We start from the raw sequence: 72,089 nt of genomic DNA on the forward strand, positions 1-72,089 counted from the left end.
TGCCTTTGCTCATCCTCTTCCTTTCGATTCTGATTGTATAGCGCCTTATACAGCTCACTTTCTTTCCTTTGGTCTTCTTCTGTGTCTTGGCCAGCTTCCTTTTCCTGATTCCATTGCGCTATTCTCATTTGCAGATCGATTTTTTCCTTCCTTTCCTCTAAAGCGTGTTTCCTTGCCCATTGCTTGATAGTTATCCGGAGGAGCTTGAGCTTTGATTCCCAAATGAAATGGGGGGAGCCTGTTATTTCATTTGCCCAGGTATCTCTTATCAAATTTCTGAAGTCCTCGCTGCTGTCCCAAGCTCTGTTGTATTTGAAGGGCAGCGGACCCATATCTTCCCCTTTGTCTAAATGCAACGCCACAGGTTTGTGGTCTGATATAAAGCCCTGGATAATTGTGCTCTGAATCCTTGTGAAGTTGGCCACGATTCTCTCCTGTACCAGAATACGATCCAGTCTCTCTTTGATGTTGTTTTTGCCTGTTCTTTTATTTGACCAAGTGAAGCGCCCATTCTGAGGTGGAATATCAACTAGACTGTGTGTTTGAATGATTTCTTCCAGTGTATCTCTTGAAGGATCAGCCAAGAAGTTCCCTCCTACTTTCTCATCCGCATTCCTTATTAAATTCAGATCTCCTCCTAGGAAAATGTTTCTTCCATGGGCAGTCATAAGATCTGTTGAAAGAGAATCCCAGCAAGAGGCTTTATCTCTGAAGTGGGGGGGAGCATAAACATTATAGATTGTGTATTCTTCCATCTTGGTTGTGTTTTGCATATCTAGCCTAATCCACCATCTATTCTGTCTGTTATCTTTGAGTTTCCATTTGTTTTTATTCCAAATTGTCCCTATGCCTCCTGAGGCTCCGTTTGCACTCATGGCAATTCCTTCATAATTTCTGCTTCTTTTCAAGCTGTTTTGGAATTCCTGTTCGGTGATTTTGGTCTCCTGGAGTAGGAGGAAGTCTGGATGTTCAGTTTTAATGAGATCTCGGACTGCATTGGTTTTTAGGGAGGAGCCCATCCCCCTACAGTTCCAAGAGACCAAAATCATCATTTGCTTGATTTGTTGTGGGTCCCGCTTTTCTCCTTCATCTTCTCTCCACTTCCTTTGGTCTTGTCTAGATATGTATCCATTGGCTGTTGGGTCTCTGTGGCCATTTCTTTTGCGGCATTCTCATCTCTAATCTCTTTGTTTGATTTCCTTCCCACTTTTCTTGGGGGGTCCGTGGCGGTGTTGTTTTCCTTTGTTTTGTTTCTTGTTAGAATTCTTTCCACTGTTGGAGGGGGGGAGGCCTGAAGGGGAGAGGAGGGGGTTGCCCCGGGGCCCTTTGGGGAAGGAGGAGGGGATGGGGGTTCCTCTGCTGCCAATGATTCAAAAGGATTGGAGGAAGAAGGGAAGGAAGGGCCAGATCCTGAGGGTTGAGAAGGGAGGATTGGGGTTTCAGAGGAGGGCTTTGATGAAACTGGAGGGGGGTTTGTTTTTTTCTTCTTAACTATTTCCCAAGCTTCTTCCGGAGCTTCAACATTGCTATTGTCTATTGATTTGGATTTGCTACACCTATTAGCAAAATGCCCATATTCATGACATACCTTGCACTTGAAAGGCAGCTGCTCGTAGTCCACCTGCTGGATGTGCGTCCACTGATCCACTTTGAGTTTGATTGCCTCCGGTAATCCTTTTCCCAGGTCCACTTCAACGCATATCCGAGCACATGCATGCATATTCTCCTTTTGCTCCGATTTGTCGATATATTTCCCTACAGCGTTCCCGATGGCTTTCACTGATTCATCTCCCCAACAGTGGAGAGGCAGGTGAGGAAGGCGGACCCAGACAGGGACGGCGTTGGGAACATCCATTTCAGGATCAAAGTCGGGGGTCCATCGGTTGAGGTAAAGGCCTCTTGTGTCCATGAAGTAAGGACCATTTCTGAAAATGAGGTTGCGATCTTCCACTGATTCAAAGAGGAAGGTGAAGAACCCCCTTCCACAAAACCTTATTGCAATCTTGCCTTGGACCATTGCATTCCAGTTCCTTTCAACCCAACGTTGGACCGTGCGGGGAGAAGGCCATAGACCCGTGAACTGGCCAACCAAGCCACGTTCAGCAAGGGCCACAACAGCTCTCCTTGGAAGGGTGGGAGGTAGCGAAACTTCCGGGATCTCATCAAGTTTTTTGATAAACTTTGAGGCTGATGGGCGGATTCTTTCCGTGTTGTTATCTGGAATGAGGGATGCAAAGGCTTTTTCCAGTTCAGCCTGATCCTGGGAGGGTGGATCCATTGCTTACTGGATCAGCAGCGCGGGGGCGCTCCACGAGAGGTCAGAAGGGGGGAGTGGGCAGAAGGCCCAGAGAAGGCGAGGGCAGGAGGCCCTGGGCAGAAGGAGGGTCAGCAGTAGGAGGCTGCAGCCTAGCAGCAGCGCTGCCAGGCTCAGGCGCGCTCAGGGGGTCAGGTCAGGAGCGCGGGCAGGAGCAGAGCGCGCAGTCCTCAAAATCCATTTACCAATACAACGACATTTATTCTAATAAAAATAATTAGTTTTTTCAATATATATATATATATATATATATATATATATTAAATAAATTAAATAAATTACCATTCTTTTTTATCACCTCATCCACACCCTTCCATATTCCATTAATTTCACATTCCTAATTTTCTTAATTAATAATCATAATTATATAATTTTTTTATAGTTTTTAAATCTATATAACATATCATTATATAACTTCACATCACTTTACAATATCTCCTCATACTTATTTATTTATTTAATATTTATTTTATACTTTACAATATCTACTCACACTTATTTATTTATAAAATAATATCTATTTATAAAATATAAAATAAGAGTTGGACATCTAAATATTTACACCATTACAATCACTACATCTCCTCTGTATTAAATTGTAAAACTCCTTTGAACATAATAACCTTATAGTAAACATCGAAAATTATAATTAAATCGCCCCTTTTACTTCTACTTATTCTCTTTTTTCTGGGAAAAGCTGTATAATAAAAATATAAAACTATATCTTGAACCAAAACCTTCTGTAAAACGCCAAACACCCCAAATTTTTAATCCGAGTTGAGAGGAATGTGCGCTAATTCCCTTAAACCGAGAGTTGCAGAACAATGACTTAAACTCGTCCTAAGCCATAGAACAAAAAATCTTGTGTGGAATTCAATCCAGTTCTGTGGTATCGAGTGAGTTTATGATCGAGCAAGTGGTTAAAGTCAATCAGCCAGTCGACTGAAGCATTGCAGGAAGGAAGGATGATGAGTATGACACCATATTCATGTCCACCTTCTGCAGCATACTGTCAATGGATTAATAATGTAACCCTGCCTTCAACATCATTAGCATTTTCCAACTTCAAATTTCCGCCCTACGCTCGAACTCGGAGTCGTAGTAGAAATTATATTATTTTGGCCTCTGCTGATGACGGAAAACAGCGAAGAAAGGCGGCCCGGAGAATCGAAACGGACCCAATGGAGATGCTGGAGCTTAAATTTGGTCAGCTTCTCGGCGAGAACCCACAGAAAACCTTTGCTAAGGTTTGAATCCCTCCAATTTTTTAACGTTGTTATTACATACAAAATATTACTGTATTAATTCCTTAAGTTGCTGTAAGATCATAGTTTGGTTGCCCAACTAGCTGTATTTCCCGATGTTTGCATTGAAATGATTTTTCATACATCTGGGAAAGTTCTACTGATCCAATGACTGTTTTTTTTAATGTTATTTGTAATACAAATTTACTCGTTTACACAACAGGACAGAATGTATGACTTACGGTTTATATTTACTGAACGTACTTCTAAAACCAGTAATATTGGTTGATCTAGACAACATCCAGGTGAAAGTTGTGAGCTTGGCATCCAAATTACTCTCGGGACAATGTATTGAAAAATCTCCGAGGGATAACAATCGGCTGAAATTAGAAGTTTGTTGAATGTCGTCTTTTACGAGTGAGAATGAGAGCGTATTACAGTAACACCAAGACCAAGGTAGGTGCCTTTCGCATGCAGAAAGGGCACACGGCAGTGAGGGAAAGAGGAAATTACCTGTGTTGTCACTGCATGCATTCACAACTTAGGGTGGGAGACATGTACCAAGATTTCCATGGGTTAAGTGGGTTATGGGGATAAGGTTAATAAATTAAAATGGAGGTTCAATTGGTTGGGGTCAATTCTTTTGGATGCTCTTGGGTTAGGTGATCTCTTCAGATGAATTTGCCCTTATAGTTTCAGTGGATGTAGCTGCTACTGCTCTCATAAAATAAAATGGAAATATTTGTCATGTTTCACATTTAACATGGATTTATTTAAATTTAGATTTTTTAAGTAGTGAGAAATCTATATTTGAAATAAATAAATAAATGATTGATTGAAATGGTTATGTTTTACATGCTATTAACATTGCTAGTCATTCACTTAGACCCTTTACAATCACACAGCCCTAGAATCTAATGACACTTTACTTTGAGGTCAGCACAAGGATTTTGGGTTGTGCAGGGTATGCTAGATTGCGAATTCTTGACATTCACTCTTTGTTAACTCCAATGCATGGTCAACTTAGTTGAGTCGAATATAGGCTTTGTCCAACTGAGTCAATTAGGTCAACGCAATCATCTAAGTGGTTAGAATAATTGGGTCAAACGATGCAATTGACTATGTTGGCTATTAAATCTGTACTATCACTGGACCTCAGATTTTAAAAGAGTTCTTGTTCACATAAGATGAAATATCACATATTTTTCTTTTAATACAAGTTCCTTTCTTTACCATTTTACTTGCTCATTAGGTTATTTAGATGTATGATTGTGACAAATGATCCTTTGATCTTCACTTGAGTTGGTGTGAGAAGAAGAGTTTGCAAGTTTGCATTTCTCTAATGCTTTTTGTCCAGTAGGGTACCTTGGGAGATGCACCTTGATGACAATACCTTTTTTTCTTCATTGCCATCCACAACTTTGACAACCCATTTTGCTCACAAAAGTTGAGTTTGCATGAAGTAGCAAATAATACCTGTTCCCCTAGTTTTTGTGTCTTCAACTTAGGGTCCAGTTAATGCAATGGAAGCTGTTCTTTCCATGAAGGCAGGCCCAAGAAATCTCGAAGAAGTGCCTTGAGCTTTTTAAAGGATGTAGTGAGGGGGGACTCAAAGGGAAGAGTAAAAGACATTTGTGGCAGTGAAGACCATGGAATAAATTTGGAATGGAATTGCCAACATCATGGGCTTAGTGATCCACTTATCCACTTTGTTGGCTATCCTTTGTAGAACCACTTTGCACAACTTTGGCGAGGCTTAAATTGAAATGAGGATCCATAGGAATTTAAAAGTCTTTCATAGCTACAACCATGACCATCCCATGGTAACGATTTAATTTAGGGGGTTATCCTAGCTCAACCTATATAATGTTGAGTCTTAGGTAGCTGTAGCTTGGAACTTGAAGCAATATTGAAGTTTTGGAGATGTTCTATCATGTTATCTACTACTTCCTTCTCTTCCAAAATTGTAAGGAAGTAGCCACTTGCAAAATGGTTGTTAACCTGACCAAGACTCAGATAAGGCAAGAGGAATGCTAGTACTTTGATAAGTTCTTGTGAGACCTCGTGGTTAAGAAAATAACCTAGGGCCTTTAAGTCATAACACACAACTTTGATGCCAATGAAAAACTTTGCATGATTGACTTTGCCTTATCTTGGTCGATAGAAAGGTGGTATGCCACATCCATAAACAAAGTATCCACTACAAGGGAGAATTGGTTGAACCTATAGGCTTTGCATATAGCTAGGATGAATGGCCATTCAACTCGATCATAGGCCTTTTCAAAGTCAATTTTAATGAATAAGGCTTTCAAGGCTAGGCCCCTGGCCTATTTTAATCTTTCGTAGGCAACAATATTATTGTCTAGGGAAAAGTGACCTTTGGTGATCCTTGACTTCTTAGGCTAATGAATTTGTAAGGTATGACTTGTAGAGCAAGAGGCTTGGTCTAAATCTTGTAGGAAAGATTTAAAAGAGTGATACATTGCCATCTAGTAATAAAGAGTGATACATTGCCATCTAGTAATAACTTTTGGGTCCCTCGCTTTGAGGATAAACGTAATTAAATCTTTGTTGTTAAGTTCTTCTAGAGATTTCTTCTTGACAACTTACACATTTAATAGCTCAAACCCAATAAATTCCCATGTCGCTTTATAAAACTTACATAGGTAACCATTAAGCCCAAGGGACTTGTTGTTGGTCATTAACATCAAAGCTTCTATTATCTTTGCCTAGGTCAACTTGTGATGACACAGTGTTTTTTGTTTAGGAGATAATTGCATAGGTGCAATGTCAAGATACGTTTGCATGACCACCCTGCATTCATTTGTTAGTGCTTGCTATTGGAAAACAATTTAGTAGTGGCTAATGAATTCTTGCTCAATATCCTCTTGCTTTGTAACTAGGGCAACAAATGCTTTAAGGGTTACAAGTTGCTTAGTAGACTCCTTTCAAGTAGTGCTTTCAAAAGGCCTTGGTAGGTTGGTATCTAGTTCTTAAGTTGAAGAAATTGAGATTTGATTTGAGCACCATTGGCTAGACAAATCTCATCAAGTTTCAACAGATTTCTAGGCTAGCCACTCTGGTGTTGAAATTGGCAGCCAGGGAGAAATTCCCCTGGCCTCCTCACAATTACAAATTATTATCACTTTAATACAAATGAGATATTAATTACATAAAGTCAGCTACAAATTCGTGGAGGGAAAACATCAATTTGAAATTAAATTTATGTCGGCTCACTTCTATGGACACACCCTTTCATACGTTCAATCAACTGTAGATATCCTATTGTATTGTTCTCCAAAATGCAGTTCAGAGTTCACAACAACTATGAGATTTTCAGATGGTCTTCTCTTATGCATGTCTAGCAACTACAGGTCTCGCATTCCACTACAGGACTCTTTCATGTTTACTGGCCTCACATTTTGTTACAGGACTTGCTAGCTCTTGGTTACAGTGTTGAGATTTATAGCTTGGGAGGTACTCCAAGACCTAGGGTTTGGGGTTTGGAGGAAGGAACACCACAAATGTGTTTTTTGGGCTTAGAACCCAAGGTGTGGGCTTTGCACCCAAGCTTGTGGGTGTGAAACCACAAGGGGATTTTGACACTTGGCACTTGGAGGATGTAGGGGACCCTTAGAGGAGTAAGGGGACACTCAAGACACCAAGAGATGCCATGTCATTTGGGAGTTATTAATCTATTTATGTGTTGGTGGACTTTTACAACGTGAAGAGAGGTCGACTGGGTTAGTTTTAGCCCTAAGAGACAGTTCGTTGGCACCCCATGAGATGCATATAAATACAAGAGGACATGAAGGCTTGAAGACACATCCAAGAAGCAACAAACATAAGGAGGATACCTTTGAATTGGCCGCAGGGATTTGGAGCTTAGCAAAAGGAGGAAAAGAAGACTTCATCTAGGGTAATTTTTTTTGTTTGTTGGGCAGATTCAAATAAGGTGCAAGGCCGAGTATTTGAGGGAGTTCTGGGCTGTTTTATGTGACATTTTTGTGGTGGCATTTCTTTGAAATCAGGCCGAGTCCTGTGATTGTCTAGGCAAGAGGGCCAAGCCCTATACTTCAGTCTTGGAGAGGGATGTAAGTTCTGAAATAGGTGCTGGAAGAGGCCTACCAATCAGCGAAGGGAAGGAGCTTGGAGAAGAAGGAATGCTGCAGCTGTAGAAGGGATTTCTGTAGCAGATTTGGAGGGTTGATGTGGACTGTAGGTGTGCCCTAACTAGGCCGAGTTCCAACAGTAGAGACACAATCCCATGAAGGTATGTGGTTTGGTATTCTCAAGTTGTTTTGTTGCTAGAGGATAGGTTGAGATTGGACATGCTTGCATTGGGCATCTTGAGGTTGTTGGAGGGCAACAAGTAGGTGCTCAAAGTAGCCCTAGATCAGCTTGCCAAGAAGGACATTGACAACTGTAAGGAGGGTGAAGATTTGTGTAACCTCAAGACTAATTTTTGAAGGACAAAGAAAGGAGGTCAAGGTAGTAGATTACATCAACCCACGTTCATTGTTGGAGAAGGACATCTTGCAGTGATAGGATGCAACCCTTTGGCCTGAAGTTTGTCTTCATTGGAGCAACACATGAAGGCATTAGAGGGAAGAAGTCCCAAAGGAGCTGAGGAGCAGTAGTGGGCAGTTGAGAGTTGTAAAGAAATGGAGTTGTGAACAATTCAACAGGAGTCTCTATGTGTTGATAGACTAACGATCAACTAGAGAGCAGTTGGTGAGCTGTGTTCAGTGGCCTAAAGGAGCAGGACATTGATAGAGGCAAGAGCTGCAGATTGGGAGCACAAGGATGAATAGTTGTGTTCAGGGTACGATCGAGGAGCTGTGATGGTGCACAAAATCAGCTAGATGATCAGTGTATCTTGTTCTTGTATTCTTGTATTAGTGGATGTATGAGGGCCATTATCCTTGGTACGAGAGCCCTAGACAGTTGTATTATCAATTTGTTAATATAACAAAGTTGGGTTATTGAAAAATTGTAAAAAGTTGTCTATATTTGTGCACTAGTAGATTTACTGTTGTATATTGTTCCACTGTGCAAAGTAGTTTGTTGTGATACTTGGATTGGTAGCATCAGTGATTGTAAGATTCTAACCTAGACTCCAGTATCGTGGAAAAACAACATATTGTCTCTTGCCCTTATAGCTACAAACTCTCGCACAAGACCCTCATATGTTACAACCTCACGCATTGGCATTCAATGTTCTCAATTATACTCTCACACCTTTTATGGTCTCGTGTCCCTGCATTGGATACTCAATCTCACACCTCTGTGAATTATGTATGTAAATGATGAAAAGTATCAAATTGCAATTATCAACAACAAAGAACAATATAGCCCTAAGGAAAATTAATAGGGTATCAAAGTTGAGTTGAAGAAAAGTGATCACCCCTGTGAAGACACCGTTGATGGCAACAAGTAAAGATGGCAGAGACCTAAAAGAATGCTAGGGTTTGAAGGAAACCCTAGGCAACCTAGTTATTAGGGTTTGGTGAATATCATGAGGTTAGGGTTTGAAAGAGACCCCTGAAGTGTGTTTGGAAGAAGAACTTGGATATGATAAAGGCTTGAGTTCTACAAGTCTTGAAACCCTAGCATGATTGGTAAGAAGTTCTTTCAGCAGTTGTGATAGATTCAATGTAACCCTAGATAGGATAGCCTTAGTTGGGCTTGGCTGCTGTTAAAGTCGATTGAAAATATTGAAGGCAACATTGATATGTGGATAATGGATAGTAATGACTCTTGAAGGCTAGTTCAAGAGGGAGCTGATCACCTCTCGTTAAAGATAAGTACCTTTTAAACTTTTCTTTATGACATTGCTCTTGTTTAAATTTATTGTTTTGATTATTGCTTATCCTTCCTGCTTGAATATTTGAGTATTTGAATATTTATAACTTCCTAATGAAGATGTGATAAGTAGATCCATTTTGAGGATCATCTGGATACTAAAAAATGTAGCAAAAGAGTGCTAGTGCAAGAAGAGAGAAGTAGGAGCAGGAACATGAAGCTAGAACAGGAAAAGGAACCTGATGCAAGAAAAGAAAGGGAAAAGGGATTTTGATCATATGCGAGATGACAAAGTATATGTGCTACAAGTTGCTAAGGTATCCGAATATTATGAGGTATGTATACAATTTAGCTTCAACATTGGGATGACAAGACAAGAATATCACATGGATCATAAAAAAAATGATCTTAGCTGTTGATGAGGATTTAATCATGGCCGTTGGTGAGCCAATGAGAGATTATAAGAGGAAGTCGATGGGTTTGGAGCAAGACACACCAGTAGTGCGAGTTCCTTGGCAGATCGAGCTACCCAGTTGCAGAGGTCGAGCAAGGGAGAGAAGTTTGAGCCAGAAGGGACGCAGTAGTAGTAGTAGAGTAGCAGCAACGAGTCTCTTGGTAGATCGAGCTACCGAGTTGCAAAATCGAGTAGGGAGAGAAGTTCGAGCCAGAAAGGATGCAGGTGTAGCTGCAACAATAACACACCAGTATCAAGGCAAATCAAATTTCTCAGAGAGCAAAGTTTAGCTAGAGAAGAATTCGAGCCACTGATTGAGTGACAGTGATTGAGTGAGCAAAAAAGTCATATCCAATAGAGTTTCTCAGCATCAGAGCAACAGTAGTTGGGAGGCCGAATTATTTCTGCAGAAAGGCTGAGCAACCATAAACCCCAATTCGAAGTGCCAAAAAGTGATTGTTTCAGTTGCAGGAGGTCGGGAGATCACCCAGAGGGCAAAGCGAGTCATTTCCAGGGCCATAGGGAGGCAGGATGGCTCATCTAGAGCCAACTAGTAGGCAGTGCGAGTTATCTGTGCCAAGCAATGCACATTTCTGGCCAGTGCGAGTAGCTGGGAGGAAGTGCGAGCAGGATCAGAGGGGCCGAGTTTCGTTGCAGAAGGGGGGAATATCCTCCAAATAATTTTGGCAGTATATTTTGTTGGAGGATAGCTAAATTGGCATCCATATTTGTACTTTGAATTTTGCTGCTGCATATTAATAATAAAAACCTCATCTATGGCATCGATTTTCCTACATTGGGTTTTTTTGTGGACAATTGTCCAAAAATAATGGTGTCATATTTTTGTGTGTGTGCTCTATATTTCTCAGTTTCCAACATTTTATTTTCTGCAACGTTTTTATTGTGAAGAAATTGCAGTGTGCTTAATTCGTTATTTTTCTATAACAAAATAAATTGCATAATTTAATCAGTTAGAAGAATCAATTCCAATTGCTGCATTTCAAGGAAAATTTCATAGCAATCGTTCCTTGGGATTTACATGAGGTTAACATTTGTGAGTTCCTACATATAGAAGAGGGGAAGTGGGATACTAGCCATCGTTTTGACAATGATCCGATATACGATATTGATGATGATCTTATCCTTCCTCCATCTTCCTCATCATATCACTCCTGACGTGTCCCTATTTACAATAATGAGAATGATATACCTGAGATAGCCCTTGAACAAAGGTTCATAAGCTTGATCATGGATTACTCTATACTTAAGCCGAGAGAAAGGATCCAATATCACAAATCAGAGTCCTCTTCTCCCTCCTCATCCATGACTCTTGTTAAAGATTCATGGTCATCCTATTTTCCTACCTCCCACTCATGTGACTCAATGTGTAAATCTTGCAAAGGAGAATGTGATATTTGGTTGCCTTGTCTCATAAGGGCTCATAGGGACACGGGATGCTATATTGATTTAATGCTATGATGGCTGCATTGGTTACATTACTGTACTTAGGTCATGTATTGTATACTAGTAATGCATGGTAGTGTATATGCATTGTATATTGTGTGAGCATTCTAATATCACTCATCTCATGTTTCATGTTTCGTGTAGATTAGATTGCATTTAGATTAGATTTTATTTTCTGTATGGATTTATACTTTCGTATAAAACATGGGTGATACCCTACGCCTAGTGCACATGCTCCCAAACAAGTTTGATGCAATGTGCAGGTTACAGGTTGTTGAAATTTCTAAGTATTACTCGCTAGAAATTTTATTTGTATTCTCTGGTTTATTTCTCCTACTTGTTAATTATGAACACATTATTTAAACATATAAACATCGAAATAAACACAATATAGTCTCAACCATCTATAGATCAACAGTTGAAAGAAATAGCAAACACGCAAGTGACACTGTTATTTTTGGACAACTCGTCCTCGGAAAAACCCAACTTGGGAAAACCGGTGCAACAATTCAGAGGGTTATATTATTATGCATTCTATCTGAGTACAACTAGGTGCCTAACTGGCTCACCTGATAGAGAAAAATACACGACAACAATACCTCTATATCCAGAAACAGGTATTCAGAAAACCTGTCCCACGAAACCCTCTCCGGCACAACTGAAGCTTAGCGCTAGCCCTTCTGGCCTTAGCGTCAACGTTCTGCTAACCTGCGTCAACCCCAGGACCCTCTACGTCAGCCTTCTGAGGCACTGCGCAGCCTCTGGTACCCTCTGCGTCACTCCAACAGTGTCTGCGTGGATGACGTAGTCCCTCTGGCCTCTGCGCTAGCTCTGCTGGGCTCTATGTAGTCTGGATTGGCTATTGCACTCACTCTCTCTACTTCTGCACTGGTCTCTTAGTACTGTCTCTGCCTCTCTGCCTCGTACTCACTGCCCCTCACTGCTAGTCACTGATTCAACTTTGCTTAGCAACCCCGCTCTAGCAAAATGAATGACTGATCACTCTGTTGTATCTTCCAACTGACCCTCAAGCCTCCTCTTATACTTTTCTCATTGGTCCTTCAACGGTCGAGATTAAATCTCTAATCAACGACTAAGATTAGATTTGGCTTGATCCATGACTTTTGGAACCTTCTAACCTGGTTTTATATTAATACCCATTAATATTTTATTTCTCCTAAGTTTAGACTTAGGAACTCCATTAAAAATATGAATTATTTTAATATCTCCCAAACCAGTTAGAATCTGCCCAAACCATTTCTGGGTCTTGGAGATCTCATGTGCTTTAGCCTCTCCACCAATTTTCATGGCTAGAGCACATCCGATGCTACCCCAAATCAACACTCCCTCTTAACGAGGACTGTGCTCTAGTAATATTCCTCACTGAGCATCACCCTGATTATCTGGCATCAGTCCCTGTGCTGATGTTAGGCCTCCTCGCCCAACATCCTCTGCACTGATGCATCCTGTATTGTTGCCCATGGCCCTGCCACTGCCATTGCTGCATTTGTACGACAGCGCCCTCTGCATCCATGCTGCTGCTGGTCCATCCTCCCAACACTGCATCTGCACTGCATCCCCCCCTCATCATGCTACATCGTGCTACTGCATACTGCTACTGCACTGCAACTCAGTTACTGAGAAGTAAGTAACTGATCTACCCAACTTCTGACATCCCTGTCAGGCTAGAAACACTCCCGATGCTGAAGCGCTCTCTGCTGCTAACAAGTGCTCCCTCTACTGATCTCTGCGCTGCTGCAACAACTACCTGCATCTCGAACCGTTGCACACCTCTCTGTGCCATTCCGCACTGGTGCAACACTCCCGTGCCTCTTGCACTGTCGCAACTTGCTAGCCTCGCGCTGTTCGGGGACTCCTGCATTGTAGTACTCTTTGCCGCTTCATCCGCATCCGTCTCTACCGACATCCGCCAGTCTTGCTACTCCTCTTTGGGGCTCCCGTAGCAAGGTATAATTCGAGGTTGGGTACCTTAGGGATCTTGCCCCTCATCGCCTGTAGTCCTCCTGACTACAGCTCGATGTCTCCCCACTTCTTCTCAAGCGGCACATTAGCACTCATGGCACAATTGTCATCCTCTTCGACTTCTTTCTTCGCGCTCGTTGGCACTGCTTTTGAGTTAGAAGCCTCTCCTTTACTCTTCTTCCTCGGACACTAGTTCGCATAGTGACCCAGTTCCCCACAATGGAAGCACTTGACCTTGGAGAGGTCCTGCTTTCCCGCAGATGCTAGAGCCACATCCTCTTCCTTTGGACAAATGTCTCCCACTCCTCGGAGACTGCGTTTAGAGCGGTCCTCACCATCAACTCCTGATCCGGCGTGGCCCCTATGGAAGTTAGTTGGTCCCGGATCTCCTTCAATCTACCGAGGAAGTGATCTATCTGCTCCCCCTTCTACATTTGGTATGACTGCAACTGATTCTCAAGTAACATCTTCCTCTGCACGGAAGTATGTTGGTACAACGTCTTCAAGGTATCTCACATTTCCTTTGTCGTCTCCTTCTCGGCAATATGTTGGACCACATGATCCTTGACCCCATCAAGGATGATGCATTACGCCTTGGCCATTGCGTCCTCGTACTTCTCATTATCAGCCGGGTCAACTGGGATACCCATTGTTCTCAAGGCGAAGGCCTTGATGCGCTGTCTATCTAGAATGGATAAGATCCTGGCCTTCCATACCACAAAGTTGGACGCCCCGTCCAACCTATCCTGATACCTCAGCCCATTCATGGCCATCTCTCTGCTCTTTCGTTCGACTCCTCCAAGTCTCTACTTCCCTTTTGAAGTTCTCTCTTCGACTCCCTCTGAGTCGCTATTTCCCATCTGGAAGTTCTCTGCTAGACTCCCTATGAGTCTCGATTTCCCTCTTGGAAATCCACTTGTCAATCGTCGAGTTGCACCTCTTTGATCTCCTGTGCACCTGCAACACTAATCTGGATTCCTTGGCTAGAAATCCACCTCGGTAACGACTCCCTCTACCTTGGTTTTGCCTTGTTAGGTACTGTTCTGTCTCGGCAACAACAACACCTCGCCAGCTTCACTCCTTGCAAACTGCCCACAGCTTCCTAAGCCCCAACAACCGAAGGACTGAGCCTATAGGCTCTGTGCAATCCAGACATTCGCTGAAATGCTCCCAAGCCAACTGCGTCAACCCTCCTGGTCTCTGCGTGGCTCTTCATGAGCCTTTTCCTGCCCTCCTCAACCTTTGCGCTGACCTCTCTCTGGCCCAAACCGATGACGTAGTACCTCTGCGTCAACCCTTCTCCGTCGCTTTCTGCTAGGAACAACTTCTGTCACTTGGGACAACTGTTTCTGTTGCAAATGCTCTGCTTCAGCTAGTGCATTCAACTCTCCTATGAACGGCAACCACCCTCTGATGCCATGTTGAAATTTCTAAGTATTACCCGTTAGAAATTTTATCTGTATTGTTTGGTTTATTTCTCCTACTTGTTAATTACGAACAAGTTATTTAAACATATAAACATTGAAATAAACACAGTACAGTCTCAACCATCTACAGATCAACAGCTGAAAGAAATAGCAAACACACAAGTGACATTGTTATTTTTGGACAACTCGTCCCGGAAAAACCCAACTTGGGAAAACCGGTGCAGCAATTCAGAGGGTTATATTATTATGCAGTCTATCTGAGTACAACTGGGTGCCTAACCGGCTCACCCGACAGAGAAAATACATGACAACAATACCTATATATTCGGAAACAGGTATTCAGAAAACCTGTCCCACGAAACCCTCTCCGGCACAACTAAAGCTTAGTGCTAGCTCTTCTGGCCTTTGCGTTAGCCTTCTGTTGACTTGCATCAACCCCAGGACCCTCTACGTCAGCCTTTTGAGGCACTGCGCAGCCTCTGGGACCCTCTGCATCACTCCAGCAGCCTCTGTGTGGATGGCGCAGTCCCTTTGGCCTCTGCGCTATCTCTGTTGGGCTCTGCGTAGCCTGGACTGGTTGCTGCTCTTGCTCCCCCTGCTTCTGTGCTGGTCTCTTAGTACTGTCTCTGCCTCTCTGGCTTGTACTCACTGCCCTTTGCTGCTGATCACTGATTCAACTTTGCTTAGCAACCCCGCTTTAGCAAGATGAATGGCTGATCACTCTGGTGTATCTTCCAACTGACTCTCAAGCCTCCTCTTATACTTTTCTCGTTGGTCCTTCAACGACCGAGATTAAATCTCTAATCAACGATTAAGATTAGATTTGGCTTGATCCATGACTTTTGGAACCTTCTAACCTAGTTTTATATTAATACCCATTAATATTTTATTTTTCCTAAGTTTAGACTTAGGAACTCCATTAAAAATATGAATTATTTTAATATCTCCCAAACCAGTTAGAATCTGCCCAAACCATTTCTGGGTCTTGGAGATCTCATGTGCTTTAGCCTCTCCACCAATTTTCATGGCTAGAGCACATTCGATGCTACCCCAAATCAACACAGGTCTGCAGTCCCAAAATTGTTGGAGTTCTCATGAACTCCCCTTTCGAGTACATGGATTGTGTGATCTACGGTGAGCTCATGTTCTAGTTGGTGCCAGATGTTATCCACCAAAATGGGTAACCCTATAGAAGAAAACATTTTCTCCTATTCTTCTCATCTCGCTGACCAACCAACAACCTTGATAGCAACCACCAATCGATGACAATGTGCCATTGTATCTCCGCCACTTGCATTAGTCATATGTACCTCACCCTTTCAGCAAGAGCATATGGAAGAAGGTGGGCTTCCGATCAAACGGTGCTTTATTCATTTTGCAATCAAGTGCTTATGCTTGTTTGTATTTGGGCTTTTGACATGGATTATGGGGTAACCTAGAAGAAAGAGGCGTTTTGACCTTGATGTTGTTCGCTCACCTTAAATGGTGGGTTAATCTTCAATCCTAGTCTAGTGGGACCTCCCTTAATGACCTAATGGGCATAGGAGGGGCATTACTTGGGAAGCCCTGAATGAGATAGTGTAGTCCCATCTATCCCTATTTGTTAATTTAAGATATGTTCTATGCTTAGAGCAATTTATTTCAATTTTCATTGTTAGCTCAATATCTTTTCCAGATTAGCAATCACACCAACATTAAAGTAAATTGCAGATAGAACATAAACATAGATCACAAAAGACAAGCCAAGACAAGAGGACACAAGATGTGGCGCTAGCCAGGGACAAACCCCAATATGGGGAAACCCTTGATCAATTCTTCTTATATGTTGTTCAATAGTTCAGCAGAGAGAGGGAGAGAGATAGTACATATAGAATAGAAGTCAACATTTTGACTTATCTAAATAAGAGCATAGATCATCTCTAAGTAGATGATACATGAGGTCGCTGAACTCAGTTGAAGACATACTTCTTCAACTAATTCTCCGTCACCTTGTTGCACATATCATTGTGCTGCTCCTCCTCATCATGCTGCACCTCACTATGCTGCACCATGCTGCACTCATCATCACTATGTTGCACTTCATCACATGCTCCCATCATTGGGCTGCACTCGATCATTATGCAACACTATACTGCTGTCTCTAACACCATGCTGCATCTAGATATGTCGCTGCATCCATAGGCTATATCTTAACATGTTGCATCAACTGCTGTAGCCAACCGTAATGCTTCATCAATATTATCCATCATGTGACCTTGCTGTCCCATGCATCTTTGCAACACCATGTATCTTTGCAGCACTATGTAGCCCAGCTGCCCCATGTATCTTTGCTATACTAGTTACCTTGTTGTCCCATGTACATTGCTGCACTAGTTACCTTGCTGTCCCATGTACATTGCTGCACTAGATACCTTGCTGTCCCATCTTCCTTTGCTGCCAACACACCATACAAACGTTGCTATTTGTCACTTCATTACTGCTGTAATTTCTGGGACTGGTTAGGGCACACAACAGTCCCCTCAAATCTGGCCCAGAATTTCCCTTACGAAATGCGGCCTACCCTAGTGTGAATAGACCTCATTTAGATGACTGCATCTAGGGTATTCTAAGACTGCAACTAGGGCTTCCTTAGAACTGCGTCTAGGGCCTCCTTAGGACAACGTCTAGGGCTTCCTTAGGACAACGTTATGGCTTCTTTAGGACTGCGGCTAGGGCAGATTGTTAAGCCTCCTTTCCTCCTGCGTCTTAGGGCTACTTTCTCCTAGATTTCTCTCACACTAAAACCCAAAACAAGTGGAGAGAAATCAAGAGAGAAGTGTGTGTGAAATGACTCTCAAGTCATCTTCTTTTATACTAAAACGTTGAGCACATGTGGGTGTTATTTAGTTGTTGGCCAACCTTGACGAATTGTCTTATAACACAAATAAATTCATAACTCCATGAATACTTGGATGATCTTTAGATCAATCATACACCTCTTGATGAGAGGGATCCAAGAAAAATATCAACTGCTATTAATAAGATGACCCACATGGAGTTTGGCCGTAGTTGCCAATTTTAACACTCCCTCTCAACTAGGGAGAACTCCATCTGCTGATCCATCTGCCAGACTGTACTATCTCTACCATCAATGCCCTGCACCGCTCTGTTGAACCATGAAGAAGAAGAATTGAATCAGAATGTCTCATACCATTCTCTACTGACTCGAAGTCAGTTCCATATGAAGAGAGTGTGTCATACCACTCTTACTGATCCCAGATCAGTTCCAAGAGAGTGAGTCATATCACTCTTACTGACCTGAAGTCAGTTCCAATTGATCCCAGATCAATATCAAAAGAGAGTGTCTCAAACCACTCATACTGATCCCAGATCAATATCACAAGAGAGTGTCTCAAACCACTCATACGGATCCCAAATCAGTTTCATTGATCCCAGATCAATGGAGGTCATCCTAGCGTAGGGAGTATTGTAGATACAACGATGCGTCCAGCGTACTACTATGGTCCCTAACCCCATTTCCCTATTCATTGGCCAGATGAGAGGTACTTCCCATGAGTCCTAGATTGCATGGGTAGGATGCCTCGACAGGAGAACCACTCATCCTGTCCATAAGTTGCCATGGGGTATCTCAGGGGAAGGTTGAACCATTCACCCTGTACACAACGCACCATTAGGGGAGGGTGAGTCGCCCTATGGTCACTTGTTGCTCCAAGAAGTACCTTAAGCCCCCCGGAGCTCCTAGAGCTCAATGCATGCATCATGCAGGACCCTCATAAGAGGGTCTCTCAACGACTCCAAGTCGTTCGGGAAAGTCACAAATTTGACCTTTCCCTGGGGCTTCGACATAATGTATGCGACCTGTACATCAGTCTCAATGCGATGGAGCCTTCTCGCTCATTGATGTAATATATCCCGGATAAGGTAGTATCTGATGTCTATATGCTGGAGCAATATAAGAATACGAGATTCCTCAACAATCGAATCCCCCCCTGGTTGACACAAAAGATCATAGTGGTATCCATCATGTGTATAAACAGCGCACTGAAGAGCTTCCACAACCAGGCAGCTTCACACGAGATCATACTCATAGCTATGCATTCGTCTCAACAGTGCTTATAGCAACCGACTTTTGCTTCCTGCTCATCCAGGATATCAAAGCAAAATCCAAAGAGAACTAGCACTCAGAAGTGCTCTTGCGATCCTCCACACTACCTGCCCAGTCATTATTCGAATATTCATGCAACTTCACATTTCCGACAGTGTATCTCAATCCATGAGAGATTGTGCCCCGAAGATATCTTAGAAGATTCTTGGCACCAACCCAGTGAGGCTCAACCAAATATGAGCTTATCATGCTAACTGCAAAACATATGTCTGGACGGAAGTTCACTAAGAACATCAACGCGAATGAGTTTATGAAACTCAGAGGCATTTCCCAAATCTGGTCCGACAGTACTACCACATAATTTTTGAAAGTTAAGATCCTCGAGGTAGTTACGGGCTTGCAGTTTACCATTCCAAATCTGGAATCCAATTCCCTCTTACTTTTGCAAATGAGAGGGTCTGCACCTGTCAGAAAGAGGTCGTCCTCAAAAGGTGCTGGTATGAGAGGTCTATCATTCACAACCTTCAAGCAATGGTTTGGATCGACTTCACTCCTAGTGAATCTTAGCTTCAATCCTCTCAGACTACGCCCGAGGTGTTTTGCTTCAAGCCATAGAGAGCTTTCTTCCACCTGCATACATGAGATTCTTGATCATGAATCTCAAACCCCGAGGGTCGTTCCAAACTCGTGGACCTGCTACATGAGTGGAATGGTCCCCTTGCAAGATTTTCCTTCGGTACATCTTTGACATGTATCTTTATGCTCTTCTTGAATTCAGTCATCCCTGTCACCATCTGACTCACATCGGGTAGGGCCCCATAATAAGTAGACCTCCAGTGCTATAGATGAGATGTGTCAACTGACATGGTCCCCAATGGACCATCCTGCAATTTGATACAAATTTCCAACCCTGAACTCAAAAGCATCTTTGAAAATTCCATTTTCAAACACGTACCTTTCCATCGATGAATGCCACCCTGAAACCTTTGACTTCCATTGCCGAAATGGACATCAGGTTCTTCGTGCGATCAGGTACATAAAAGAGATTCTGTAAATGAATCGAGTTACCCTCATTCACTTGAGGGGTAACATTCCCTACACCCTTTCTGGGATAGGTGGCATTGACTCCAAGTATAATCTCACGATTGTTTCCATCTCTACCAAGTTAGAGAGAGCACCCTTCTATCTGATGAAGTGCCTTGAAGCACTACAATCAATAAGCTAGATTCCCAAAGAGTTTGAAGGAGAGGGCCAATACAAGATAACGCTTCTTTATCTTATCAGAAACAACATTTGATTCTTCATACCTGGGGTTCCTTGCTTTCTTTGAAGAGTCAGTCGTTTCCTTGATGACCTGCATTCCTTCGATCATTGAAGATGTCCCTGGAATGATTGTTATCAATCTCAAGTGATGTGTCCCTACCATTCGGACACTCCTCAACATAATGGCCGAACTTATCACAAACAAGGCATCTGCCTTTCCTTCCACCCTTAGACCTGGACTTCCCATTGAAGTGATCTTTAGGTAGGCCATCAGAAGCTTCCGCTGCACCATTCTGATAATATTCTCTGCTTCAATTTCACCCTTGGTGAATTTGAAGAGGGATGAGGAATCCATTGATCCTTTTGTCCTTTCCCAACTGTCATCGGTGATTGCTCTTTCACTCTTGCTTGGGCTTTGTCTTCACCTCAGCTTCGATACCATGTTAATTTAAGGTATGTTCTATGCTTAGAGCAATTTATTTCAATTTTCATAGTTAGCTCAATATCTTTTCCAGATTAGCAATCACATTAGCATTAAAGTAAATTGCAGATAGAACATAAACATAGATCGTAGAAGACAAGCCAAGACAAGAGGATACAAGATGTGGTGCTAGCCAGGAACAAACCCCAATGTGGGGAAATCCTTGATCAATTCTTCTTATATGTTCTTCAATAGTTCAGCACAGAGAGAGAGAGAGAGATAGTACATATACAACAGAAGTCAACATTTTGACTTATCTAAATAAGAACATAGATCATCTCTAAGTAGATGATACATGAGGTAGCTGAACTCAGTTGAAGACATACTGCTTCATCTGATTCTCCATCGCCTTGCTGCACCTATCATTGTGCTGTTCCTCCTCATCACGCTGCACCTATCATTGTGCTGTTCCTCCTCATCACGCTGCACCTTACTGTGCTGCACCATGCTGCACCTCACTGTGCTACACCCATCATCACTATGCTGCACTTCATCACATGCTCCCATCATTGGGCTGCACTTGATCATTATGCAGCACTACTGCTGTCTCTAACACCATGCTGCATCCAACTGCTGCATCTAGATATCTAGCTGCATCCATAGGCTGTATCTTAACCTGTTGCATCAACTGCTGTAGCCAACCGTAATGCTTCATCAATATTATCCACCATGTGACCTTGCTGTCCCATGCATCTTTGCAGCACCATGTATCTTTGCAGCACTATGTAGCCCAGCTGTCCCATGTATCTTTGCTGTACTAGTTACCTTGCTGTCCCATGTACATTGCTGCACTAGATACCTTGCTGTCCCATGTACATTGCTGCACTAGTTACCTTGCTGTCCCATGTACATTGCTGCACTAGATACCTTGCTGTCCCATCTTCCTTTGCAGCACCATGTGACCTTGCTGTCCCATCTTCCTTTGCTGCACCATGTGACCTTGCTGTCCCATCTTCCTTTGCTGCCAACACACCATACAAACACTGCTGTTTGTCACTTCATTACTGCTGTAATTTCTGGGACTGGTTAGGGCACACAATAGTCCCTAACCGTCCTCAAATCTGGCCCAAAATTTCCCTTATGAAATGCGGCCTACCCTAGTGTGAACAGACCTCATTTAGATGACTGCGTCTAGGGTATTCTAGGACTGCAGCTAGGGCTTCCTTAGGACTGCGGCTAGGGCTTCCTTAGGACTGCATCTAGGGCTTCCTTAGGACAACGTCTAGGGCTTCCTTAGGACTACGTCTAGGGCTTCCTTAAGATTGCGTCTAAGGCTTCTTTAGGACAACGTTAGGGCTTCTTTAGGACTGTGGCTAGGGCAGATTGTTAAGCCTCCTTTCCTCCTGCGTCTTAGGGCTACTTCCTCCTAGATTTCTCTCACACTAAAACCCAAAACAAGTGGAGAGAAATCAAAAGAGAAGTTTGTGTGAAATGACTCTCAATTCATCTTCTTTTATACTAAAACGTTGAGCACATGTGGGTGTTATTTAGTTGCTGGCCGACCTTGATGAATTGTCTTATAACACAAATAAATTCATAACTCCATGAATACTTGGATGATCTTTAGATCAATCCTACACCTCTTGATGAGAGAGATCCAAGAAAAATATCATCTGCCATTAATAAGATGACCCACATGGACTTTGGCCGTAGTTGCCAATTTTAACACTATTCCATACTTATCACTTTACATCTTACATTACAAGCGCTTATTCCACATCCATTCTTCAGGTTCAACTGACCATTGGTTCTCACGGATTTGGTACCCATACATCCTCATCCTTGGGTAGGGCCCAAAACTTTGCTCTAGGAGGTTGATGCAACTAAAAGAACAACAAAGAGCATATAATGACCATAAGCAAAATAAAAGAAAGGAAGACCAAAATGCAAAAGATGGCCGAGACATACAAATTAGCACATGGGAAAAAGCCTAGAATGAGCTCTACTTCACTCATTATGGCCATCACCCAGTTCTTTAGCACATGTTGCTCTTTCACATCATGAAAAGGAACCCTTGCATGTCCCAATCTCAATGGGCAATGAGTTGCCTCATCATTAAGGGATAAAATAACTGCTATACATCATACACAGCAAGCTCTACCCCTTTGAGCTATGAGCAGGAATACAAGGAAAAATCAAGAATAAGTAAGAGGCACACAAGAGGGTTGGAAAAACAAAGGTTGAGTTGGTAACTCATGCATCCACGATTGTTCCCTCCTCACATCCATACACTTAAGATGAGGGTCCCCATCATGTTGGTCCCTTTGACCATGGCACTTAGCCATGAAGTCTTCTCCCATCCGTTCCATCATTACTATTCACTGACACCTATCACTTGAAGGGTGGACTAGGGAAATGTCACTTCCCCTTGGGGGATGGAAACACCTAATAGGGTTGTCCTTTAGCCATTCCTACCTAGGGAGGTAACACCATTGTGAGTTCAAGGCCTTAATTTTGGAAGGGAAGTGTTGTTTGAACTGTTAAGGAGCCCATTACTTTCAAGCTTGGTTCACTTAGATGAAAAAATGATTATTGTACCTGATGATTGGTTGCTTTCACTAGAATTTATGTTGTAATTGTCAGGTGGTTCAGCAGTCCAAGGCTTGGGCACCATACCCACAAGTACCGTAGCCATTTGAGGATCATATTGACACCCATAGGTGAAGCATTGAGAGCGATGGGACTCTAAGCAACAATGGAGCGTCACAAACACCCTTGGGTACCTCCTGCACCTAGAATTCTTTGGTCCTTTGCCCTGCATTTGATGATTTTTGGCATGATGAACCTGGAGCCAACAAGCCCCCAGGTTGATCTTAGCACCTCCAGAGGAATGGCAATTGATCCAGGGCCTAGATGGGGATGGTATCAACACTTGAGACATGGAGGGCTAGCACCACCTTCGAAGCCCTCAACATTGGAGCAGAGACTGACATTATGGTCAGTTGGAGACCCATGAGAACCTTCTTGTGGTGCCCAATCTGGATTCTGGGACCACAATGAGCCATTGATAAAGACTTGAGGGCCAACCCTCAGGGGATGATTTTTAGAGGCTTCTACACCACTCAGGGCACTAAAAAGCCACAACGGATGCCACATTGAGCCCTACACATGGATGACATCAACATTTCGGCTCACACGTGTGGGCATTTCTCTTGGTTTTATGTTTTGGCTAGTGGGTTCGTTGGTAACCTAATGCGTTATTGTGTTTTAAGTTGAGATTTAGGGGCCTTTAGGCTAATTAGACATTGTTCCTCCTCATATAAATAGAGGAGAGGATCATTTTGTTTATCATCATCATCACTTGAAGATTTCGACCTCTCGTAGGAGAATTTCAACCCTCTTTACTTGTGGTAGAGATGTGACCCATGGAACAAGTTTTGTATTGGAGCTATCTCTTTGTCTTTGGAGAAATTACCTTGGATCAATGATGGATTATTCATGCATGTTATATTGTATGTGAGCCTTGTATTTGATAAGTTTTTGCTTTATGTCTAATGTATGGAATATATTTGTAATTTAGGGTTTTTCTATTGTGCCCTAATTCGTTGAAAATAAATTATATAGGATCTAGATATCGTTATTGCATGCATTACTCATTATAGAACATGTGAGTGGTATTCCCCTTGTGAACTCATGTTGTAGCTCTCACAAGTGCCTTTGATCCCTCACAAAGATAATAACTAGGGTTTTGATGCCAGGGCATCAAAATATCCTTACTCCTTTGCAAATATTAGCTAACTTTAAGCATCCATATACTCCATCCACCCAAGAATATGGCAATGGCTATCCACCATTGGTGATCATATCAATTTTCATCCATAAATCTCTCTGTTCTCTCTCTTACTTAATTTATTTAGCCCCTTTAAGGCCAAGCTGCCAAGTTAGGGCTTGGCGTGAATTTCTGGGGAAGAGGAATTTTCGGGATTGGATTGTCTAAACGCTGAGGGCATAGGTGGTTGCTTCAAAATCACTCTCCTTTGTAGGCATTCACTTCAATTTCGTCCATTTTCTTTTCCATTTTCATCCTTTTACTTAAATTTTTAACATTACCATGAAATGACTAAGTATGTTTGAGAGTAGTTTCAACCTCATTGGATTTCATATGGAGAAACTAGAATTTTAGATCTCACTTAGGATCCAACAAACTTAATGGTTTTCAGGATTTCAGAATTTGGGGGATTGCAATGTTTCCTTTTGATTCTGTCATGTGTGAGGGTATGAGATTGCATTTGATCAAGAGCATGAAGCCCTTTAAGTACCTTGATGTTGGTGGCATTGATTGTTGAACTCCTCTACCACGACCTTAACAAAAATTTACCCTTCACTCAAAAGGAAAATAATTGGTTAGGCATGTTAAGTTTTTTTTACCATATTATAAGGTTGAGGAGATGAACCCTTCACTCAAACCAAAATAATTGGTTAGACATGTTAAACTTTTTTAATTTCTACCATATTATAAGGTCGAGCAATCCAAGTTTGAAGACTTTGAGCTAAATGATGTTTATGTAGCTCTTGTTGATGATCCCATTTCTAGTAGCGCTGAATCAATGATGAGTTTGATGAGTGATTATGTTGGTCAGTGCTTTGTAGTTTTGATGCCTAGTTTTGTTGCTACTACTATTACTACTTCTAAGGTTGTAGAGGAATCTAAGGAGTCCTCATACTATGAGCCAGATGATGTTTATGTAGCTCTTGTTGATGATCCCATGTCTAGTAGTGGTGATGAGTTTAATCATGATGAGTGATCATGTTGATCACTGATATGTAGACTTGTAGTAGGCTAGTGGCCCCATAGCTTGTAGCATTGTTTTGGACTCTAAAGGCCATTTAGAGCCTCATTGATTATGTATTTTGTTGCTGATATGTATTGCAATCGGTGCCATTTTGATATATTCACCTTTACATGGTATATAGATGAACAAACTTTGCATATTTTGTCTCTATTGGTTTGGAATCATGGTTTTAAATTTTAAGAATGGTTTTTTTTCATAAAAAGAATCATTTCATGTATTTTTTTTAAACACCGGTTCATTGAGATCTAACCAGTTCTGTTTTTCTGGTTTCGGTTCAAAAAGTTGGTTTGATAGGTGGACCTCTCTGGTCACTAGTTCCGATTTTGAATGCTATGGTTTGCCCTAAGTAAACCCTAGTTAGGTTTTAACTTCAAGTTTGGGGCTTCTTAAGGGTTTCATCTGCTTGGACCTTGTTGGAATACATTATTGGAAACCCTTTCTTTGCACGTAGACCTTTGGTCATCCCAACTATCAAACCCTAGGTCTTGTGTCGCCCTATGTAGGCTTCTTCAAAGAAAACGAATTGTCTCCTCTTGGAGCCTTGTGCCTAAATTGTGTCTTAGACTAAGCTTAGAATACCTATAGACGACACTGAGACTCCTCCCATTGGTGAAAATCCATAAAGGGCAGGGGGTTTTGGCTGTGGTGGTAGTGGGCCATCACCTTGTTGTTGTCACTTTGTCTAGTGTTTGCCTTGTAGGTAAGGCCTAATAGATTTTGCGGCAACAGTTCCAACCTCATTGCATTTCATATCGAGAAAGCAAAATTTTAGATCCCACTCAAAATCCAACATACTTAATGGTTTTTAGAATTTCATGATTGGGAGGGATTTCAATGTTTCCATTGGAGTTTTTCATGTATGAGGGTATGGAACTAACATTTAATCAAGAGCACCAAGCCCTCTATGTGTCTCGATGTTAGTGCTATTGATTGTTGAACTCCTCTGTCATGATGTAGTAAAAATGGACCCATCATTCAAACAAAATCTCGATTTGACATGTTAAGCATTTTCTATCTTATTTTGTCCTTAGAGGGTCATATTGATGACAAGGATCCCAATATAGGCAACGATTTTGATGATATGTAAGTATTTGTTATAACATGATTTTTTTTCAGACTCTAGAGCCTCTTTGTCGATGTATTTTTGATTTAAATATGGATTGTACTTGGTGCTATTTTGGTTATATGCACCCTTGCTATTATATGAGAAACTTTGCATATTTGTCTATAATGGTTTGGATTCACATGGATGCACATGAATATACATGTTTTTTTTTTCAAATTTGTATATTTATGTATTTTTTTGGTCAACTGGTTTTTTTTCCTGATTCCGGTCCGGTTGATATTTTTGGGCTGTAGCAGTTCGATGAATGGTTCGGTTCCAATAACATTGTTCTAGACTGTAGCAAAATCTTGCTTACAAAATACCCTAAAATGGTATGCCTTCTGATGCTTTCATAGACAATAACATATTCCTAAACAACAATATCAACAAAAGTTTCATTTTCATGAATTTCATTATCTAGTGGTAGACTTTGATCACAAACCTGTGCATGTATTTCACCAATGCCATTGCTATTTTTGTTCCCTCTTTGCATGCTAGGTCCTTGCAAATTTACAACATTACCTAGTGTGGGCAGTTGGGTGGTCATATGACCCCCCTCATGCCTTATGATGGCGAAGCTAGGCTACATAGGCAGACACACAACGGTAGAGCTGTCAATAAGGGCATCAATGGGAAAAAATGGCCAGTTTATTGCAGCTAGTACACCTCATGTCCATAGTAACTCACACTCAAGCTCTCCTATAACAGATTCCTTGCATCTTCTGCATTTGACTCATTTCCTTTTATGCATGTTGATGTTGACTCGAATCAAATCTTGAAGTGTCAATTGTCTCATTCTTTGAAGACAACTCTTAGAAAAAACTTTCCCCCATCCCTTGAACTAAAGTGGTAGACAAAAGAATGATCAACTTGCGCAACTCAAGCAAACTATGGAAACATAATCATAAGTAAAATCCTTGATAAACACCATACCACAAAGCCAATATAACAAGTCTTAGCAAGGCCAAATTCTAACACATAAGAATGCTATCTGCGATGAAACAAACTCAGCCCCTACCAAGCAAAATTGCAAGATAGAAGCCTAACAAGGTGACTTTACCAGACTAAAACAGAAGAGTGAGTGCTGCAATCTTCTAAGCATGGCTAAGTTTAGTAGTACTTTCATATTACTAAAGAAGAAAGACAATGTACCTTCTGCACTCTCACATCTTAAAGGAACAGCTAAAGAATTGTAAAATAGTATAGAGATGGCTGTTAGAATTTCACCTCATGATAACAGATATGCACTCGTAGAAATTTAAAGCCTATAGCTGAGTCTGAAAACTTATGAAACATAAATTTTTTATGTGTTCATCAATCACTATATGGAACATTCAAGTGTGTGGACACCACATTAGATCAGGGCAACATTAAACAACCAATAGATCCACAAAAATTCAGATCTGAAAACTTAGAGCATCATGTTAAATCAACCTCAACAACCACACTAGATCTGCAGAAACAACCACACTAAATCAGCAACAACCACTTTTCTTTCCACAAGATTAAAATAAGATCAACGTGCTAATATTTGTAACAACCCAGCAATAAATGGAAGTTAGAATAGATCTGAAAATTACATCATCATACTAAATCAGCAGCAAACTGAAGGGTAGGTCAGATCTGGCAAATCAGATCAACATACTTCTAGTTCTGACAAGCTCATAAAGCTAAGCTAAAAGACCTAGCAATCACATCTCTCATGTTTCTCTAGTTGTCATCAAGTAAGCAAATAATGTAATGATGTGCTCCTACTTCCTTTTATCGAGTAAGTGAAGTGAGTCACAGATAAGGTAAAACCCTAACTTCATATTAGGTCCACAATAGGATAATGGGTTCATAAGTGGAGTACTCTAACATGTACCATTTAGCTACACTGTCCATACATGCCCACAACTGCCAACTCACTCTCCCCACTTTTTTTCATGCATCCACAAGTGCCAACTTAACCACTACACGTTGTTTATGCAATGCTACATGTCTTTTATGCAACAAGTGCAGCCTACGAGTCCAAGTGACAAAATAAATGAACAATGGGCCATGAGGCAAAACATTAGCACGAGATTCTCCCCTATTGATGTGCTCACTCACAACAAGAGTAAAACACTCTTCGAGGAACATGGACCTAACACTCCCTCTTTGTGAGTAAAGTGTTCTCCATTACACCATGATACTGTATTAGCATTTTGAACTTCCCCTTCACCAAGAGCTTCATTTAAGTGTTGGCCACCTCAGCATCTATGAGAATTTTGGTGTACTTCCCTTGGTAAAGGAAGATTGCAGCAGTGTCATGTCAAACTTCTAGTCCCAGCAGGAGTCCATTTTCTTTGAAGTTAAGGTTATGGTTCAATTTCGCTTCACAATACAAAATGAGTTGTTGAAAACTTCTTGCAATGATAAACACACCTACAAACAGGACCATGACAAGTGAATCATATCTATCAAATAAAACCTTAAAATCTATGCAAATCCTGGAAAGCCCAACATGAGTAAAAACTCATCAATCCCAAAATAGCAAACTTGCATTAAATGCATCAGCCCATAAAGGGTCTTCATCAACCTGGAAACATGCATATCTTGCCCATGCACCTCAAAAGCTCCAACAACTAGAGCAAAAGTCTTATTAAGGTCAACTACCTCTTTTTGAAAGAACCCTCTGGTAATAAACCCTCGTTCTCTTCAGTGCTCAGTTGCATGCTTGGAATCAATCACTAATTCATCAAAAGGATTTGGAACTGTCTCCCATACACCATTCTTGAGAATGGAGTTGCATTTCTCTATCATGGCATGCTTCCATACTTGTTTTGCATCTGACTTCTCAAAGTTGGAAGTCTCTGTCTCAGGAATGGAAGACATCAGTGCAAGATAAGTAGGAAACTTTTGAGGTGGTTGACTCTCTAGTAATGCACATATAGGTGCTTCCACTTGTTTTTGTGCTTCTTGCAATGTTTGGGTAAGGCATCTCGTCTTCTTGGCTGAACTCAAGGCCCAAGGGTTATGAGGCCTCTATTTCTTGATTGGAAACTATTCTGAATCTCGTTTCTCCTTCAAGTTCAGATCAGACTCTGGAACAACAAAATTTTTTCCTTCTTAAATCTCCTATGACTTTGAGGATTATCTATCCTCATCAAACTTCATGGCTCTGTGTTGTCCTTCAAGATCTTGAGAGGACACTGGTTCAAGATATAAGCTGTTATATTAGACATGACAAAATCCATGTCATTGCCGTTAACACGATGGATCTATTCTTCCTCTCCGTGACCCCATTTTGTGGCAGGTTGTGAGGCATTGTCATCTTCCTCTTAATCTCTCCATCCCTGCAAAATGCATTAAAATATTTGGAGGTGTACTCTCATCCATTATAAGTCTGAAACACCTTGATTCTTATCATTGTCTGATTTTCAACCAAGGCTTTGATTTCTGTGAACTTACTAAACACATCATCTTTAGTCTCCATAAAATAAATCCAGGTATTGTGAGAGGAATCATTAGTGAAGGAAAAATATGGCAAACGATGTGAAAATTCCTAAGCCGGAATCCCTACTGCAGCAAACTGATGTTACTTCTCCTACTTGTTTAAATCATGCAAGTTATGTACTGTTTCTACAATAAAAATCGAAGAAAATAGTAAAATACATTTGTAGCCTTCACTTAATTTACATATATGCGGAAACAAAATATTGAGCAAGAAAGAAAAATACAACAAATAGGACACAATTATTTTTGGACCAATATTCCCCGGAAAAACCCAATGCAGGAAAACCGGTGCAGCAACTCTGAGGGTTTATTATTATGCAAGAGAAAATTCTGAGTACAACTCTAGGATGCTCAACTAACAATCCGATACAGAGAGAATATTGAACAAAAGACTAGTGAAATGATCTCACCCTGTTGCTGGAGAATCAATGACTGATCCCGCGGCTCTGGAGGCTCTACGTGGCCTCTGTGTAGAACTACGTCACCCTGGGCAGTTTTTGCATCACCCTTTCTGGGTATTATGCTGCCTCTTCTCTAGATCCTCTGCTGGCTGAGAATTCGACTTTCTGCCTCCCAGACTCACGACCTGGCTTCCGACAATTGAACTTCGACTTCCCTCAGCAGGAACTTGACTTCCCCTCAAGGACTGCATTGCCTCTGCGTCAGCACTGTGTAGGCCAGTGTCAACCTTCCTCTGGACGTCTTTCTGTTCTCCCTCTACCTTGTACTCTCTGGAAATTCCTTCTCCCAGATTCTCACTGCCCCTCTACTGCAAGATCTCCTCAATCGATTTTCTTCCTGAGAACTTTTCACTTCAGAAAATCGATTTTCTCAATTTCTCTGTGTGTTTTCCAAATGACCCTCAAGCCTCTTCTTCTATCTTCCTGTTGGACAACCAACAACCTAGATTAAAACATAATCAAAGGCTCAGATCATTTTGATTTGATCCATGGCATTTTGTAGAAGTTTCACCCCTGGTTAGATTAATACCCATTAATATTTTAATTTTCCTAAGTTTAGACTTAGGAACCCCATTAAAAATATTAATTATTTTAATAAAATCACCTATGGGTGGAATTTCGCAAAACGCTTTCTGGGTTCTTTGGAATACCTGTGCCCAAGGCTCCTTGGAAAATTTGAGGCTTAGAGCACATCCGATGCTACCCCAAATCAACACTCTCTCTTAGCGAGGAATGTGCTCTAGCAATACACTGCCTCTCTACATACTGCTATGACTCTAAAGCATCGTCTCTGTGTCGCTGATGTCTGACGTATTGTCCACCAACCACTGCGTTGTTGTTGCTACTGTACTGCTGCCTTTGACACTGCCATTGCCAATGCTACATTTGTACTGCAGCTCCCTCTCAAATGCTGCATCTGCTATGCTGCTAGCACTGTCACTGCTAACACTGCATCCGTACTGCAACTCAGTTGCTGAGAGAAGCAATTGAAAACACCCAAAACTGGACAAGTATCCAGTCACCAGTGGATACTCCTCAGTGTTGACACCCTGACTGCTGCTAGTCCCACTCTGCCTCTAAAGCCACTGCACTGCTGAAGCTCTGTACTATGTCTCCTCGCACCGCTGCCTCTCTGCTCTGGCTGCTCAGTCTCTGGCTCTCCTAGCCACTGCATCTGTCGCATCAACACTCCATGGCACCAATTGAAACTCCACCATCCTGCTATTATTGATCATGGGCTCTAGTAGCAAGGTGATGATCCAAGAGGTGGGCTCCTCAAGGATCCTGCCCATCTGCAGTCTTCCCGACTACAACTCTATATCATCCCACCTCCCTCCTGGAGGTATCTCGGCTGTCATGGCGAACTCTTCCTCGTCAATCTCCACGGCTGCGACCTTCAGATCATGCTTCTCATCCTTGTCTTTTTTCTTTAAAGGACTCTGCGATGCATAGTGGCCCATCTCGCCACATCTGAAGCACTTTACCTTGGAGACGTCCTTCTTTCGTCTCTGTTTCCCCTGTTGTCCCTTTCATGCAAGGGCTGCATTATCCTCTTCCTCCACTTTGGGCTTCGACCCACTGCTGCTGCTGCTCCCATCATGTTTGACCTTGAGCAGGTCTCTCCTCAACTCTTCTTGTTTCAGAGTTGCCCACATCTCGTCCCAATTTGGCAATGCTGCTCTGCCCAGGATACTCTGGACAAAGATCTGCCAATCATTTGAGACGGAATTTAGAGCCAGTCTCACTAACTCCGAGTCCTGAGGTGTATGTCCCGCAACTGACAGCTCATCACGGGTCTCCTTCAGTTTCGTGAGGAATGAATCCACACGTTCTCCCTTCTGCATCTGAGAAGATCTCAACTTCTACTCTAAGTACATCTTCCGTTGCTCGGAAGATCCCTGATACAATGTGGCCAAGGCATCCCACATCTCCTTAGCGGTCCCTTTGCTTGCAATGTGGCACACCACGTGATCCTTGACTCCATCCAGGATCATCCTCTTTGCCTTAGCCATCTCAGCTCTGTACTTCTTCAGTGGATCTGCATCCGCTGGGACAACTACCACATTATCAACATAAGTCTTGAGGGCATGCTCATCTAGAAGAAAGGTCATTCTAGCCTTCCAGATGGCATAGTTGGAAGCCCCGTCCAACCTGTTCTGATTTGATATGAAATTGATAAAGGTATCACAGACTTATGTGTGGAGTTGTCTATATTACTTAGTGCAATGGATCGATAAGATTGCGAATAACATAGACACTTAAAACAATTATAAAAACACAATCAGACACATAAACACAAGCAAAATTGATAAAAGAGTTCACCAAACTTCCTGGCTATGTCTCCTGGTCTTAGATTCCAATACTGACCTCTTTATTATGTCTTCAAATGGTTGTTACAGGTGTGAGCTCAAAAGCAAAGTCTCAACACAGAAATGGAACTCACCACTATGTTCCGCTCGAGATTTCGAGTCAACATGAGCATACACACGACTGCACTGGTCACCCTAACCTCCAGACCCCCAGGAATGGTTCCCAATACACTCTGAACACTCCCCCTTCAACTTTTCTGTGTTATGGGGTTTATATAACGCGTTTTAGTTACAAATTGCAATAAACGTGGAACAATACGTTTATAATAGAAACAGGCTATAAACAAAAGGACCGGCGGACGCGGGTGGACCCTGACCGTCTGGCCTTTCCCCGGCATTGATCTCGAGAACAAACCATCTGACGGTGTTCGCATCCCGCTCCTCAACTGGTTCGGACAACCTACACCGTTGATCTGTCCTCTGTCATTCGACGATTGCCGCATGGTTTCGCACTCCAACTAGCACGTTCGCTATCTCTCGAAGGCATGCGATAAAGTGGTTTTTCAGGACACTACGTGTCGAGCTGAGTGGAATCGCGTGCTCCCGGTCTAAAACCGCTTCCTGCCTTGAGGGCACGCGATAAACCATTTACCGCCCTCCTGTCGAAACTCAAAGAGTTTAGCTCCTTTTTCATAGTTTTATCGCGTCCGTTTTCCCAGATAACTTGCTTGCATGTTTCGATGCGATATGCGTCGATCTCCTTTGATCGGACGATCTCCATTCTTGACCGCTGTTCCTCATCAGTTGAGGTCTGAACCAATCTCCGATTGCCACATCATCTTCTACGCTGACATCATCAGGTACCTGCTACTCTTTCCCGAGTTTCCACATGTCTTGCTGACGTAGGTTTTGACTCTTTGACCTAAATCTTTGATTAGCTCTAATTTCCTTGTCCAAACTCGGATTTGCATGCGGTTTGCACCATTGGCTTCGTATTCACGAGCCCTTCAACAGTTTTCCATTTGACCTATATTTGAAGACTTTTGATCCAGAGGCTATGCTAAATCCATTTTGGATCATGTTCCCTCAAGCCACTGGTTTCCATCTCCTCCGAAAACTGTCGAACAACTCCCTCTTTCTCCCTATTGCGTAGCTCCTAGGTTGAGTTACGCACTGGTTGGTGGAGCTGGTAAGGTGCTGCTGCTCGACAATTGATAAACGCTGATTTCCTTGGCAAGAAATCACTAAGGAAGTATTCCCTCACTATGCTCCTCTTCTTTCTTCTGACATCTTTTCATCTCGGCAAAGCTGCGCAATGAAAAATCTGTGTCCACCAACTGCTCCTCACACTGAGGCTCGACGCTGCTCCCTTTGCCACGACAAAATTCGAACTGGAAGCTCTTTCTCTCCATCAACTCACTCAGAGAGAGATTACCTTGAATTTTCGACCCTCTGGCGAGAACTGCGCAAACACACTGGGGTTTTGACTTGCTGCCTCCTACAGCTTTTCGATTTCCCCTTTTGCTCAACGTTGGGGTTTCTGGTTTTGCTCTTCTTGTCTCCCCTGCACCAGCTCTGATACCATGTGAAAATTCCCAAGCAGGAATCTCTACTGCAGCAAACTGATGTTACTTCTACTACTTGTTTAAATCATGCAAGTTATTTACTGTGTTCTACAGTAAATATCGAAGCAAATAAATCTGCAACCTTCACTTAATTTACATATATGCAGAAACAAAATACTGAGCAAGAAAGAAAAATATAACACATAAGACCCAATTATTTTTGGACCAATAGTCCCCGGAAAAACCTAATGCGGAAAAACCGGTGCAGCAGCTTTGAGGGTTTATTATCATGCAGGAGAAAATTCTGAGTACAATTCTAAGATGCTCAACTAGCAATCTGATACGGAGAGAACACTGAACAAAATACTGGGGAAATGATCCCACCTTGTCACTGGAGAATCAGTGATTGATCTTGCTGCTTTGGAGGCTCTGCGTCACCCTCTGCATGGCCTCTGTGCAAAACTGCGTCACCGTGGGCAGTTAGTGCGTAACCCCTTCTGGGTATTACGTTGCCTCTTCTCTGGATCCTCTACTAGCTGAGAAATCGGCTTTCTGCCTCCCAGACTCACATCTTGGCTTCCGCCAACTGAACTTCGACTTCCCTCAGCAAGAACACGACTTCCCCTCAAGGACTGCGTTGCCTCTGCATTATCACTGCGTAGGCCAGTGTCAGCGTACCTCTGGATGTCTTTCTGTTCTCCCTCTGCCTCGTACTCTTCGGAAATTCATTCTCCCGGATTCTCACTACCCCTCTGCTGCGAGATTTGCTCAATTGATTTTCTTCCTGAGAACTTCTCACTTCAGAAAATCGATTTTCTCAATCTCTCTGTGTGGCTTCCAAATGACCTTCAAGCCCCTTCTTATATCTTCCTGTTGGACAACCAACGACCTAGATTAAAACATAATCAAAGGCTCAGATCGTTTTGACTTGATCCATGGCTTTTTCTAGAAGTTTCACCTCTGATTAAATTAATACCCATTAATATTTTAATTTTCCTAAGTTTAGACTTAGGAACCCCATTAAAAATATTAATTATTTTAATAAAATCACTTCTAGGTAGAATTTGCTAAAACACTTTCTGGGTTATTTGGAATACCTGTACCCAAGCCTCCCTGCAAAATTTGAGGCTTAGAGCACATCCGATGTTACCCCAAATCAACAAACAACTGGTCAATAATGAGAAAACAGATGCCCACACACATATATATTTTATGTATTCAAGCTTATGTGATTCATAATGAATTAAGCAAAGTCTTTCGGTAGAAATCACATAAGAGAAAATTTTGGCTGACATGTCGGCCAAATATTTCTCTTATGTGATTTCTACCGAAAGACTTTGCTTAATTACATCATCTTTAGTCTCTATAAAATAAATCCAGGTATTGCGAGAGGAATCATTAGAGAAGGAAACGTAAGACAAACAACTGGTCAATAATGAGAAACATATGTCCGCGCACATCTAAATGGATCAACTTGAGAGTCTCTCTTGAATTTTGCTCATTGCTTGTAAAAAAACCTTTGAATGCTTGTCGAGTGCACATCCATTGCACCCTTGGTTTTCTCTACTTTGAAATTTAGCAGTCCCTCCACCATATTTTTCAAGACTGGAATAGCTTCATTGTGCAAGTGACCAAAGCACCTATGCCATATTGTGCAGAACTTGCCATGATCAAGCACCAACGCATCATACACATCCTTCGCTGTTTTCCCTGCAATGTGAGAAATTAGGTGGTCCTCCACGGAATGTGAAATAATCCTCTTCACCTTAGTAACCTGCTTTCAGTATTGAGACAACTACTGAGGATCGGTAGGAACTGTAGCCTTGATTTGGACTATGATTCAGAAATCCATCACCTCCATAAACATTTGTAACTTGTACTTCCAAAGGGGTGAAGTTGGAAGCTCCCTCCAGTTAGTGACACTTTCTAAGAGGGAACAAGTTCACAATTCTTACAACTCCTTGAATCAAAACAGATAAACTAAAATCAGCATCATATCACAGGTTCAAATCACCCTTCATGGTCATAAACACACACTCCAATCATTGGAGCTTCCTGGGCATCACACCGCTAACCCGTTACAGATCCCCTTGCCTCTCACAGGCATGGATTTGCTCCAATGGTTGGAGCTTTTTGGGCATCACACCTGCTGAGTTTGTCCACTCTCTTTGTTCTTGCATAGCTAGCTGAATTTGATTTTTTGAAATTCACACTTTAATGCAATTCAGAAATTTCACCTCTTTGACTAGAGGTTTCCCAGATCTTCATCCTGTGAATTTCAGCCTAGGGCTGTTATGAAATAGAGTATAAAAAGGCATTGGAAAAGATGGAAAAGATACAATATTTCCCTCTCTAACAGCCCAATCTTCTAGGCAATCCAAGGAGAAAAGATACTAAACTGTCTGGATAAGTTTCATTCCTAAAGGGCAATTTATCAAGCATAAATCATATCTGAAAATTCACTTTTACAGTATATATTACAGCAGAAAAACAACAGATATAACAGCCATTAAATTCTACAATTATGATGTCAAATCTCTCAACAAAATTGCCCTTTACTTATGTCAAATCAGCATGACATATATAGTTGTAAATATCAATACATGAAGAACATAGATGGCTGAAAATCAAATTTGCAAATTGCACAAGTTTTGAACAGCTGAAAGCTTCATTAATATGCTCAAGATGAAGATCATGTACATACCATAGCCTTCTTTCAAAGGCTAGTACAAACCATTAACTCTCTAAAAGCCTAGCTAGCCAAAACCAAGAAAGACCCTAGCTCAACCAAGGAGCTGCAACATGTAAGAATCACTCCAAACAGTCATCCAAGGCAAGATGTCTTCTTCTCTTCTTCTTCACGAAATATACCCCAGGGTTTTATCAAAAAACCCTAACCTCAGACCTCCAAGGCATAGACCTTAACCCTAGACTTCAAGACGGCCAAAGATGCTCCAAGAAACGCAAGAAACCCAAGCTAATCCAAGAGAGAGAGAAAGATCAAGTACAAATGAAGATCGAGAGAGAGGGAGAGAGAAGACTAGTGCCCTCCTCTTCTGGGTCATAGCTTTACACAAAAGTGAATAAGAATGAACAACACAAGTTATGAACGAGGACTCTCTCCTTCCTTTATATATATGAAAGTTAAGGGAGGCCAAAAATTCAATGTGGGCCCAAGCCCTTCCAAACAACCTACAATAATCTCATGCATGCCTTCACAAATAAAGTGCTTTACTCCAAGGATACACATGTCATGTTTCAAGGGGGTGTTGTGCCAGTGAAACAGGAATCGCCGACTTTGGCGATTAATCGCGAGTCATACTCGGCTCGGCGGTGAAAAGATCTGATTGGAAACTCTGCGAGTCAACTCGCGTTGACCGAGTTTGACTCGTGGTCAACGCGAGTTTGACTCGCGAGTCTGGCGATTTAGCCGATTCTGCGTTTTTTTGGCGAGTCCCGCCAGTTTTTTTTATCGGGTTTTGGGTTTCGGATTGTGGCGGTAAGGCGTTTATAACTATATCAGTTACGTGATAGCGCTGTTTCATTGTTTCTAACTTTCTCACTGTCGATTGGCGCTGAATTTCTTTCTCATTTCACGCTGAGGTTACCATACCAAGAGGCTGGGCGCATCTCTCTTTGCTGGCCAAGTATACCTTCCTTGCTAGCTGAGAGCTGAGTGTTAAAGTCGGGCCGAGTCCAGTTATTTTAGAGGCCCGAATTCATCCTAGTATGCTGCACGAGTTGCTGGAAAGGGTCACAATTCATTGGCTAAGTTGTCATCATATTATGCCGAGTTTATCCCTGTTGTAGTGACCATGAACTCCCTGGTCTGTTGGCTGAGTAGACTGATATAAATATACAGTCTTTTGTGTAGGTTGAGTATTAAGAAAAGGGGTCGACCTGCTGCCGGTTTAGAAGACTATACAAACAACCTTGCACGGGACTGCTATCTCTGTGGAAAAGGGGCCGAGTTACAGTCATTTTATTCATAGTCCCGAGTCCGCAGAGCCTCATTCGACGCCGCAGAGCCGGATTGCTGAGTACTTGTGTGAGCCGCCTTCAGCCTTGAGGACCGAGGTAACCTGCGTGAAGTTTGAACAGTTACATATTCGGTATTGACAGTGACTTGACATATTAAGTTTTAAGTTTTAACATATATATTATAAACTTAACATATTAAGTTTTAAGTTTTAACATATATATTATAAACTTAACATATAGAGTCTAGAAGACTGAAGTATGACCGAGTGGTAGATTTGTTAAAACATGAAAGGAGACTTAGCATAGTTTTGAAGTTGTTGATTAACATTTAATATGGCTAAAAGCCTAAAACATCAATGTTCCCCATTTAATTTTTAATGTGCTTTAGGATGTAAAATTATAAGTGACCATGAACTGTGACGGGCGTGAGAATGCATTGAGAAAAGCTCTTTCAAATGTCATATATATTATATACAGAAAGTTTGTTCCCCTCTTGATATATGCAATTCCCTATGTCGAAAAACTATCAAAACAACAGAAATTGGATCTCAGAGCTGAGAACTTAATATTATCAAAATTCCTTCTCTGGATTGGAGGTGCCCTACTTTCCTAGGTAAACACTCTCTGTTCAGGTTGACAGTTGGAAGTTGGAACTCAGTATGTTCAGCAGAAGTCCCTTCATCTTCACATAAATCATGGTCTGGCCCTTATGTTGACCATGTCTTCTTGAATCTGCCTTATATTTGAACTACTAATGCTCTCATCCATGACCGAAGAAAGAGTTAACTGTTAAACAACAGTAGGGCAGCCAAAAGAGGTGCAGCCCTACAGAGAAAAATAAACCCCAGCACAAGTACACTAGAGAGAGAAATAATCCAGATTCCAAGCACAGGGTTCTGCTTTTATTGAAAGGCAACATTTCTATATGTTTACAACTTTACTGACATCTGTCTTCATTTAATTTTTTAAATTTCTAGCATATTTTAAATTTTTGGATCATTTTTAAATTTGATTTTTTGTTGTCTTTCACAGGAGCCACAAATTAAATAGAAGCCACGACTCCAAATCTTAACAGAAGCCACAAATTAAACACAAGTTCAAAGCAACAACAATGCCGAGAGAGTTGGACTTTGCTTGGGCTTATTGTGACAAGATTCCCGGAAAATCCAAGCTCCTTTGTAAATTTTGCAAAAAGGAATGTAGTGGAGGCATTTATAGATTCAAGTTCCACCTTGCACAAATACCTGGCCATGATATAGGTCTTTGCGGCAAGGTTGACGACAATGTCAAATACCAAGCAGCCTTGGCCCTTGAGATGTTAGAGCAGCATAATGCCAAGAAAGCAAAGCAAAATACTGAAATAGGAACTGTTGAAGTTGATACTTTTTCTGCCACTAGCCCCATGTCACCTCAATCTGTTGAATCCTCAATGCCGTTCCCAAGTTTTCCACACATGGCTCCAAGGCCAAGTCAAACTCAAAGCCATGCGAGTCCTTCAACTCCTTCCTTCAACACTGGAGGTGGAAACATAAACACCTTTTTTGCTTCCTGCACAAAAGCCGGTTCCCAACCTACCTTGGATGGCACTGGTTGGGAAAAAAATATCTATAGTCAGGCAAGGAAGGCCGTTGCTAACTTTTGGTACTATTCTAACATACCTTTCCACTGTGCCAGAAGTCCTTATTGGCAAGCTATGATTGATGCAATTGCTGTTGCAGGTCCAGGGTTCAAAGCCCCTACATCGGAGAGCCTTAGGACAGATATGTTGTTAGAGAGTGTTGAAGATATCATGCTTGTGCTAGCTGAGTTTCGTTCATCATGGGTAGAAACAGGGTGCACCATCATGAGTGATGGATGGACAGATCAGAGGAATAGAACTTTAATAAATTTCCTTGTATCTTGTCCCGCAGGCACAATGTTTCTCAAATCAGTGGATGCTTCAGACAAGGTTAAGACTACCCAACTTATCTGTGAAATGATGGAGGAAGTCGTTCAAGAAGTGGGAGAAGAACATGTTGTACAAATTGTCACCGATAATGCAGCTAATTATATGGCTGCTGGTAGACTTTTTGAGATGAGGCACCCCACTATTTTTTGGACCTCTTGTGCTGCCCATTGCATAGATTTAATGCTTGAGGACATTGGTAAGTTTCATTGGATACATGAGGTTGTGGAGAAGGCAAAATCCATAACCAAATACCTATACAACCACACTATTGTCCTAAACACTATGAGAATATACACTGAAGGTAAAGAAATTGTTCGACCTGCAGTGACTAGATTTGCAACAAATTTCATATCTTTGCAATCTGTGGTTGAGCAAAAGATAAATCTGAAGAGGATGTTCTTGGGACCTGAGTGGATGGGATCTAAACATTCCAAGACCCCTGAAGGCATCGAAATTGCTGCACTTGTGTTTCATGATGGCTTCTGGAAAGATGCCGAAGAGATTATTGCTGTGACGGAGTCCCTTGTTAGAGTTCTCAGGTACTTCAAGTCTTTTAACTTTTTCATTTTTTAAATTTCATTTCAAGCTTATTTTTATTTACAATGTTTCATATTTCTTTAAATTTGAATGCTTGAACTTTCAGGATGGTTGATGGTGACAAACCCGCTATGGGTTACATTTATGAGGCAATGGATCTCGCAAAGGAGGCCATCAAAAGAAGATATGGGGATGATGAGACAAAGTATATGCCTCTTTGGGACATTATAGATGCACGTTGGGATAGGCAATTGCATTCCCCCTTACATGCTGCTGGGTACTTCTTAAACCCACAATATTTTTATGATAAGAGCAAATTTAATGAGGATGGGGAGGTTGGCAGAGGACTTATGACATGCGTGGAAAGGTGCTTCCCTGATCCAGAACAACAAAGTCATGTCTTTTCCCAACTACAAGATTATAGGGCACCATCTAAATTGTTTGCCTATACCAGTGCTATAAGACAAAGGTCTAAGATGTTGCCAGGTACCCAGCTTGAAGGCTTCATCAATTCATTAAATTTGTTTAAACTTTATTTTGTATGTTAAATGTTTTATTAAATTTTCTTTTCTTTTTAAGTTTTTACTATTTACTAATTTAGTACTTCTAGTCTTCTACTCACAAACCCTTACCACTTGCTAGGTCTTTGGTGGCAAAATTTTGGTAGTGATACGCCAGATTTGAAGAGATTTGCCATTCGAATCTTAAACCAAGCATGCAGTGCTTCAGGTTGTGAACACAACTGGAGCATGTTTGAGAAAATACATTCTAAGAAGCGCAACCGATTGACACAAAAACGCTTGAATGACCTTGTATTTGTCCATTACAATCTACGACTTCGCAACAAACAAAGACAAGGTGAGATTCGAGAGCTTGAGTTTGAAGGTTTCATAATCTAGTTCGTACTTTAAAGTTTAAAGTTCAAACTTCAAACTTCAAACTTCAAAGTGAAATTTTAATTCACATTTCAATGTCTCATGATAATGATAGGTATGGATCATTCACCAATCGACCTTGAAGAGATAGATTTGCAAGCTACAAATGTGGCAGACTGGGTTCAATTAGATGAGCCTCCTGTTTTAAGCCTTCATGACTTGGAGAACTTTGAGAGTCAAGCAAGCGAAGGAGTGGAAGGAATCGCTTCTAGTTCTCACTCTTAAGAGTCTTAGACTCTTAGTTGCTGATTTTTTTCTGATTAGTATGCAGTTTTTAACTTTTTTGTAAACTTTTAGAAGCATATGCTTCTAAGGACTCAAGACTCAGTGCTTTGGATCATGTTTGGACTCATAACATATATGAGATACTTATTTATTCATGATATTTTGGACATCTATTGATATTATGCATTGTTTGGACATGCCTTTACCCAATATTAATGAAAAATGGTTTTTTTAATTCAATATATGTGTATATTTTTATTTAATGAATTCAACGATTTTTTCCCGATCCGATTAAAACTCTTCGCTCTTTTGCCTCGCCGATTTATTACCGATTCCGAGTCTGGTAACATTGTGTTGTACACATTATGAGCTCCAAGATGGTGTAGCTACTCAAGGTGTCTCAACACCTCTCCATTTCAAGCCCACATGGACTCCATCACTCTTCCTAAGGCATTTATTCCATTGGTTCAGCTGCCCATGCAAGAATACTGATGCATCCCAGGTGTTCATGAGTCAACTCCAAGTGTCCATCTAGGAATCTAAGCTACCCCATGCTATTTAGGGTTCGATGCCCTCTTCCAAGAGGCACAATGCTCCTCTTCCTAAGTAGAGAGTTCTCCAAGCAAGTTGATTTCACCATGTGTCCATAATGAAGGGAAATCCACCAAGCAAGCAAGAGAACTCCAGCACCCTAGGGGAGAATGCCAAGCAAGCACACACTTGAGGTCAAAGAATCACTGAACAAGCTGTCTTTACTGTGGAAATCCATCACAGATCACCTCCCATATGTCAATCCATCTTGGACCTTCCGGGGGCTAAAACATAAACCATGTACCCAAAAACTCATGAAGCGCCCCCAATCATGGTGTAAACACTTTTGGAGTAACTTGAAAGCCAACAAAATTACCCATACACTGAATGGAAAATTCCAGCAGCATAAGTTTGATACCATGTTAAAATTTCACCTCATGACAACAGATTGGCACTCAGAAATTTTAACCCTACAGCTGAATTTGAGAATTTCTGGAACAGTTGGTAGAATTTGAGATCCACATCAATCAAAACACTGTATGGAACATTCAAGAGTGTAGACACTGTATTAGATCAAGCCGGCAATAAATATGTAATTAGATCTGCAGAAATTCAAATCTGAAAACTTATATCAATATAATAAATCAGCAGCAACAACCATGCTAGATTAGTAACCATAGCCATGCTAGATCAACAGCAACAATCACACTAAATAACTGCAACGATCACTTATCTTTCTATTACAGTGAAAGAAATGAGATCAGCATGCTAGTATTACTATACGTGTAACACAACAGCCCAGCAATTAACTGGAAGCTAGAACATATTTGAAAATTGCGAAGATTCAAACTGAAAATGTGTAGTCAGAACCTACTCATGATTTCCCTCAATGATTTCTGCTTTCCCTTCAACTAGTAGATTGTCCTTAATTTGAGACTCATCATAAAGAGAAAATGATTCATTAGTGAAAGTTAGGAGATCATGTTTGCCTCTTTTAAATCCTCTTTATATGGAGATTCATACTAGTGAGAAATAGATTAAAAAAAGAGTAGTTGCATGTAGTTGTCTTCACATAACTGAAAGATGTGTATCTATCACACATGATAAGCCTCTTCTAAATCCAACCATTTTCCTTTTCTAAATATTGAAATGATGAGTCTCTCATATACATCCCATAATTTTCTCCAACATTTCCATTCTAGCCTTATTTGAATACATCCTACTCTTGTTTTTCAACACTGGGTTTGATACAAGAAACGGGAGAAAACATGCGAACTTGAAGCTAAAATTTGTTATACCAGTAGATTTGAACTTCTTTCTTTTAAAAAATAATAGCATTGGATTTTCTTAGCCCAATTGGGAGTTACGATGGATTTTCTCTTTCAGCAAGGGTGTTGAGGCACATACAACTTTTAGAACTTTTTCTTTGCTGCATGAAATCTCTCAAAATACCCGTTATTTTAAAACCCTCTGAATCTACTTTCCAACTAAAAGAATGAAACATAGAGTTCTGCTCTATTGAATGTATGGTGCGTGAATGGACTGTGTTGTTGGTAGCTCTGGAAGGGAAAATTGTGGCGGTTGTATCCCCCCTTGACATTTCTTCAAACTCTATGAATGATAGTCAATTAGAAGCACCTTTGAATCTGTAGTTTCCAACAAAAAATAGAATCACTCCAAGCTGGTTCTCCATGAAACAGTTATGGCCTCTGCAACCCCAAGTCTTTTTTTACTGCCACATAGATTCAAAACCAGCGTTGATACGAGCTCATTCAATCCATGAAATGGAACTATTGCCACAACAATGGAAATAATCAAAGCAAGAAACAAGAAATAAGTGACAAGGGTGAATAAGTGGTGGCACTTGCAAACCCAAGGGTGGATTGTCCCTGCAAATCTTTAGTGGAGGAAGACATCTTTATAATATACTAAAAAATGAGTACTATATTTGATTGATAGTAGAATGATTTAGGTACAATAAACATATATGATCCTTATTTATACAAAAGAGGGACTAACCCGGGACTAACCCTAACTTGTGGGCCAAGTTATTTTTATGGGATAATTAGGCTATTATTTAAATAAGCAATCTTCAACACACTAATTATCTATATGAAGCCTTAGTGCAAGAAAATCAAGGTGCTTTCTACAGCCCAGTATGAATGAGATGTGTAACATAATGTAACACTAATAAATTAAAATGAAAACGAAGTTGAAGTCTGTAACATAAAAATGGGAAATGAACATAATAAAAATATAATAAACCAAAGCAACTTCATCTTAACCTGGATATTTTAAACACCAAGAGGTTTACATCTTCGTTTTTCATTTGACCCCCCTTGGTGCTTATTATGTCGAGATAAGATGGATCTATGTTAGTTTAACATACGTGGCTTTGCAACCTCATAGTGAGGATTTGAGGGTAGGAGTCACCTGTCTAGGCTCCAGGTTTGGCTGAGTCTCGCACATTCCTTGTGATAGCATCCTGTTGCTGGGTAGACTGTTCTTCCATTTGATGTTAGGGCTGAATCTGTTCTAGGCCTTGCCTTGCTGGGAAAAAAAACAAAGAAAAAGAAAAGAAAAGAACAAGTGGCTTTGCATGAAATATTATTACAGAACTAAGAACTTTGCATACAAAATATCTCATAATTCTGTATTTATTTGCATAATTAAAATGTTGTGTTTAGGTACACAACATATATGACACTATTATATCATAATAGCTATGTTACCAAGATTCAGATATGGATACGGATTCGCTAGTTTTTTGAAAATCCAAGATCTGGATACGGCAAGGATACGTCATGTACAATATATAATAATAATAATAATAAAATAGTAATATATTTTAAATTAAAAAAAACACTTTAGAGCTAAAAAATCAAATACTCCATGAAACTATCAAACACTTTTAGAACATTGAATGATCAATATGAAGATTGAAACACTGAAATGATGCATCGTCTCTCATACAAAGTAACAAAAAGGATCATAATATCATAAATAATAATAGTAAATACATTTACATATCCTCAAATGGATCTATATCTTTTGCATATTGCAACTCTACATCATGAATAGATGATGGGGGTCCTGGAATGTAGGAAGTTGCATCAATAGGTTGGATTGGTGGTGAAACAATATCCTCAAGTAGGTTGAGGTGAGTCATGGCATTTAGTGTCAGGTTCAAGTCAGAGATCTCAAGCTCCACATCCCACATCCTGCTTGGACCTTTTTTATACTCTGGTTTGACATGTGATAGAAGACATAGGTTGGAATGAACATAAACAAGGTTCTCAGCCTTTGCCGCTCCTAGCTTGTTTCGCTTGACTGAATGGATGAAGCCACATGTACTCCAATTCCTCTCAGTTGATGAGGAACTAATAACCTGTGATAACAACTTGGTGGCTAGAGTAGAGAGATGAATGCTATCTCCACCATGTAATAGGATCAAGATGCCTTCGATCATCCATAGTTACTGGATCTAAAAAGCTACCAGTAGACTGTACAAACCCTCCAAATTCTTGGCGGACTTCCATTGCAACTCCCATATCTCTATAAATTTTCCTCAAAGTTGTTTTGTATCCTTGTACCACTTTAGAATTTTTGTTTGGTGTTGTTCTACCAAGTAAAGACAAAATTTTAGAATGATAGTATTTAGGGTGCAATGCGTATGCCAAAAGGTGCAATGGTGTGGTCATTTTGTTCCACCTTTTGGTAACTATGTCCTTTACTAAATAATAGAATGTTTCATAAGGGTCATTTTCACTTGCCTTGATAATTTCCCTTATCCTCTCCAACATACTATCAATGTTTTCATAAACTTCCCCCAAGCAAGGTGTATCTGTATCAAATGCCCTGATCAAGGTCAAGATTGGTTCAGTGAACCGTAGAAGATATTGGACCTTGTCTCACCATGTATCATCAAGAATGATGGACTTGATTTTTTGCCCTCTATCAAAAGTGGAAGTCCTCCATGATTCCCAAAGAGGGTCAATGACCATTGCTTGTAGTGCTTGTCTCACCTCCACAAGTCTCTTTATGACGAGTGTGGGAGGCAAAATGAGTTTCAACAACATACAAGTTTCAAAAAGTCAAATCTCAAATGAAAAACCATATATAAATTTGTAATTAAAAATAAGAATTTTCAATACAAATAGTATTTATTAAAAAAAAGTACCTTCAGTAGCTCCAACTTTGCAAAACCCCAATAAATGGCTTGGGACATTGAATGATTTGTTATAAACATTTGGATTTCTTTTGATGCTACATATATTTCATTAATCCATTCAATCTCACCAATCTTGGCAAGCATAAGGTTCAATGAATGTACTGCACATGGAGTCCAAAAGATGTGATCATATCAACCCTCCACAATCAAACCTACAGCTTTACAAACCTGTGCGTTGTTCGTAATGACTTGGACAACATTATGTGGTCCCACACTTTCTATTGCATCAATAAGAATTGTGGATATGAAAGATGCGTCTCTCTGTTCCACTGCAATCAACAACCTTCAAAAACATTGCCCCTTAGGGGCATACTGCAACAACATTAATTAATGGACGGTTTCTTTGGTCTCTCCATCCATCAGAAATGATGGACACACCTGTTTCTGCTCATGTATCCCGGATTGCCTGTAGCTGTCTATCCACGGATTGTCACTCTGATGTTAACAAAGTAGTGCGGACCTTTTCATATCTAGGGATTTTGTACTCTTTTGGCGCTTCATTAACAACCTTAATCATTTGTTGCCAATAAGGGGAATGCACGAAATTGAATGGTAGCCCATTTGCATAGATGCAACGAGCTACATGTTCACCGGCTATGTCTCTACCTTGATTATTGAACGTTGCTTCAAGAGGGCCTAGAGTGGGCCTTTTATTAGTTGTGGTAGCAGGCTTAGATGGCAATGGAGGCCTAGTTGTAGAGCTTTGCACAAGGTGTTTTCCCTTAGCAACCTTCCTATCAACAACTTGTTGCAAAGATGCATAGAATTTCATTTTTTCAGGACTCAAACCTTGGCCAGGTTTGCCATCTACATGTTTTGGCCCGGTGCATACTTGCACCCGTGTTAGTTTGACTAGTGAGATGGGCCTTCACTCTAGTATATGAGCCATTTTTGATATCCTGACATTCATTGCACTTCCATTTAAATGAACCACCTCCGAGATTTTTTCCAATAATCTCCACACACTGTCATAGAGGAGATTTTGGATCTGTTTTGATGATTTCCCCTTCACTCTGCCCATGTTGTGATGGTTCCATAGTGATAATGGTCTATAGGGGTTACCTTACTGCATATACAATTCAAATTATAATATATTAAATTATTAATATTATCATCAATACACAATTAAAAATTAAAATACACTTCATATAACACATGATATGATATCATAAATAAGGTCATGATATAATGATAATAATAAAATAATAAAATTATAAATAAGGGCATATGCCTCTTCCATCAATCTAGACTCTACAACATAAATCAAATGGAAGTCTGACCTTCATAACAGCTGATGGGCATTACAAGACATAATGATAAACTTGACCTTTTAAGTTTTAAATTTTAATAGCTTGCTGGCAAAACTCAGGACTATAAGTTATAACAGCTACTGTAATAATTTATTAATTTCTATGGCTGAGATTAACTGGTTTACTACCCAACACAAGCTAGAAGAACCATACAAAGGCAGTGCTTACTGTTACCAAAAAGGCTAAAGCCGTAGGTTTGTAAAATTAAGGTCATTAAGGAGAAAATTAAAGCTGTGAATTATAGACAACAGTGACCTTAACTCAGCGCTTACAAACAAATACATTACCAAAAATATATATAATAATATACTTTACGATTGTCCCTCACAACATCTAACCGCATACTATGACTATTAAAGCATACATTCGAATCTAGTCGAATTATATGATGGGCATAAGTTATATTGATGATTGAAGATCACGAGGAATCTAACCGCATACTATGACTATTAAAGCATACATTCAAATCTAGTCGAATTATATGATGGGCATAAGTTATATTGATGATTGAAGGTCACGAGGAATTGAGAACCTATGACTATTAAAAATATAAATGTAGATAATGGTCACTGTAGACTATCTATCTGAGCATACTGGAAGCCATTGTCGGTTTTAAGTTTTAATAATAATTATACGATACCAAAAAAATATATACATACCAAAAAAATTAAAATTAAAAATTGTAGAATTCAACGTTCAGAATCCTACCTTGGTCAGTCGAGCCAAACACCGAAATAAACATTGGCCAAAGTCGCGATTTAATTCAACGGGTAGCTGGTCAAACGCACGCCTGTTCACTCAGAAATATGTCGCCTTCACGCCAAAGTTGAAATGCCAAAGTTCCAAACTTCATCGTGCCTTGGTTTAAACACCAAATAGTGAACTTCACCGTGCCTGTGACTTCACTGTGCCTGTGCCCGTGACAAACTGTAAACCAGTTCACTCTAAACTGCGACTGCCACTGCGACGGCGAGTTCACTTCACAAGAAAAGTTAAAAATCGAAAATGAGTTCACTGCATACTGTTTCGCCTGACGAGACAAATAGGGACCACCGCGTCGCTTTTTAAAGTTCGCTGCCCGCATAAAAGTTAAAACCTAAATTACCAAACCTAATTTCTAATTTCCGATTTTCTCTGCGATTTCTAATTTCCACTTTTCGGATTTTCCACTTTTCATTCGGGCGTTTCCAGCAACGAGGGGTGACTTACCGTATGGATCCGCATCTGAAAGCAAGATCCGTTTTCGTGCAAAGTTGATCCGCCAGGTGCCGTTTTTTTGCCGTATTCCGGCAAATCTGGATCAGATCCGCAGATCCGCTGATCTACTCTCTCCCGCTGCCGGATTCAGTAACATAGCATAATAGCTATACATCTAGATCATGTTCATATGCACCAACAACCTAAAAACAATTTCCAAATAAGAATTCTCAGAATCCTCGTTTTCCTTGCTGATTTATTTTTTTTAATGTGTTTTTTAAGTCCTGGTACTATTGTTGGGCTATAAGATTGACCACTTGGAAAATTGGAAAAGAGGCTAGAAACTTTCTTTCAGTGGTGATATCTATGGGTGTGCCCAAGTGTGGGAAATATTTCCTCTCATCCTAGATGTCCTGGAATGCAGTTTGAAGAAATTAATGGTCCCTTCTCTGCTATGTTCGACAATAATATAGAAGCCGTGCCAATTTTCTAAAGAGGCAAAATATTGTGGTAATTCTGGAGGAGTCATGGTACTTATTTAGATCCTCTAAACTATAGTTGAAGCTCTACTCTATAAACTTTGAACGAAGTTTATCCTGCAGAGTGCAGTTGACAACCCTCATTCAGTGTTGCAATTGGTAGTGTATTAAATCCATACCATTAATAGATATCCTTTGGCAACTAAGAAGGTCTTCTCTTTCCTCGAGTGTTGCATGTTTATTAGAGTAGTGGGAATGATTCAGCAAAGCTGATTATTTAATAAACTGTTCCTTACATGACTCGATTTCTTTTACATCTATAATATCTTCTTAGAATGTCAGGGTGGTTTTGAAATGGTCCTCTTAAGGGGTACTCTAGTTGTATGAAGATTAAAATGATCTAAAGAAACCCCTTTGAATCCATAATCTAGAGAGTTATCTAGGGCCTCCTTTGCTTATTAATTTGGGTCTACATCTTGTTGAAGGGATTTTCTTCTTTCTACATGGTTGGTCCCTTTTACAGACTTCCCTATGCCCAAATAATAAACTAATACCTTTCATCTGCCTTACTTGTTTACTAATGAAACTTCACTTGATTTAGCCATCAAGGATAGAGGGAGAAGTTGAAGGATAGACGTTTGCGCATCCATACTATGATGTCTAAGCATGGACATTGATCTTATCAAGTAATATCTTCTGAAAAGGACAAACTTCAAATCGCTTATGTGCTCTTATTTTCCTAGACCACATTACTGAAATTACAATTATTAAGAGTAATAACATGTGGAACTAAGGAACTTCTAAATGTTGAAAAATTAAGGAGGGTAGTAAGGAAGTGTTTCCTATGGTCTTTGGTCTCTTGGCCTAGTTGACACTTCAATAACTATTGTGGTGGACTTGAGGTGTTATAATTAAATCATGAGGGGAAAATGTAGTTTTAATGTTCTATGTGCCATGTTCTTTATTATTAAAGCGACTTGTGTTATAAAATCACTTTATGAAGAAAAGGTGCATGTGACAAACTTTATAAAATTAAAGTGACTTTATATTTTAAAGTTCACTTTATGAGTGAAAAATGACCTTGGAGAAAAAACATTAAAGCATTATAAAGTACTAGGAAGCCAATTAAATGTGGGGTCCAAATCTTGGGAATTAATCTTAGCCCGCTAATTGAAGATCTCAAGATTAAATCATAGCCAACCAAAGGAGAAATGAGACTATCATTTGCTCATTTTATTTTTTTTCTCATGAGTACGTTGAGAAGAGGAGAGCCTCCTGAGAAAAGAGGATGCTTCAAGAAGAAATATTACAGCTCAAAGAAGAAGGAAATCAGCTGTTCGAATTCCTTTGAAGACTCTGCTCAAGTCAAATAGAGAGCTCGAATTTGCTGGAAGTCAGAGATTCATTAGCATGCACCTCGAGGGCATTCCTCAGCTCAGGTCGAGTTTCATTCTGCTGGAACGTGTTACCCAGTGGTCTGATAAAACACCTAAGGCAATCAACAAACTCGTGTTCCTTAAGTTCTGAACTGCGTCCGTATATTTCAGACCTGTATCAGAGGTCATTTCAGCGCACTTTTCAGACTGTGTAAGAAGGTATCTCAGCGTATACTTCGGGTTTGAGTCAGAGGAAAGTAGATGCAGCGGTTCAAATAGGAGGCAGCCATTACACCTGTGCGCATTATTTGCTATTGAACACAAGGTTCCAGACTTATATATTTGTATAGAGATTCAAATTCCGAGAGGAGCTGTCAGAGGTTTGTAGGTTTTAACCCCGTACAGAAATTACCTGCATACGAATTCTAAAACACAGAAAATAAATAATGCGAGAGCAGAACACATAAAACACATAGACATAGAGATTTTCCCCTAGATCCCAAAACCGGGACTACCAGCTTGATTTTTCATTATGTTCCTTTCAATGTTATAATACATATTTATACATGCCGAAGCATCCAATACCATGGACCGAAAAACCATCGCGTCCAATACCATGGACCGAAAACCATCGTGTCCAAAAAAACATGTGCGAAAATCATGCACAAAACCATAGGTGGGTCTGCCCAACCTAACATAGGGTCCAAAACCAAAATTTTCCGGGGCGCTGCCCCGAACCCCATAAAGTGGGGTTACGGGTACACCTCAAACCCCCAGTGACCCCCCCTCGCTACACAATCGGCGCAACGAAGGGGGTGCTCCGCCCCCCCTCTAACCCCCTGGTTAACTACGTGGGCTAGTCGTGGAAAGAATATAACACAACCCAACATTCTCCCACTTGTTGTTTTCTTTCCACAGGGGGCCACAAGAGAGCTTAGTCATTTTTCCAGCCCTGAAACGCCCATTGTTTCTCTACACCAAGAGAACTTCTCAGAGCTCACAGATTTTGTCAATGCATCTGCAATATTCTTCAAAGTGTCCACCTTTACCAGCGACACCTTTTTGTCTTCTATCATATCCCTCACAAAGTGATACTGAACATCAATGTGCTTTGTCTTTGAATGATATGCGGGGTTCTTTGCCAAGAAAATTGCACTTTGGCTGTCACAGTCTATCCTTATAGCTTCCTGTACTAACCCCATACTTGAACACAATCTCTGCAACCAAACTGCTTCCTTGCTTGCATGAGTGGCTACCATGTATTCTACCTCTGTAGTTAAGAGTGCCACTACAGATTGTTTCTTACTCATCCAACTGATTGCACCTCCAAATAAGTTAAACACATACCCACTTGTAGATCTTCTCTGATCCAGATTTCCAGTCCAGTCTGCATCAACAAAGCCATGAATTTCCAACACTCTGTCCAATCCTGGTCTTCCTTGGTAGCACAAACCATAATCACTAGTGCCACACAAATACCTGAAAACTCGCTTCACTACTGTCCAGTGCTCTTTCCCTTGTTTTTACATAAACCTGCTCAATACTCCCACTGCATGTGCAATGTCTGGTCTAGTACAGACCATTGCATACATCAGGCTACCGACTGCACTTGCATATGGAACACGGGACATGTCCTCTTCCTCTTCTTGTGTCTTGGGACACTGTTTAGCAGATAACGTCACACCTACAGGAATAAGAACCTTCACCGGTTTACTATCCTGCATATTAAACCTCTGTAGTATTGTCTCGACATACTTCCTCTGGTTTAACCAGACTTCCTCTTTGTACGATCTCTTTTGATTTCCATGCCCAAAATATAGTTTGTAGCACCAAGATCTTTCATGTCGATTTTGGAGGACAGTTGGGTCTTCAAATCCTGGATAATTTCTTTGTCATTTCCAACCAGCAACATATCATCCACATACAAGACCAGATAAATAACACGATCACCAAGTAATTTAAAATACACACAGTGATCTGCTTTGCTTCTGGTGAAGCCAAGTCCCCGTATATATATATCAAATTTCTGATACCACATCCTTGGTGACTGCTTTAACCCATACAGAGACTTCTTTAACTTACACACCAGTTCTTTCTTACCCTTCATCGCAAAGCCTTCAGGGTGCTTCATGTAGATCTCCTCTTCCAGATCCCCATGAAGAAATGCTGTCTTCACATCCATCTGTTCTACCTCAAAATCAAAAGCAGCAGCAACAGATAAAAGTAATCTAATAGAAGTTACCTTGGAAACAGGAGAAAAAATATCACCAAAATCAATTCCCGGCACCAGAGAATAACCTTTTGCTACCAACCAAGCTTTGTATTTCTCCACTATTCCTTCTGCATTTGTCTTTTTTTTGAACACCCATTTGCTGCCAATGGGTTTCCTTCTAGCCGGCAACTCCACCAGATCCCAAGCCTCATTTTTGTGCAAAGATGCCATTTCATCAACCATGGCCTCTTTCTAGAGTTTTCCATCCTCTGAATCCACTGCTTCCTTCACAGTTTTGGGATCATCATCAGTAACAAACAAAGCAAAATTTGAACAGAAAGCAGATGGACTATACCTTTCTGGCTGCCTTCTTTCTCGAACTGATCTTCTCATAGCCGGAGTTTGTGGCTCTTCATCTTCTGATTCCTCCTCTGCTGTAGAGTCTGATTCTTTCTCCTTTAGCTCAAACTCTATCTTCTCAGGTTTCTTTGGTTGGACTTCATGTTTAATAACATCTTTTACCTCTCTGAACACCACATCTCGGCTGTACACAACCTTTTGTGTGACTGGGTTCCAAAGCTTATAACCCTTTAAACCATCCTTATACCCAATAAAGTGCACTTTTCAGATTTATTATCCAACTTGGTTCATTTCTCCTTTGGAACATGTACATATGCATCACATCCAAATACCCTCAGATGTGAAAGAGAGGGTTTCTTACCAGTCTATATCTCTTGTGGAGTCTTATCCTCCAACACTGATGAAGGTGACCTGTTGACCAGGTAACATGCAGTATCCACCGACTCTGCCCAGAATTCCTGTCCTAACCCGGCACCACTGAGCATGCTTCTTTCCCTTTCCATCAACGTGTTGTTCATTCTTTCTGCAACTCCATTTTGCTGAGGTGTATATAGAGTAGTCTTCTGCCGTGCTATACCACACTTCTTGCAGAATTCTTCAAATTTCTTACTGCAAAACTCTCCACCATTATCTGTCCTCAGCACCTTTATCTTCTTCTCTGTCTGGTTTTCCACTATAGCCTTAAATTCTTTAAACCTGTCAAAGACTTCAGATTTCTTCTTATGGAAATATATCCATGTATTCCTTGAGAAGTCATCTATAAATGATACATAGTACACAGACTTACCCAGTGATGGAACCTTCACAGGTCGAAACACATCACTGTGCACAAGTTCTAATATATGTTTCGCCCTCTTACCACCAGAGGGAAAACTCACCCGATTCTGCTTCCCATAGACACAATTTTCACAGAAATCAAAATCCAAAGAGCTATTACTCATACCTTCTACCATACCTTTACCATGAAGTATTCGAAGGCCCTTCTCTCCAATATGTCCAAGCCTTTGATGCCACAGCATGGTCTTCTCTCCAGAGACCACTAGATTTTCTGCTCCACTTTTAGGAACCATAGAACTATTGCACCTATCAATAACAGTGCTACCTTGCAGCTTGTACAGAGTTCCAATTCGAACTCCCCGCATCAATACCGGTGCTTCCCGAACCATTTTGCTGGTATCCTTCTCGAACACTGTTTTTACACCTGCATCATCCAGCTTGCTTACAGAAATCAGATTTCTGGCTAATGCAGGAATATGTAGAACACCTGGAAGCGTTCTAACCCTTCCACCTTGCAACTTCAACTTTACTTTTCCGCGACCAATGATTCTAGCCTTCCTGTCATCTCCCAAGAAGACATTACCACCATCATATTTCTCATACTCGCAGAACCACTCTTTATGGGGAGTGAAGTGAAAGGATGCACCTGAGTCAATCAACCATGCCTCATGATCTACATGTGTACTTGAAGAAGCCAAGTACACATCCCCACCTTCATCTGAGGTGGTTTTCGCCTCTGCAGAAGGAGCCTCATCAAATCCCTTTCCTTTGTCAGGAGCTTTAGATTTATAGTCCCTTTTGAAGTGGCCTTCCTTTCCGCATTTCCAGCACACCACCTTTATAGGTTTTCCTAGAGATTTAGATCTCCCTCTAGATTTAGATCTCCCACTCGATGACTTATTTTTGTTTTTGTTCTGGGACCGTCCTTGTACAGACAAGGCATCACCATTTTGGCTCTCCATATTTTTCCGTCTCATCTCCTCCGTCAGCAAGGCTGAGACTATTTCATCAAACTGCAAGGCAGTTGCATTGCTACCTACTGCCATAACCAGACTTTCCCACGAATCTGGTAGAGAACACAACAAACTGATGCACTTATCTTCATCTGACATTTTAATATCAACAGATGCTAACTGACTTACCATAGTATTAAAAGCATTCAGGTGCTCTGTCACCGAGTCTCCATCTTTGATCCTCAGGTTATACAACGTTTTCCACAGGAACAGTTTATTCACCAGAGACTTAGATTGGTACAAAGTCCCTAATTTGTTCCACAAAGCTTTCGCCGTAGCTTTCCCTGATACATTCGGCAATACTGAATCTGAGACACACAATCGTATTGTGCTCTTTGCCTTCCAATCCAACTTCTTCCATTCTTCATTGGACACTCCCGTTGGTTTAGTACCCGGATCTACCGCGATCCATCGATTTTTATCCACCAACAGATCCTCCATCTTGAGTTTCCACAACTCGAAACTCTGACCATTAAATTTCTTGATCTCTATCTTTCCACTGCTCGCCATCTTCTTTCACCACCAGAATCAATGTCGCAGATCTCCCACTGAATAGGGTCTACCACAGGCTCGAGCGAAACCCCTCAGCAACAAAGGCGTCCCCTTGAAGCCAAATCTGCTCTGATACCAAATGTAGGTTTTAACCCCATATAGAAATTACCTGCATACGAATTCTAAAACACAGAAAATAAATAATACGAGAGCAGAACACATAAAACACATGTACACAAAGATTTTCCCCTGGATCTCAAAACCGGGACTACTAGCTTGATTTTTCATTATGTTCCTTTAAATTTAATTATACATATTTATACATGCCGAAGCATCCAATACCATGGACCGAAAACCATCGCGTCCAAAAAAAACATGTGCGAAAATCATGCACAAAACCATAGGTGGGTCCGCCCAACCTAACACAGGGTTCAAAACCAAAATTTTCCGGGGCGCTGCCCTGGACCCCATAAAGTGGAGTTACAGGTACACCTCAAACCCCCAGTGACCCCCCCTCGCTACACAATCGATGCAACGAAGGGTGTGCTCTGCCCCCCCTTTAAACCCCCGGTTAACAACGTGGTCTAGTCATGGAAAGAATATAACACGACCCAACAAGGTCCAAGAATTTCGCTGAATAGGAGGGGCTGACTGAGTATAAAGGATACAAGTCTAGACCACAATGAATAGAAGATCTCGGTGCAACTCCTTTATGGGATGACATAAGTTAATTTTCTTGTATTTTGCTGTAAAATTTCTATAAAGAAGCAAAATAAACTCCTCATTAGAAGACTGGTTTTCTCCAAGAGGCTGTGGGGTTTTTCCAGGGTCAACTTGACTGTCTATTATTGTGTGTGCTTGCTATTTTATCTAATGTGTTATCTGTGCAAATGAATATGGTAGAGTAGCTCTAATGTTTTATGTAAATGCAATTATCAGTCTTGTATTTCATGATGGGTTTGGGCATTAAACCATGCAAAGCATAAAACTGGGTTGGGCTACAAACTAGACACAAATTTCTACACTAAATAAATTGATGGTAGTGAGAGTGTTTTAACTTTTTCTGCCCTTTTTAATATTTTATATACTTCTATTCTTTTGTTCTAACATTAGCTCGTAGCTAAGTTCTAGTATGAGCAAGCTTTTGGTGTTTTTTGTGGCAATTACATATGTGGAATTGAATTAAAGTATGTTGCAGGTACTGGGAAGGAAATCAAATCCCAATGCTTCCTACCTTGAAATTGAGAAATCTATGAAAGGGAAGAATGGTCTACATTTAAAACGTCCATTGCAAAGCTCATCAACAGAGGGAAAAGAGCAACCACAAACTAACTTTTCCAATAGCCAGTCTGTGTCGAGTAACACTGAAGGAAATAGTTCTCTCAGTCTCATTCGTCCAGTAATGAGAAGGGAAGGAAAAAGAGTTATGTCCCCCACTCAGCCAAACAGGTTTGGTAGTGATGCAAAAGCAATTCAGATGGAATCTGATTCCAAGGAAGTTACTGATAAAGTTTTGCTGCGAAGACCATCAAAACAGACACACGAATTGCTTGGATTTGCAGGTCAGCCTACAGCACCACATTTTCCTTCAAGGAAGAAAGAGGACTCAGTTAAGAGAAGCATAGAAGATACTGGCTTGCTGCGAAGACCTGAAGCCATAAGGATTGACTATAATTTGAGAAAGAGCCCCGGAGAGTCAGAAGCTAAGGAAGTTGTAACTGAAGATTTACTGGGATCAAAAACTGATCATTCTAGTACTTATGCTGCTGCAGAGAAAAGAGGAGAATTAAAAAAAGAGCACAAAATATCACTGAACCGGCCAACTCTGCCCGTGAATCCGATGGTATTGACATCTTATGAAATGGATTCCAAAGAATTGCATGGAAGCATGGAAGATGAAAGTCTTCTTAAAAGTAATGTGTCAGAGAGCAGGGAAAATGGCAACAATTTTCCTCCCAGAGAGCCTAAATCAATTGGTGGTTCTGTCCCATCAACAGCAAGATCTGACAAGATGTCAAAGGCAGACATAGATATGCCATCCCTTATAGCTACTCCTCCGGCAAAGAATGAAGTCCAGTAGACAAAAGAGCAGTTGCAAGACTGTAAAGAAGTGACATAAATAAAAACAGAAGCTCATAGCAATGACCTAAGCATCTAGGTACTGTATTTGGTTGAAAAGTCTGAATATAAGACTCATAGCAATGACGTGTGAGTTTATGTTGAATTAATTTTAAGGAATATGATAAGAGACTTGTCAAATTAACTTTTCAACCTGAGGCCACACCATGACTTTTAAGGTAATGAATCCATATGTTGGCCTCACTCAATTGTCATAACCCATCATGATTTCACCGTCTGTAAATTATTGATGGGTTGCTCTAATGTCTCTGCAAATGGATGTCTGCCAAAAGTCCCATTTGAGGCAGTCAATCAACAAGAATAGAAAATGGGTCTATAAATAAGATGAAAATGTAGGGAGCCAAGAGGAATGCTCGTCTTAAGGCTCAGGTAGTTTGGAATGACAGGGTTGGGGCACCATTGACTGAGTGTGAGATCTTTGTCATCTCTAGGATAGCTTTGAACCAAAGATAAATTACACCAATCAACTCATTTTGCAACCAACAAGACCCAAATGAAATTTCTACCCTACTTTGTCATAGGCTTTCTCCATATCTATTTTATGAAATATAAATAGTTGTGTTTTAAAACTAGGAAGTGAAGAGAATCTTCTCCTACTGTAAAGCTATCCTGATTTTTCATGCCTTAAAGCAAAAGAAATTTTCTCTTCAGAGAACCTCTTGCCCAGGCGGGGAGATAATATGTTTTATATTACAATAGTAATGATTTTATAACTAATATTATAATGGAATATTGGTCTCTAATTATGTCCTATATCTGAAATAAATTATTTTGCGTCAAGATTCATGAAGGTTGCATTGACCTTAGGTGGACTTTTCCTGTAACTTGGACTTCTTATGTAACAGCTTTTGGTAGTGTTTTTCTAACTCAAGGTTGTGAAAGTCTATTAATATGAATCCATCTGGACTGAGTCAATTTTTAGTCGTTATCATTTTAACAACCTTTTGAATTTCATTGGTTGGAGGGGCTTCAAAGGCTTCGTCGAGGATTAGGCTCTATTGTTAATCTAATGGATTCCCTTGGTGTTGCTTCTTGTTTGTTTACGTGAGGACCAAAAGGTTTTAAAAATACTTCAATAGATGAATTTTATTGTTTCAGTTTACTATTATCCTCAAGCAAAAGATGGAGTCGGCTCTTTTTGCTTTTATGCACATGGATTTTGATTCTATATTAACCAACTATTCTTTCATTTTAAAGCCCCAATCACATCTTGAGTCATTGGCTTGTTTTAAGTCTATTAAGATCTCGAGTTCTCGTATGTCTCGATTGGATAACTAAGCAAACAGAACATATTTGGTTCTATTTTTTAGATTTTTATCACTCTTTTGCATATTTCCCATGGGAAGGATTTGAAAATTTGAAAATATCTTCAGCCTAGTAGCTTAGCTTTGTAGTTTCGTGACATAGTGTTTTTCTATCACAACGTCTAGCATTGGATTTGAAAGAGTGTTCAGCTTTGGTGGATTCTGATTTTTAATGACTATCCAAAGGAGGTTGGTTCATGTTCTGATATGGATCCAATTAGGATTACCTGATATACTTGAGTTTGTAGAAGTTAAATAGTGCTCTCAAAAACTGAAAAATACCAGTTGTCTAACCTAGTTGCAATGTACTCCTTTTATGTTTACTTTTCCACTTATAATCCGAGTGAACAATTTGTCTCTTTGCTATCCAAGTTTTGTAATTGCTAAGAATTTCTTTTGTTGTTCTAGGTCATTATCGTGCCTTCAATGTCTATTTATAATTTGTTTTGACCAATTTGTTAAGTTGAAATCCCATGTTGGATCTTAGGTTAATTTGGGAGACAACCAAGTGTTAAGAATGATCCAGATGATATGTGGAATTTAGCTAAACTAACTACACTAGCTAATCATGTTGAAATAGGTTAAGTTAGGGTGTCACAAGTCTAGCCTATTCAATACAATTTTTCAACTTCTTCAGTGTCCCCTAGCTAAACTTATGTAACATTGGCAAACAAATTATTTTTTGTTGCCAAAGACAGTCCAAAGTTTCCAAACTATGCCTAGTCACCAAGATGGTACTGGCTCAACTAGTCGATCTTGCTATGGAAGTTCAATGTTACTGTTAGGATTCCAAGAAACTCTCCTAGGTTGTAGCTCGGAGATGCTTGGTAACATATAAATTCAACTTATTGTTGCAATGGATGAATGGAAGGAATGATGCTTGTTCAAGCTAGATAACCACTTATACTTTGTTTCACTCCAGACATGCGTGAACACCCCCAGACTACAAGGCTTTAGACCACCAACTACTCGCATTTTAGAGATAAGGTGAATGTGGAGAATAGTGACCACACCAGCAGATGCACAAGACCATGTGATGGCCAGCTGCAACCAGTAAAGAAGTCTGTAAATCTATTCTACTAATGCACAGACAGGATGACAGCTTTCTGGCACTAGGTAGAAAGAAACCTGGACCACCTATTCAATGATGCATACAATATTTTAACACAGAGATAGGATGACAACTATTCTAATGCTAAATATCAAGAGCTCAAGAACAGAGCATATCAGGCACAGCTTAGAACAGAGGAAAGTGGAAAGTGAGCAGTTAATAGCAAAAGAAGCTTGTATTAGCTGAAAATGAAGACGAGACGCTGCAAGTGTCAAAATATCTACAGTCTCTAGAAGTTGAACCTTACATCAAAATGCCAACCATCAACCTTGACTACATCTTTCTTATGGGTATTTATAGATTTACATTACAAGGGCACTTGGCCAATTTAGGTATGGAGGGGTCATAATTGACCACCCATTGCATTTAACTACCTGATGGAGTCTCTGACTGTGTTTGCTTGCTGCAGTGGATGAATCCGATCTACTCAGGTGCTGTGCTGTCCTCTTAGGCAGTCTGAGTGCTCGTACCAGTGAAGTTCCATAACTGATAAATGCAGTTATTGGGTCATGCTTGTCCTTTTTCTCCTTGGCCATACTGTTTGTTTAAACATGGTTGTTGAGGATTTACTATCACTGGTACTGGCAAGCTGCTCGCCTTCCTCCTTCGGACTGGTCAGAGGACGTGGACTGTATGGGCAAGTGGACGAGTTGGATGAGCGGAAATAATGGCCGTCGGATCGAGGAAACGGACGGCGGAGATGGCTCGGCGGAGGCTATAGGCTGAGGTGAGAGCGGGATGAATTATGGCCATCAGATCTTCGGTGGGCAGATCGGATGGTGATCGGGCGACGGAGTTGTGCGGACGTTAACAGGCGGGAGTGGTTTGGATAGGCGGTAACGGTATTGATCGCACCGCTCTTGGGCGTAGAGCAGTAAAAGGACGGGGGCGTGCGATTCCACTCAACGATCGACACGTAGCGGCAGATGAGAGAGAAAAACCGCTCTCATCGCATGCTAACGTTCGATCGGGCTACGGGCACGAGGAGAGCGAATGCCGTCGGATCTCGGCGGAGATGATCTGACGGTGGGAACTTGTGGGGCAGGTCGCCTTTATCGGGCGCGACGGGAGCCGTTAGATCAAGCGGGAGGAGATCAACGACGGGGAAACGATGAAGGGTTTTAGCCAGCGCGCGAGGGCGTATGGCAGGGTTTCATGAAGGTTTGGGCTTTGCGCTTGGGGTTAAAGCTAAAAGGGGCTATTTTGCAGGGTTTAGGAGAAAAATAGAGGAAATGGAGGTGGAGGAGAATAGGCGGGGTAAAAGAAAAATGAGGAAGTGACCATTATGAGCTTTCTTTTGAGCAGAACCAAGCGGACCAAGATCATCTTTGACCTTAGAAAATCATCGTTATATAGCAGAGCTAACACTGGCTCCTTCTGGGGATGAGATCCTCCCTGTGAGGTCTCAAGAACTGTAGACCACTGCCTTCTACATCAGAACAAGATTAAAAACATTGCCTAGTATTCCATTGGGCATGGAGTCTAATTAAGTCTACACTAAAACCTGTAAAAGAACACATTTACAACATTAAGGCCTGAAAACCTTAAACAACCTAAATTTTCAAAAACTGCCCATTTACTGGGCCACCAAAATTGTTTCCCCTTCTCTTGGTCAATATGCATGTCAGCCGATTCATCAAAGACTTGCAAAATCGGGTTGATTTGATCATCTACCTCAAAAATTTTGGGGCATTTGACCTTATCAGGTAGAGATGGTTTATATTTCACCCCCTCTTTGTATGTTCTCATCCTTGGATGTTCTTCGCGGAAGCTTTTGTACACCTGCTGAATAACAATGGCTGCTGTGTACTCGACTGTGTCATTTGTGGCCTGCACAATTAATATAAATGGTGGACCAATGTATTCTTGTGTGTGGGACACAAAGACTTCACCTGCTTCCGTAGCTTGCTTAGAACCAGCCCCATCCAAGGAGGTGTCCCAAAACTGTGCACCTTCTTCCTCTGTGATCTGGCAAACTGCCCTTTCAAGCTGTGTGGAGGCCACCTGGGCAGGCTTCGGAATATCAAGACTGAGATTATCAATATCAGCCTTGGGCATTGAGTTATGGCTGGCCTCAGCGCCTAGGGGGCAATTATGAGGGATTGTCTCTTGAACAGACAGAGGAACATAAGATGATGGGGAACTGACTTCACCCTTTTTGATCACTGGGCTGAGGATAACAGCAGGTTGGTCAATTTGCAGATTTGCATAGTCATTGGAAGCTGGGCTGGCTTTAGGTTCAGGGTCTTCAAGGATGGATTTCTTGAAGGACTCATTCTTCACTGGTTCAATCAGAGGCATGGGTATTCTTAGCTTCTGAATTTCTGACTGAAAACTTAAAAAAGAAGGGGAACCTTCAAGGCCTCTTACCTCTATGGCTGGAACTTTGAGGATGATGGGATCTGCTGCTAGTTTCTTCTGCTTATAAGCTTGTTGTTCTGCAGGGACAACAAAATTATGAGCAGGGCCTTTGAATAATGACTTCTCATAGGCAGCTTTGGTTAAGAAAGGGGCACTGCCCTTGTCTTCCATACCATGGACCTCATCCTCTTCTTCAAATTGCTCTTCTTCCATGACTATACTCTGAAAAAGGGGCTTCACCCTTTGGTCTTCGTTTGCATTTTTGTTTTCTTGCAAAATCTGCAACTGCTCCTTTGCTCCTCTATATGGATTTGGATTTGGAAGAGCAAAGGTATTAGGAGCTCCTGCTTTCCCAGAATGCTGCTCAACCCTTAATTTGGAAACTTCAGAGGCTAATGACTCTATCATCCTGGCCATTTTATCGATCTTGGGATCTGAGGATGATGAGGGCTCACCCCTCTGTCTTCTCCTATCAGCATTACCTTTGAGCCTTTCTGCAACCATGATGTTTGATTCTACTTCCAGGGCTGCATCTTGCATATCAGCCAAAGAAGCACATCTTCTCTCCCTTAGTAGTAAACAGAAACGAGAATCGAAGGCATTGGCATAAGTAAGCTTAGCAGAAGTAGGGGTGGGTTTCACTTCAACTGGTATTCTGCTGTACATGCGGTTAAATCTCTTATTGAAATCAGACAACAACTCACCATTTTCCCTCTGCAAGTTCCCAAATTCAGTATGATAATAGAGCAGATCTTTCTTATCCCCCAATGCTTTAGGAACACATCATCTAAGGCCTCAATGTCTGCTATAGACCTAGGGGTTAATTCTCTGAACCATTTTCTAGCCTCCCCATCTAGGCTTTGGACAAAAACCCTCATCCACACATCATCTTCACTGATATCTAGATTATTAGCATAGCTATAAAAGGACTCTAGATGCTCTTCAGCTATTACTCCCTCTGTACCGGTAAACTTTGGCATGTATTTATGATATTCTCCTGCAGGCATGGCATTCAAAGGAACAGGCAGGACCAGGGGTCCATACCTAGCAGCTATGATTCTTTCCATCTTAGTAGGAGCTTGTGGGCCTGCCATGACTGGGATAGGTGGAAGGGTACTGGCAGTTTGGAAGGTAGGGAGCTGAGAAACGAATGACAGGGCTAAAGGAATATGATGGACTGGAAGGGAGGGTTTCTTTGAACTGAGATCCAAAGGGGAACTTATTGAACAAGGAGCTTTATGAATCTCTGAGGGTATTTCTTCACTTGACAATGCTAGGCTCTATATCTTCAAATGAACATGCTCAGTTACAAGCCTCTCTTGCAGAGATACATAAGATTGTTTAGGCTTACTTGATCCTGATGCTCCTTTCTGAATGATCTTTCTTTGCTTGACAATCTTCTCAGGGTCAGGCACTGGGTTAGCTGGTGATTTCTGAGGATTTCTCCGAGTATGCCTCACAAACTGAGCTAGAACTGTGATGTGGAGTCGCCAAAGGTTGGTCCTCCAGTAGAGTCGCCAGATAGATGATTACAACCAGAAATGTGTCCAGACTTTGTCTATCATCAAAGTTGGATCTGTGTCGTTCTCCCAGGGAAGCTGAGCTTCAATCTCCTCTCCCCGGCAGCGGCGCCAATTATGTTAGGATTCCAAGAAACTCTCCTAGGTTGTAGCTCGGAGATGCCTGGTAACATATAAATTCAACTTATTGTTGCAATGGATGAATGGAAGGAATGATGCTTGTTCAAGCCAGATAACCACTTCTACTTTGTTTCACTCTAGACATGCGTGAACACCCCCAGACTACAAGGCTTTAGACCACCAACTACTCACAGTTTAGAGATAAGGTGAATGTGGAGAATACTGACCACACCAGCAGATGCACAAGACCATGTGATGGCCAACTGCAACTAGTAAAGAAGTCTGTAAATCTATTCTACTAATGCACAGATAGGATGACAACTTTCTGGCACTAGGTAGAAAGAAACCTGGACCACCTATTCAATGATGCATACAAGATTTTAACACAGAGATAGGATGACAACTATTCTAATGCTAAATATCAAGAGCTCAAGAATAGAGCATATCAGGCACAACTTAGAACAGAGGAAAGTGGAAAGTGAGAAGTTAACAACAAAAGAAGCTTGTATTAGTTGAAAATGAAGACGAGACGCTGCAAGTGTCAAAATATCTATAGTCTCCAGAAGTTGAACCTTACATCAAAATGCCAACCATCAACCTTGATTACATCTTTCTTCTGGGTATTTATAGATTTACATTACAAGGGCACTTGGCCAATTTAGGTATGGAGGGGTCATAATTGACCACCAACTGCATTTAACTGCCTGATGGAGTCTCTGACTGTGTTTGCTTGCTGCAGTGGATGAATCTGATCTGCTCAGGTGCTGTGCTGTCCTCTTAGGCAGTTGGAGTGCTCGTACCAGTGAAGTTCCATAACTGATAAATGCAGTTACTGGGTCATGCTTGTCCTTTTTCTCCTTGGCCATACTGTCTGTTTAAACATGGTTGTTGAGGATTTACTATGACTGGTACTGGCAAGTTGGTCGCCTTCCTCCTTCAGACAAACGGAGTGGTCAGAGGACGTGGACTATATGGGCAAGTGGACGAGTTGGATGACCGAAAATAATGGCCGTCGGATCGAGGAAACAGACGGCGGAGATGGCTCGGTGGAGGCTATAGGCCAAGGTGAGAGCAGGGTGAATTATGGCCATCAGATCTTCGGCAGGCAGATCGGATGGTGATCGGGCGACGGAGTTGCGTGGGCGTTAACAGGGTGGAGTGGTTTGGATAGGCGGCAACGGTATTGATCGCACCGCTCTTGGGTGTAAAGCGGTAAAAGGACGGGGGCGCGCGATTCCACTAAGCGATTGACACGTAGCGGTGGATGAGAGAGGAAAACTGCTCTCATCGTGCGCTAACGTTCGATCGGGCTACGAGCGTGGGGAGAGCGAATGCCGTCGGATCTTGGCGGAGATGATTTGATGGTGGGAACTTGTGGGGCAAGTCGCCTTTATCGGGCACGACGGGAGCCGTTAGATCAACGGGAGGAGATCAACGGTGGGGAAACAATGAAGGGTTTTAGCCAGCGCGCGAGGGCGTATGGCAGGGTTTCATGAAGGTTTGGGCTTTGCGCTTGGGGTTAAAGCTAAAAGGAGCTATTTGGCAGGGTTTAGGAGAAAAATAGAGGAAACGGAGGTGGAGGAGAATAGGCGGGGTAAAAGAAAAAGGAGGAAGTGACCATTATAAACTTTCTTTTGAGCAGAACCAAACGGACCAAGATCATCTTTGACCTTAGAAAATCATCGTTATATAGCAGAGCTAACAGTTACTCCACCCAAAATGCATATAGCAATTCAACACTTCACCATGTTAACCATTCTACTACACACTTGTTAACTTATCCAATTTTATAGTTGCAAGAAATTGTTGAAATTTTGACGTTCTATGTTGCAACAATTAATTATTCCAAAACTTCTTTTTTCTGCAATATTAATTAAGCAATTGTAGATAGAACATACCCATATAAACCATATGCGAAATAGATAACAACCAAGAACACAAGTAGAGAGAGAATTTAGGTTCATTGACCAGGGCAAACCCACAAGGGGAAAACCCAACCAGATTCTTCTATTAGAAATCAAATGTTCAACAGAGATACAAAGTACAATGAGAGATCAAGAGAATGAGTAAGTTCACCCAAATTTGAACAAGCTATAGCATGAAGATAAGTGGTAGCAACAACAGATGCACACATTGAATCAACGTTCCCTTCAACTGAATCAACACTAAAACACTGAAGCACTGGATCAACCTTGATTCACCAAGTTATGCTCTTACTCTCCAAGTCTCTCTCTCACAATCTTTTTCAACTCTCTCCTACTCTTTCTCAAGTTCAAAGTCTTCTTTCACAATGCACAAGTAGTAAGGGGAGAAAGTATGAGACACATATATATAGGAGGAGCAACAAATTCATGCCATAAAAGAGGAGTAACTTGCATGCCAAGAGGGAGAGTAACATATGCCCATTTAGGAAATGTAACTCATGTCATTAAGGAGGTATGCATGCTTTTGTAACTTATGCTTTTAAGAGAGATTGTAACATATGCATTAAATAATGCATAAGAAGAATCTTTTATGACATGCTCTTATTGAGTGTAAGAGAATCTGTTATGATGTGCTTTAATGAGTGTAAGAAAGTATAAGAGAATTAATGAGTGTAAGAGGAATATGCCATGCTAATAATGAGAGTGTAAGAGAACATTATCGAGAGCCATGATTGCGTGACTTTGAATTTCTTTTAATAATAATATAATAGTATCATAAGAATAATAATATTAATATTAATGATAAAATATTAAGTTGAGATTGAACTATTAGAATTGATTAATGATAATAAGTGTTTTTTCATCAACAATACTTGATTACCAATTGATGCAAGATGATTTACTATCTTCATACTTTCTAATTTTAGACTTTCCATATTTAGGCTTTCTATTTTTAGAAATTATATTTTTAGACTTCCTATTTTTAAAAAAAAATTCATCCATGAGCTGCCAATTTTCAACACTCACTCTCAGCGAGGGAAGAATTTCTTTCTGCAATAAAGATCTTTGCTTTTTCTGCTCATTTATGTTCATCTCTACTTTGTATAATCTGAAACAATGATGTCTCACTCTAATGAAGAAGAATCATCATAGGGGAGATTCATCCATCACCCTATATTCATTTGGGGGATTGCAACTTGCCAACATATGACAAAGATCTCACACAACCAAGTCTCATCTTTGCTTGGGGGGATAACCCACTTGACAAGGATCTCACACAACCAAGTCACATCTTTGCTTGGGGGGATAACCCACTTGACAAGGATCCTAGACAACCAAGTCTCATCTCCGCTTGGGGGATAACCCACTTATCAAAGATCTCGCACAACCAAGTCACTTTTATGCTTGGGGAGATCCACTGGTCAACACGTGACAAGGATATCACACAACCAAGTCTCATCTCTGCTTGGGGGGATCCACTTGTCAACACATGACAAGGATCTCGCACATCCAAGGCTCATCACTACTTGGGGGGATCCACTTGTCAACACATGACAAGGATCTCGCACATCCAAGGCTCATCGTCCATGACCACCCTCTCTAGGAAGGGTCACATCTATTAGTTCAAAATACTCTCTGAAAACCATGAACTTCCCTTTCGACAAAGACTTGGTAAGAATGTTGACGATCTAGTCATCAATGGCTATATGATGGAGCCTTACTGCTCCTCTCTACACCATATCCTGGATATAGCAATATTTGATCTCAATGTGTTTGGACTTGTCATGGAACACGAGATTTTTCGCAAATCGAATCCCACTCTTATTGTCATAGTAAATTATTGTTGTGTTCGGAACATGCTCAAACAACTCTCCATAGAGGTTCCTCAACCATATTGCCTCACAGTTAACCATGTTGGCAACAATGTACATCAATTGTGCTAAAGGCTACAAACTTCTGTTTTCTGCTCATCCAAGATATCATGATAGATTCTAAGCTGAAGCAACACCCATATGTGTCTTTTCTATCAGTGGTGTTACAAAACCAATCAACATCTGAGTATCCATGTAGACTTATATCATCGACAATATATTTCAATCCCAAATTGATAGTACCATGCAGATATCTCAGCACATGCTTTCTAACAATCCAGTGTGCATGAGATGGCTTAATCATATATTGGCTCAAAGTATTGACTGCAAAACATATGTCCGGTTTAGTGTTCACTAAGAACATCAGTGCACCAATCAGTTGACGGTACCCTGAAGGATTTGCCAAATCATGATTCACGACATGCAACTTCATCACATAGCTTCTTAAAGTTCATCTCCATTGGAGTATTCATGGATTTACATTATGTCATACCAAATCTTTCAACCAACCTGACAACATATTGAAAAAGGAAAATCTCACCATGTTTTTGCCATACTTCAAGACCCATAAAGTAGTGCATTAAGTGAAGATCTTTCATTTCAAATTCGGAAGCTAACTCCCTCTTACACTAGAGGATAGGAGGTTCACCACCGGTCCGAAATAAATCATCAACATGTAATACCAAAACCAAAGGCATACCTTGGACTGTCTTGAAGTAAAGATTTGGATCAACATTACTTCTAATAAAACCAAGCTTCATTAAGAAACTATCAATGCAAACATACCAAGCTCTTGGAGCTTGATTCAAGCCAAAGAGGGCTTTCTTCAGTGTGCACACGAGTTTTCTGGTTATGTACTTAGAATCCTTGTGGTTGCTCCACAAATACTTGTCTCTTGAGGAAACCATGCAGGAAAACAATCTTCACATCCATTTGGTGAAGGGACCATACTTGGCTAGCAGCTAGAGCCACAATACATCAGATGGTTGTATAATGGGCAACGGGTGCAAAGCTTTCATCATATTTATTTCCTCTTTCTGAGAGAACCATTTGGTCACAAATCTAGCTTTATATTTTTCAATATTGCCATTAACACCATGTTTAATTTTATACAACCATTTATTAGACACAACAGATTTACCTTGTGGTCTTGGAACCACTTCCCATACATCATTATGAATGATGGACTCATATTCTTCAGCCATTGTAGCTTTCCACACTTGAGTCTTCACAAATTTTTCAAAAGTGCATGGTTTAGCTTGAATAATGTTGCTCATGGCTAGATTTCATCATAGTTTATTCCCTCTTCTCAAGATAACTCTCTGGTCACAAATCTAACTTTATATTTTTCAATACTGCTTTTTGTTGATTTGGGATAGCATCGAATGTGCTCTAAGCCTCAAATTTGCAGGGAGGCTTGGGCACATGTATTCCAAAGAACCCAGAAAGCGTTTTGGGAAATTCCACCCAAAAATAAGTTTATTAAAATAATTAATATTGTTTAATGGGCCCCTAAGTCTAAACTTAGGAAATTAAAAATATTAATGGGTATTAATTTAATTGTGGGTGTAATTTCTAGAAGAAGAATAGGATCAAGCTAAAAATATCTTAGCCATTGATTAGCTTTTAATATGGGCCGTTGAATGTCAACGAAAATATTATTTAAGGAAGTTTGAGGGTCATTTGGAAAACACACAAAGAGATCAAGAGATCAATTTTCTAAAGTGAGAAGTTCTCAGGAGGAAATTCGATTGAGGAGATCTCATGTAGTTGAGGGTCAGGGATAACATCCACAGAGAGAGATTTTCTCAGCCAGAGAATCATCAACAGAGAGTAATCCAACAGTGGCAGCGCTGAGCCAGAGGGGCTGACGCAGAGCCACGCAGAGGCAGCGTAGAAGCCAAGAGGGAGTCTGAAATTTGTAGAGGGAATTCGAGTTTCAGAAGTCGGGAGCCGGGGTGTGAGACCGGGAGGCAGAAATTGAATCTCCACGGCAAGAAATTGGCCAGCCAGAGGATTGATGATGTCCCAGAGAGATTGACGCTGGGCTGACGTAGATATTGTGTAGAGGCAGCGAGAAAAGCCGGGGGCAATCATTCTGGGGTTGGATCAACCAGGATTTCCAGTGATAGTGTGAGGTAATCTCACAATTCTTTCTGCCAGTATTTCTCTCTCTGTAACTGAATAACCTGAGAGGTATTCAAAGATGTATTCAGAATTTGCTACTGCTTAATAATAATAAACCCTTAGAGCTGCTGCACCGGTTTTCCCGCATTGGGTTTTTCCGGGGACATTTGTCCAAAAATAATGGTGTTCATTGTGTTGTATTTTCTTTCTTGCTCAGTCTCTTGTTTCCGCTTATAATTTAATTAAGTGAAGGTTGCAGTGTATGTATTACGATATCCGCTGTAGAAAATTGCAAGTAATTTGTTTAAAGGAATTTAACAAATAGGAGCAATATCATCAGTTGCTGTAGTAAGGATCCCTGTTGCGGAATTTTCACACCATCAACGCTGTGTTTAATTTTATACAACCATTTAGAAGATACATCAGATTTACCTTGTGGCCTTGGAACCACTTCCCATACATCATTATGAATGGACTCATATTCTTCATCCATTGCATCTTTCCACACTTGAGCCTTCACAACTTCTTCAAAAGTGCATGGTTTAGCTTGAATAATGTTGTTCATGGTTACAACATATCCTTGGAACCGACATGGTTTCGTGCTTCCTTTGAAGGTTCTTTAGGGAGCAATGCGTTTATCAACATCTTGAAGGGTGTCACAAGCCATAAAGGTCTCCTTCTAGCACATGATAAGGATCCAAGGGGTCCATGGGATCCATGGGTTCATCAACAAGATCAAGCTCAAGCTTAGGATGTTCTTGTGCATCCAAGGCATCATCATGTTTTTCAACATTAGTAGGAGGAGTGTTTATGGCTTTTCAAAGAGCTACATTTTCATTAAATGTTATATCTATGCTAAACTCTATAGTTCTTTTACGAGACACATATATTCTATAAGCTTTAGAATTTTCACGATTACCAACAATCATACTTTTTTTACTTGAAGCTTCTAGCTTGGTACTCTTTCCTTGGCACATGAAAGTAGACAGGGTAGTCAAAGATCCTTACGTGCCAATTTTGTTTTGGGTTATGTGGTACAATGGTCTCTTTATTGATTCCAGCTTCCTTGCAGAAGTCTTGAGCTCTTGTCCACTCAAGTCATGGGATGACTCGACGTCTTCCTCAATCTCGATACAAGGGGCTTGGTTATCACATTCATCGAATGTACCTGTTGATCCGAGAACAAGAGCAAGAGAAATAATAACAAAGTAAATAAACATAATGAAAGTATACCTGGTGATGAGGCAAGTCTTTCTTTCTTTTCTAGATGTGAGAGTGGCTCCTTCATTATCCTTGCACCAACTTCCTCTTGGAGTTTATTCTTCCTGCACTATTCTGCACCTTAATTATCTTCAGGATTTGTTTTTCTTGATCACATCTTCCTCAAGAAGTTAGTGAAAGAATCATTCAAATACTCATGCAGGAAGAATAACCAATGATCTATAAAGATAAATCTAAATAAGAGCAATGATACAAAGAAACAAGATAAGACTTGAAAATACTTTGGGATTGAAAGAAGTTGTTAGCTCCCTCTTGATCCGACGTCTATAAGTTACCAATGCCCACAAGTCATATGTCATTGGTAGAAGAAATGCATTTTCTTGATCACCACTTAGCAAACTCCATCAAGATCCACTCTAATCTCAGGTATTTCAGAATCCATCTTTCTCACATGAGGTAATGCTTTATAGTGAAGATGAATGCACTTTTGGTGCCACAATTTATATTGATGATTACTTATCATGAATCAATGCATT

The 72,089-nt window shown here is 40.8% G+C and overlaps 1 protein-coding gene across 1 annotated transcript; it reads left to right on the top strand.

The window, feature by feature from the left end:
• Positions 1-3,039: 3,039 nt before the first annotated feature.
• On the top strand, positions 3,040-58,155 carry LOC149151419 (uncharacterized). The gene is made up of 2 exons (XM_089440588.1): positions 3,040-3,561; positions 57,053-58,155. The coding sequence occupies exons 1-2, from the start codon at positions 3,280-3,282 to the stop codon at positions 57,932-57,934; spliced, it is 1,164 nt and encodes a 387-aa protein (XP_089296714.1). The 5' UTR covers positions 3,040-3,279; the 3' UTR covers positions 57,935-58,155.
• The last annotated feature ends 13,934 nt before the right edge of the window (positions 58,156-72,089 follow it).

The sequence above is a fragment of the Pinus tabuliformis genome, chromosome 9, assembly GCF_031772625.1.
Source record: "Pinus tabuliformis cultivar Carrire ecotype Pingquan chromosome 9, CPIR1, whole genome shotgun sequence".
Taxonomy (NCBI): Eukaryota; Viridiplantae; Streptophyta; class Pinopsida; order Pinales; family Pinaceae; genus Pinus; species Pinus tabuliformis.

Bases quoted from the DNA above. Each gene is read 5' to 3' on its own strand.
- LOC149151419 (XM_089440588.1), top strand. From the start codon at position 3,280: ATGATGAGTATGACACCATATTCATGTCCACCTTCTGCAGCATACTGT. The intron at 3,562-57,052 runs GTTTGAATCCCT...AGTATGTTGCAG, and splicing joins CACAGAAAACCTTTGCTAAG to GTACTGGGAAGGAAATCAAA.